General features: G+C 45.9%; 1 long non-coding RNA gene across 1 annotated transcript; it reads left to right on the plus strand.

The window, feature by feature from the left end:
- The first annotated feature begins 16,757 nt into the window (after positions 1–16,757).
- Positions 16,758–17,093, plus strand: LOC125553562. Its single transcript, XR_007304114.1, has 3 exons — positions 16,758–16,815; positions 16,892–16,951; positions 17,049–17,093. It is a non-coding gene; the product is annotated as an uncharacterized LOC125553562 (long non-coding RNA).
- Positions 17,094–72,089: the final 54,996 nt, after the last annotated feature.

Genomic DNA, 72,089 nt, shown 5'->3' on the forward strand with positions numbered 1-72,089 from the left:
AGCCCTGATGGCCTCTCTTTCCTGTTTTACCAAACTTTTTGGGATTTAATCAAAAAGGATTTCATGGCCTTGGTTCGGGATTTTGAGGATGGCTCTATAGATATCCAGAGGCTCAACTATGCTATTGTCACATTGATCCCTAAGGAACCCGATGCTAAGGATATGAAGAAATTCATGCCTATATGCCTTAGTAATTGCTCTATAAAAATATTTAGCAAAGCTATGGCTAATAGAGTGTCACCTGTGGGACAAAGATTACTTTATCCGTGTCAGTCTGCGTTTGTCCGAGGAAGATTCACTCTAAAAAGTGTGGTCACAGCCCGAGGCCATCTATGAACTATATAACTCTGGCAAGCCTGGGGTTATCCTCAATTATATTACGAGAAAGCTTAAAATAGGGTTAACTGGGATTTCTTGGTGGGGATGCTAACCTCTAGAGGGTTTGGCAATAAGTGGATTATGTGGGTCTTGTCCATCATCCAAAATAGCTCCTTTAGTGTTCGTATTAATGACACCAATGGACATTATTGTGTTGGTGGGAAAGGCTTGAAACAAGGGGACCCATTCTCCCCCATGTTGTTCAACCTTGTGGCTAATGTGTTCTCTAGGATGTTAGCGAAAGCTGTGAGAACTAATGTTATTTATGGGATTATTCCTTATATAGTACCTGATAGCTTAGTCAGTCTTCAATATGCTGCTGATACGGTGCTTTTATTTGATCCTAATCCTGAATGCGCCAGAAACTTAAAGTTGTTGCTTTCTTGTTTTGACCAGATATCTAGTATGAAGATTAATTATGATAAGTGTGATTTGTTGAGTGTTAATCTTGATGGTGCTTCTTCCAAGTTGCTTTCACAAATTTTCTGTGTTAAAATTGGGACTTTTTCCTTGAAATATTTGGGAGTTCCTTTGCACTATTTGAAGCTGAGGAGTTCCGTCACTATCGATGGTCGCCGTTGAGCACGCTCTTACAATGCCATGTCCGTGGTCTTCGACACCGATGTGCCCGATGGACTCGCGATGCCCCGACCACCACCAGCAACCACCGTACCCACGAGCAAAGGGACCTCTTTGGTCGCGGGCACCACCCGGATCGGGCCCACCATCATCTACCCGGAGCAGAGATCCGACCCGTCCTGAGCCCAAAACTGATCTGCCCAAGCACGAGCTCCCAGTCTTGGCCATCTCCGCCGCATGAGCATCCTGCACCGCCGACAGAACAAGAAAGGAACCACCGGCACCCGCACCCTGCTGCCAAACCGCCACTGTGCAAGCCGTAGCGGCTGGCCCGCCGACCGATGTAGCCACCCTGCAACGGCCGAACCAGACCGAGGCAAGGGGAGATCCCTGCCACGACCTAGCCCTCCGCCCACCGGAGCCACGAGGAGCAACCAAGGCTAGCCGGATCCACGGACAACCTCAAGCAGCTCCCTCACACCACGCCCTGCACACCTGGCCAGATCCCTCGATGGATCCGGGCCACCACTACTAGCACACCCCCTTCGCCAACAACCATGACCGCCTAAAGGCAGGGCCGCGACCTTTGGCCAATGCCTACCCGACTCGCGGCACTCAACACACCAGACCGGCAGGGCCATCGCCATCCAGACCAGCGCTGGCCCGCCAAGAACGCACCACTGCACCTTAGGAATCTGCGCAGCCGCCGCATCCATGCCATGTCCACGCTGCCGGCACGCCCGTCTGACCTGCTGCTGCCACACCTCCGACACAGTGCCGTCCCACGCTGCGCACACTATCGAGAGGGAGAAACGCCCCGCCGCCGCCTACACCGACTGGGCTTTGCCCGACGGCGGCGAAGGGGAGGAGAGGCGAGGAGGGGGAGGGAAGCAGTGGAAGTTAGGGTTCACACCCTGCGCACACTATCGGGCGAGACGAGTTTTCGTTCAACTCGGATACGTGCCCTAGCCGGGCAAAAATAAAATAAAATTGACACTTAAGTTGGTGCTAACGAAATTGTGAATGTTTTCGTTCCCTGTAGCACCTATGAACGTGGCGTTTTTATTCCTTTTCTTTTTTGGCAGTAGTAGCATTTTTCTAACCCGAACACATTTTTTTAGCAGTAAAAAAGAACAAATTTGAAAGTTTTTCTGTCCCGAGTACCCTAGTTGGAAATTTCCCTGTCCGTCCTCAATTCGGGACGGAGACGGAAGCACTGCCACCGACCTCGTCCTGCCCACCCGCTCCGGATCCAGCCCCAACGGCTACCCACCAGCTCCACTTTCCTTCTATATCCGCCGCCACGCCACGCACGCCACCTCGCCGAAGCCGTGTCCGGCAAGAACAAGGCGCCGGCTGCCGCAACCGCCTCTGCCGCGGCTATAAAGGCGCGCCCTTTGGCCGGCCAGCTCCTCCTCTCTTCGTCCGGGCCATTCCCCCTCTCTTCGTCCGCGCCATGCCTCTCGCCTCGATTCGTCGTCGACTGGTGCCTCGCCTCCTCTCGCGCCTGGTTCTATCTCGCTCATCCTCGCTCGATTCGTCCGTTCGGATTAGAAGAACCAGATTTGGTTTTGCTCATCTGCGGGGTTCTTGATTTATTTGGTTCTGCTCGTCCTTGCTGTCATTCGTTCAGAAATCGCGTCTGGTTCTTTCGATTCTGCTCGTCCTCGCCGTCGTTCTTTCAGAAATCGCGTATGGTTCTTTCGATTCTGCTCGGCCTCCCTCTCGTTCGTTTAGAAATCGCGTCCGGTTCATTCAATTCTGCTCGTCCTCGTTGTAGTTCGTTTAGATTAGAAATCGCGTCTGGTTCATTCGATTCTGCTTGTCCTCGCCGTCGTCAGCTTAGATAGAATCTCCTCTGATTCTGCTAGCTCGTTCTCGCCGTAGTCCGTTTGCAATCGCGTCTGATTTGATTCTGCTCGATCCCCTGTGTTGCTGCTGGGTTCGTTACACCAATGCTCTCGCGTGTTCTTCGTGCCGTCTCGTCGGGGTATCCATGGAGGAAGCAAGCGAGCGTTCGGTCGGTTTGGGTCGTCTGGTTTGCAAACTAGCAAGTTTGTTTGAGAAACTTCTGCGTGCGCTTCTGTTATCTGAGAGGCACTCACGTTCCTGCATTTCTTGTTCGCGTCGGGCAGATGTTCGCGTCTGCTTTTGAAATTGGATTATGGTTTATCACGCTCGTTCAGATCGGTTCCTCTGTTCCATCACATGCGCTGTTCATCGGTTACTTTCTTTCACATCTCAAACGCATGCGCCCTTTGATACTAGTTGATGGATGTTCAGATCTCAAACGTTGCGTTGTCCAGATCGGTTATTCTGATTGAAATTGGATTGTTGACCCTATGTCGATTCTTATTCTACTTGTTGGATGTCCAGGGTGTTACTGCTTATGTTCTTTTCAATTGCTTAATTCTTGTCTTGCTTTGCTTATGTTCCCATATATTGTTATGTGTATTCAGGGGTGCTTAGGCAGAAAGTTTTACTAGAGTGCAAAACCATATAATTCCTCATGTTGCTGCTACTTCACAGTGCTTGAATTTCTTTATAGCTTTATCTGAATCACCCTCACAGCTCTAGAGAAATCAGTTTACTCATTCAAGTTCTCGAATTTCTTTATAGCTTTCTCTGTTGTGCCCCTATCTATGTCTGTTTCTTGTGTGCAAGTGCTCCATTCTGTGTGTCTGACTGTGTGGCTTGATGGTGAATATGTCTGGCTTGACTATGTGTGTGTGTGTGTGGCTTGACTGTGTGTGTGTGACTCGGTGTGGCTTGACTGTGTGTGTGACTCTGTGAATATTGCATTTGCTTGATGGTGTGGCTTTGTAGCGACCAGACCTCAAACAGTCTGATCTCTGTGCTCCGGTGTCATCCCTGGATCAGTAATGCTGACACCACACAGTACTCGGAGGATTTATAGCAGAGTAGCAATCACACACTTATTACATCGAGTGTCTCAAAAGAGAACTTATTACAATAAATATGGCTTAAGGCCATCTAATAACGATAACAGCGGAAGGCTTGGAAGATAAGTGAGTCCATCAACTCCAACGGCATCACTGAGTATAGAACCACGACCTAAAACTCCTCAATCGTCGTCTGAAAAGTCTGCAACATTAACGTTGCAGCCCGAAAACGGGTCAGCACATTGAATATGCTGGCAAGGTAACACATAGAAAGTAATGGAATGCAACAGCTATACTATATGCATATTTGGCTGGTGGAAAGCTCTATGGTTACAGTTTTGCGTAGAGCCAATTTTTCCCTACTTCAAAGGAATAAAATTAATTACTATCATGGTGGTTGTTAAACATTAAGAATGGTTGACAGCATTTTCAATCCCAATTAGGTAACATCATTAAAACCCCACAAAATTAATTTAGAGTAACATGTTGAGATTCACATGATAATCCAGGTGCTAGATACTCAAGATGTCCATAACCGGGGACACGGCTAACCATGATTAGTTTGTTACACTCTGCAGAGGTTTGCGCACTTTTCCCCACAAGACTCGATCGCCTCCGTTTGGTTTCTCGCACTACAGGGTGTTTGAGAAGACGGATGACCGAGACACCGTCTTTCAGAAGCGCTAGCACCTTACGACGGATAGACCGGTACACCTACTTTCCCCTACATCTGCTAGTCTACCCTGTAAGAGTTCGCACAACTTAGTCAACTATGCCAGAGCCCATAATGGCTTGTGGCTGCACACGGAAGTTTCTAGTATGAATAATCTCATGATCCCTTTGGGCCTGGGTGGCGGTCCAAGAAAAACAGGCAAGTCTTGGTAACCCCAGGTGCCTCAATCCACCTAGATGTGTGTTAGGTTGCCACCTTAGATAAACCCTTAATTATCAATCTCACATCTGTCATGGATATCACACCCAATCCACGTCTACTAGCATAGCATGGCAAAATAAGAAAACGTAGAAGTAACTCCCAAAGATTTGATAAAAAAACAGGTAATAGGTACTACCTCATCTACTTCCCACCCCACAATTTCATTAGATCCTAATCATGCAATGTGTGAGGATTGATCTAATGCAATAAAACTGGGTTGTAGAAAAGGTATGATCAAAGTGTTACTTGCCTTGCTGATGATCCGCGTAACCTAGAGATTCGAAGTAACAGGCGGTGCACTCCGGGTATTCTATCGCAGACAAACAACAAGCATACAATAAGTACTCATCTATTGCACAGGTAAAACTCAAATAAGAGATCTAACCAGAAAGTTCAACTTAAGAACCCTGGTTTGCAAAAAGAATCAAATCAAACGAAGCAAAAGAAATCAAACGGCGAAAGAAAACAACTTCGTTCTAGTAATCTGGATCTAGGGCAAATTTTACAGTAGCAAAAACATGTTTAAGTTGATTATTCGGAAAGAGGGTTTCGAGACGAAACTCCAAGCGCTTGAATCGCCTGATTCCGATAAACGAGCGAAAAGTTATACTAAAACGAAAATCGGATCAGCAATCGCGATCAAAAAATAACCGTGAAAAATCCGACAAAAAAGAAAAACGACGAACAATTTTTTTTTAAACAGCACGGAAAACGAGGCTACGGCGAACCTCGGGCGGCGCGCAACTCCGGCGGCGGCGGCGGCGGCTGGGGCGGGGCTAGGGTTAGGCGGCGGCGGCTGGGCTCTCTCTCGGCTCGGGCCTCGGGCGCCTTATAAAGGCCCCGGCCAGGGAGTCCTGGCCGAGTACGGCCCGTAGTCGGTTCCGGGTTTTTTTTTAAATCCGCTCAGAAGAAAAATAAAAAGAAATACTAAACGGACTTCAAAAATTACGAAATAAATTTTGCCGGATTTCTAAAATCAAGCCCGATAAAGTGTACATTTATCTGGGCCCAAACTACAACTTTGAAAAACGCGCATTTTTCCTAAATTCAATTAAAAATATCGAAAAACTCCGAAATAAAACTTATTTGATTTTTTTATTAAATCCTCAATATTTCTATGTTTTGGGAAAGTCATTTTATTCCCTCTCTCATATTTTTGTAACAGAAATAATTGATGATGAAATAAATAAAATCAAATGATCCTGTTTACATAATTTGAGAAAACTCAAATATGTAAATAACGAAATCCCCAACTCTCTACGTGGGTCCTTGAGTTGCTTAGGATTTTCTAGAATCAAAACCCAAAGCAAAATAAAATATGATATGCATGATGATCTAATGTATAACATTCCAAATTGAAAATTTGGGATGTTACAAACCTACCCCCTTAAGATGAATCACGCCCTCGAGATTCGGGTTGGCTAGAAAATAGGTGAGGGTGGTCTTTGAGCAAATCTTCCTCTCGCTCCCAGGTGGCTTCATCCTTTGTATGGTGGCTCCACTGAACTTTGCAAAACTTGATAACCTTGTTGCGAGTAACTCGACTGGCAAACTCAAGGATCTTGACTGGTTTCTCCTCATAGGTCAAATTGTTATCCAACTGAATTGCTTCTAATGGCACTGTGTCTCTCAAGGGTATGTCAGCCATCTCCACGTGACACTTCTTCAACTGAGAAACATGGAACACATCATGCACTCCTGCCAATACTTCTGGCAATTCCAACTTGTAGGCCACTTCTCCCATACGCTCCAAAACTCGATATGGTCCTACAAATCGTGGCGCTAACTTCCCCTTAACTCCAAAGCGCTTAATCCCTCGAAGTGGGGATACTCGAAGATAAACTCTGTCTCCAACTTCGTAAACTGTCTCCTTGCGTTTAGAATCTGCGTAGCTCTTCTGCCTGGACTGGGCTACCTTGAGCCTATCGCGAATCAACTTCACCTTCTGTTCAGACTCTTTAATCAGATCTGGTCCAAACAACTGACGGTCTCCAATTTCGTCCCATGACAACGGTGTCCTGCACCTCCTTCTGTATAAAGCTTCGAAATGTGCCATCTTCAAACTGGTCTGATAGCTATTATTGTAAGAGAACTCTGCATATGGCAAATTATCGTCCCAACTAGATCCATAATCTAGCGCACAAGCTCTCAGCATATCCTCCAAAATCTGATTGACTCTCTCGGTTTGTCCATCTATCTGCGGGTGAAAAGCTGTACTAAATTCTAGCCTAGTACCCAAAGTCTCATGCAACTGCTTCCAGAACTTTGAGGTAAACTGGGTTCCTCTATCTGATACGATGCTCCTCGGAACTCCATGCAAACATACGATCCTGGTCATGTATATCTTTGCCAACTTAGCACTGGTGTAAGTGGTCTTTACTGGGATGAAATGAGCTACCTTCGTCAATCGATCAACTACAACCCAAATCGAGTCATAGCCTGAACGAGTCCTTGGTAATCCCGTGATAAAATCCATGCCTAACTTATCCCACTTCCATTCGGGTATCGGCAATGGATGCAACAATCCTGCTGGCTTCTGATGCTCTGCCTTTACTCCCTGACATACGTCACAAACTGCTACATACTCCGCAATATCCTTTTTCATTCCGGTCCACCAGAAAATATTCTTCAAATCCAAATACATCTTGGTATTTCCTGGGTGAATCGAATATGGTGAATCATGTGCCTCTTGCAAAATCAACTTTCTGATTTCTGGGTTATTGGGTATATAAACACGGTCTTCAAACCATAGGATGTCATGCCCATCCTCACGAAATCCTTTAGCTTTTCCTTCTTTCATCTTCTCCTTTATGGAAGCAATCTCCTTGTCAGATTTCTGAGCTTCTCTGATTCTATCCATCAAAGTTGACTGAATCTCCAATGCTGCTACATAGCCTCTCGGAACTATTTCCAAACATAGTTCACGAAAATTTTCTGCTAACTCCTTGGGTATTTCTCCCGTCATTAACATATTGACATGGCTCTTGCGGCTTAATGCATCAGCTACTACATTAGCTTTTCCAGGATGGTAATGTAATTTCATATCATAATCCTTGATAAGCTCCAACCATCTCCTTTGTCTGAGGTTCAACTCCTTCTGCGTGAAAATGTACTTCAAACTCTTATAATCCGTGTACACCTCACAATGATTTCCAATGAGGAAATGTCTCCATGTCTTCAATGCATGCACTACGGCTGCTAACTCCAAATCATGCGTGGCATAATTCAATTCGTGGGGCTTCAGTTGTCGTGAAGCATATGAAACAACTCTTCCTTCCTGCATAAGCACTGCTCCAAGTCCTCGACGTGAAGCATCGCAATACACCTCATAATCCTTGGTTTGATCTGGCAAAATCAACACTGGTGAGGTAACCAAGCGTTTCTTCAACTCCTGGAAACTAGCCTCACACTCCTCAGTCCATTTGAACTTGGTATCCTTCTTCAGCAACTCCGTCATAGGTTTCGCGATCTTTGAGAAATTCTCAATAAATCTCCGGTAGTATCCTGCGAGTCCAAGAAAACTCCGGATCTCTCCAACGGTAGTTGGGGCTTCCCACTTGGTCACGGTTTCAACTTTAGCGGGATCAACTGCTATACCTTCTCCAGATATAACGTGTCCGAGGAATCCTACTTCCTTCAACCAAAATTCATATTTGCTGAACTTGGCGTATAATTGGTGTTCTCTGATCTTTCCAAGTACCAAACGCAAATGTTCCTTATGCTCCTCTTCATTCTTCGAATATACCAGGATATCATCAATGAACACTACGACGAACTTATCCAAAAACTCCATAAACACTTTGTTCATCATGTTCATAAAATAGGCAGGCGCGTTAGTCAGTCCAAATGACATAACGGTATACTCATACAGTCCATATCTTGTGGTGAATGCTGTCTTAGGTATATCCTGTTCTCGAATCTTCAACTGGTGGTATCCTGATCGCAAATCGATCTTGGAAAACACTTTAGCTCCTTGCAATCGATCAAACAGATCATTGATCATTGGTAGCGGGTACTTGTTCTTGATTGTTACTTCGTTCAATCCTCGATAGTCAACAACCATCCTTAACGATCCATCCTTCTTCTCCACTAGAAGTACTGGTGATCCCCAAGGCGAAGAACTTGGGCGAATATATCCCTTATCCAGTAACTCCTTAATCTGCTTCTTAATTTCCACCAAATCTTTTGCTGGCATCCTATATGGTCTCTTCGATATTGGCCCAGTGCCTGGCAAAAGCTCAACCAAAAACTCAATGTCTCTATCCGGTGGCATGCCTGGCAACTCTTCGGGAAATACATCAGGAAAATCCTTTACCACTGGTACTTCCTCCTGCACAACTCCTGATAAGGAATTTACTTGTGTCCTGTTTGACGCATGTCGGGATACATACTTGATCCTTCTTCCTTCTAGCGTTGTGAGTAAAATTGTCTTACTGGCGCAATCGATGTTTCCTCCATACATCGACAGCCAGTCCATACCAAGAATCACATCCAGACCTTGGGATTCCAAAATAATTAAATCCGTTGGGAAAACATGCCTTCCTATACTTAATGGCACTTGAAAACATCCTTGACTGGCCATGTACTCCGCTCCTGGTGAGCTTACTAGCATAGGTGTTTTAAGAATCCTAGTGGGCAGGCTATACTTTTCCACAAATCCCCTTGATATGTATGAATGCGATGCACCAGTATCAAAAAGAACGAGTGCAGTAAATGACTTAACAAAAAACATACCTATTACTGCATCGGGCTGAGCTTCAACCTCCTCCACATTAACATGGTTCACCTGTCCCCTGTTGAAAGGGTTCGGCTTCTTTCCAGAGTTTCCATTGCCGTTTTATCCTTCAGGATAGTCATTTGCATAATGTCCCGGCTTCGAACACTTATAGCAAGTGACGTGGCTCAAGTCCTTCTTGGCTGGGGTTGATGGGGTGTTGCGGTTATGGCCATTGCTTCCTCCATTCCCATTACCATTCTTGGTGCCATTGTGATTGTGCGAGCTACCTACTGCATGGGTATGCTGAAATTGTCCTCCCGGTCTAGGGGTAAAACGAGGCTTCTGCTGAGCTCCTGAATTATACTTTCCTTGTCCATACTTCCTCTTGCGGTTCTCAATTTGCTGCTGCTTCCCTTCAATCATAAGAGCATGATCTACCAACTCCTGGTAGTTGTTGAAGGTGGCTACCATCAACTGCATACTCAACTCATCATTCAGTCCTTCCAGGAATTTCTCCTGCTTAGCTGCATCTGTAGCAACGTCATCCGGGGCATAACGTGCTAGCTTACTAAACTCCTCCACATACTGGCCAACTGTCCGTCCTCCTTGGCGCAAGTTACGAAACTCACGCTTCTTCATGGCCATTGCTCCTGCTGAAACATGGGCAGTACGAAAAGCCTGCTGAAACTGGTCCCATGTGACAGTGTCGACTGGGAAGGTGGCTGTGAAATTCTCCCACCAAGATGCTGTGGGTCCTTCTAACTGATGTGCGGCAAACTTCACCTTCTCCGCATCTACGCATCTTGCTGTGGTCAACTCCCTAGCTATCTTGCGCAGCCAATCATCTGCTACTATCGGCTCGGTGCTACTGGAAAACACCAGCGGATTCAGTCTAAAAAAACGGGCTAAGTGGTCGACAGGTGGTGGTGGTGGTGGGTTGTTGTTGTTGTTCCCTTGATTCTGATTCTGAACTAGCAACTGCATCAAGGGGTTCTGCTGCTGGATCAACTGGGTGAGCTCCGGCAGAAAGGCAAATCCGGGGTCATGTCTCGGAGGCATCTGAGGGTTTAGAAAAGATGAGATATAAGAATAGAGGGGGTCTAAAGAGAAAACACTACCCATATGCACATGAGGCAAAAAGCACACAATTCACTTCATTCAATCAAACAAAGGCATACAATCGATCTAACTATCGCAAAAGTGCTCGGACTACTATATTTACATGGTGGACTACTACTACTGATGAGGTGGTCTACTAGAAATATTCTACGGTTGTAGACTCCATGATATCTGCTCCTGCTTCATCCACATAGTCATCATCGCTACTATCTTGTTCCGAGTCGGTGTCGTCAATGATGATGTAGTCTTCCGGGCTAATCTCCTTGGGTTCTTCGTCTTCATCTACTGGTGTCGGGCCTCCCATAAATATTCCAATCTTCTTGATCAGATCGTCATTTTTCTCCACCAATACTTCAATTTCTTCTTCATAATCTTCGCGTGTAGCCTTGAGTTCTTCCTCTAGTTCCTTGATTCTAGTCTTAGCCTTCTTCAGATCTATCATGTCGGCGCACATCTGATTCTCCTGTTGTCGAATGTGCTGGTTTAAGTCCTGAATAAAAGCTGCAATTGATCTATCTTTCCTGGTGCTGATCATCTCCCAGTGTTCATCTCGGCGCCCACAAATCTGGTAGATAGTATCCTTAAGATCCTTGCGGTAGACTTCTTCAATGCGTCCCATGGCGATGTGTGCTGCCATGCTCTTTCCTAGACTCCAAGTTGGTGCATCAAAAGAAAACTCTATGGGCTCAGTGATTGGCATGAACGTCCTTCCTGGAACTTGAACTTGAATCATCCAGCGCTCTTCTTTAGGTAAATTGGCGTTGTAGGTTCCCGTGAAGCTTGGTACTCCTATGTTCAGGTATCTAGTGACTTCCTTCAAGTGGCGTCCAAAGGGTGTATCTTCATCCGGTTGTGTGAACTTGTTCCTTGCATCTGCCATCCTAAAGAGTAGAAAAGATGAGAAGTCAGAAGAGAAGAGAGTGAATAGTGATCTACGTCTTTAGCTTAGTGGTCGTGTCCTACAGTCAGCGTGTGCTCTGATACCATCTCTGTAGCGACCAGACATCAAACAGTCTGATCTCTGTGCTCTGGTGTCATCCCTGGATCAGTAATGCTGACACCACACGGTACTCGGAGGATTTATAGCAGAGTAGCAATCACACACTTATTACATCGAGTGTCTCAGAAGAGAACTTATTACAATAAATATGGCTTAAGGCCATCTAATAACGATAACAGCGGAAGGCTTGGAAGATAAGTGAGTCCATCAACTCCAACGGCATCACTGAGTATAGAACCATGACCTAAAACTCCTCAATCGTCGTCTGAAAAGTCTGCAACATTAACGTTGCAGCCCGAAAACGGGTCAGCACATGGAATATGCTAGCAAGGTAACACATAGAGAGTAATGGAATGCAACAGCTATACTATATGCATATTTGGCTGGTGGAAAGCTCTATGGTTACAGTTTTGCGTAGAGCCAATTTTTCCCTACTTCAAAGGAATAAAATTAATTACTATCATGGTGGTTGTTAAACATTGAGAATGGTTGACAGCATTCTCAATCCCAATTAGGTAACATCATTAAAACCCCACAAAATTAATTTAGAGTAACATGTTGAGATTCACATGATAATCCAGGTGCTAGATACTCAAGATGTCCATAACCGGGGACACGGCTAACCATGATTAGTTTGTTACACTCTGCAGAGGTTTGCGCACTTTTCCCCACAAGACTCGATCGCCTCCGTTTGGTTTCTCGCACTACAGGGTGTTTGAGAAGACGGATGACCGAGACACAGTCTTTCAGAAGCGCTAGCACCTTACGACGGATAGACCGGTACACCTACTTTCCCCTACATCTGCTAGTCTACCCTGTAAGAGTTCGCACAACTTAGTCAACTATGCCAGAGCCCATAATGGCTTGTGGCTGCACACGGAAGTTTCTAGTATGAATAATCTCATGATCCCTTTGGGCCTGGGTGGCGGTCCAAATAAAAACAGGCAAGTCCTGAAAACCCCAGGTGCCTCAATCCACCCAGATGTGTGTTAGGTTGCCACCTTAGATAAACCCTTAATTATCAATCTCACATCTGTCATGGATATCACACCCAATCCACGTCTACTAGCATAGCATGGCAAAATAAGCAAACGTAGAAGTAACTCCCAAAGGTTTGATAAAAAAACAGGCAATAGGTACTACCTCATCTACTTCCCATCCTACAATTTAATTAGATCCTAATCATGCAATGTGTGAGGATTGATCTAATGCAATAAAACTGGATTGTAGAAAAGGTATGATCAAAGTGTTACTTGCCTTGCTGATGATCCGCGTAACATAGAGATTCGAAGTAACAGGCGGTGCACTCCGGGTATTCTATCGCAGACAAACAACAGGTATACAATAAGTACTCATCTAATGCACAGGTAAAACTCAAATAAGAGATCTAACCAGAAAGTTCAACTTAAGAACCCTGGTTTGCAAAAAGAATCAAATCGAACGAAGCAAAAGAAATCAAACGGCGAAAGAAAACAACTTCGTTCTAGTAATTTGGATCTAGGGAAAATTTTACAGTAGCAAAAACATGTTTAAGTTGATTATTCGGAAAGAGGGTTTCGAGACGAAACTCCAGGCGCTTGAATCGCCTGATTCCGATAAACGAGCGAAAAGTTATACTAAAATCGGATCAGAAATCGCGATCAGAAAATAACCGCGAAAAATCCGACGAAAAAGAAAAAGTACGAACAGATTAGTTTTTAAACATCACGGAAAACGAGGCGGCGGCGAACCTCGGGCGGCGCGCAACTCCGGCGGCGGCGGGCGGCCGCGGCGGCGGCTGGGGCGGGGCTAGGGTTAGGCGGCAGCGGCTGGGCTCTCTCTCGGCTCGGGCCTCGGGCGCCTTATAAAGGCCCCGGCCAGGGAGTCCTGGCCGAGTACGGCCCGTAGTCGGTTCCGGGTTTTTTTTAAAAAAAATCCGCTCGGAAGAAAAATAAAAATAAATACTAAACGGACTCCAAAAATCATGAAATAAATTTTGCCGGGTTTCTAAAATCAAGCCCGATAAAGTGAACATTTATCTGGGCCCAAACTACAACTTTGAAAAACGCGCATTTTTCCTAAATTCAATTAAAAATACCGAAAAACTCCGAAATAAAACTTATTTGATTTTTTTATTAAATCCTCAATATTTCTATATTTTGGGAAAGTCATTTTATTCCCTCTCTCATATTTTTGTAATAGAAATAATTGATGATAAAATAAATAAAATCAAATGATCCTGTTTACATAATTTGAGAAAACTCAAATATGTAAATAACGAAATCCCCAACTCTCTCCGTGGGTCCTTGAGTTGCTTAGGATTTTTCTAGGATCAAAATCCAAAGCAAAATAAAAATGATATGCATGATGATATAATGTATAACATTTCAAATTGAAAATTTGGGATGTTACAGGCTTGTATGCTTTGTTGAATGATTGGTTGTATAACTTGTGTTTTACACTGTTGGGGCATGATTGATTGCTGTTTGTTGAATGTGAACTCATATCTTGACGAATAATCATGTATGCTAACTTCGTATTGGTAGTTCCTGATCATAGGTAACACACCTATTACTGCTAGCTTGTTTAGTGTTGACTAACTATTCTTTTTTGATTTTTTTTTGTGATTATGTCTTCACATTGCACTGCTCGATCCATATCGACATGCCCACGCTATCTGATGAGGATAAAGATGTAAGGAACTCCTCCCAAGAATCTCCCTTACTCCTTGTATTAACTTGGCGACTAGACTTTACATGTTAAAAAAATATTATTTTCGTGAAACTGGAGCTCCTTCCTGTAACCCATTATACGACTTTATGAGCATGAACCACTTTCAGGTTATGAAAAAATGAGGTGCTCCAAACAAGATTGACTTCCTCTCTCTCTCTTTCTTATACAATGCATGCAGAAGATTGCAGCAAGTAAGTAACTCATTATGTCAATATTTAGAGTGTAATACTTCACAGTGCCATCTTTCCCAACAGATTGAATTTTTTATATTGCTATTTTGTTGAATAGTATCACATGTTTGTTTGCATTTCATACTTTAAATGCTCCTAACGTTGAGAGTTTTTTTCCTGCAATAGGCACGTGAGTTCCTCTCAAAGTTAGGTGATCTTAGTCAAACTCTGTTTTTTGCCAAAATTGAGAATGTGGAGGTAATTTCAAGATATTATTTCAACATTCCTGAGCAACTTTGATTTGTTTACCACCTATTGATTCCTTATTCCTTGCAGGGCTTGAACCATTTTGACGAGATCCTAGAAGAAGCAGATGGTATAATTCTTTCAAGAGGAAACCTTGGAATTGATCTGCCACCTGAAAAGGTTATCTCAACCTTCGCAATGCATTATATCTTAATGTGTCGTCCTAGTAGTAAAAAAATTAGAGAGAATCACTCCAATGCATTGTTTCTTAAGGGTCGTATCTAAATGATATTGCACTATAGAGAAAATTAAAGAACGAAAACAGGGAGTGCAAGAAAACGAGTTAAGAGCCGCATCTATATGAACATACAGCTCCACTCTCGTTCTTTCTTAATTATTACAGTGCCACATCAGCATTTTGACTATGATAACGTGCTAATAGCCAATCATTGTGAGTGCCCTTGGCAGTTGTTAAGGCATTTTGCTTGATTAACATGTATTTTTCCCATTTGCATGAAGCTTAGCGATGATTTTATGTGCTTTGTTAGATTTGCTCTTTTTTAAAATAAAAATCAAGGGTCTCTATTGAATACTACTTTGTTTGTTCTTTAGGTGTTCTTATTATTTCAGAAGTCTGCTCTGCACAAGTGCAACATGGCTAGAAAGCATGCTGTTGTTACTCGTGTTGTGGACAGTATGACGGACAAACCTAAGGCCTACTTGTGCGGAGGCAACTGATGTGGCAAACGCGGTGCTGGACGGTTAGTTTTTGCCTCTTGCAGATATCTTATGCTTTGGTGATCCTGTATAGCTGCTCATTACTGCACCCAAACAAACTATTAATGAACTTGAGCTGATCTTATTTTCCGAAAATATGAACATAACATATGGGTACACTCAGTTCTGAACTCAACCACCTAGTTCTGAACTCAACCACCTAGCACCGTAATATGAATAATGAATCAGATGAGGTTAACAAGTTTGTACCTCACATATCTGAGACAATGAGGACTCCGTGTGCTCGGTCTCATACTTCCCATTGTTGCTATCATGGTTTAAATTTTGCGGAGTAGTGCCAGTCTGCACTAGCAATATTATGTTAGTATTGAGTGTAGCAATGTATGCAGGATATGCTTCCCGCTAAAGCACCAGCAGCAGCCAAGAAGATTGAAGAATCCAATGGAAGTTCTGATTCTGAAAGCTCTGACTCTGAGGTATTCATTTACCTACCGACTTTGAAGTGGAAGCTTCATCATTTAATAGCATTTTAATTATCTTTTTGCCTGATTTCACCATGTTTCACTTCATTGGTTTTCAGAAGCCAGCTACTGAAGTGAAGAATTATGCGGTTGCTACTGCATAAAAGAAAAACAAGGAATTGGATGGCTCTGACAGTGATTCTGACGATTCGTCAGATGGGGTAAGAATCATATTTCTAGCAATGCATGTCTATGTGAGATAACTGAGTACAAAAGCATAAAACATATTTCTTGCACTTACCATTCCGCTGATCTCGTCGTTTAATTCTGTGGAGTACTCATATTTCTTAGTCCTAACTGGAAAACCGTTTGCAGGATATGGCCACTAAAAAACCAGTAGCCAAGAAAGTGGTAGAATCCAGTGAAAGTTCTGATTCTGACTCTGAGGAGGTATCAGTCCACTAGTTATATGAAAACTAAGGCTTCATTATTCTATCTTTATAATGTGATACTAACATTTTCAATATATTTCAAGGATACCACTGCTAAACCAGTTCAATCTTCCAAGGTTGTTGTTGTTAAAAAGAATAAAGAATCTAGTGATAGCTCATATTCTGACTCAGATTCAGATACTGAAGAAGTAAGTTCTCTGTTGTACTTGTTTACTCTTGGTAACTTCTCTTTTGTGATATTTGTATTTATTAAACATTGTTTTGCTGGTAGCAGATCTTTTATCTATGCCATCTTTCTAATGCGGTTACTTTCTATGTCTAGGATATCACTGCTCAAACAATTTCTGTAAAGAAAGAAAAATCTAGTGGTAGCTCAGATAATGACTCGGATTCAGATTCAGATGAAGTAAGTGTTCTGTTACTTGCTTACTCATGGTCACCTTTTTTGTGCAATGTTTAAAATTCCTTCCAATGTTTTGCAGCCAGCAAAATCTACTATTCCTGCTAAGAGGCCTCTGACAACAGAGAAAAAGAGTGAACATGTACGCATTATTTTTAAAATTTTATTTTCTTGAAAGCATTGTCTTCTGTGATATTTGTTGTACATTAATTGATCTTGTTGTAATTCAACATTTGCAGTCCAAGGATGATTCTGATGATAGTTCTGATGAGAGTGACGAAGAGTCTGCACTAAAGAAGCCTAAGGTACTTAATTTTTGGTGTTTGCCTTTTCATTTGAAGATTTTGCTTTATATTGCATTTCTTATTCTATCCCAGGATCCATCTTCTAGTGGTGCCATGCCAGTCTCTAAGGTTGCCAAGAAAGAAAGCAGTGGTGATGATGACAGTTCTAAAGAGAGCTCCAGCAGTGATGATGAAAATGATCAATCAATGTCAATGGTGAAGTCCAAGCAGAACGAAGTATGGTTTGAGTATATTTATGTTGTTGTAATTTTTCCTCTTATGTTTGATGGTAATTGGCCTCTAACTAGCTTCCTATTTTCAGGAACGAAGATCTGAATCATCCTCACCCCTCTAGAGAAATCGGTTTACTCATTCAAGTTCTAGAAATTCTTTATAGCTTTCTGAGTTTACTTTGGTCTTGCATGTGTTAGCTTTCTGTTTGTGCCCCTTTCTATGTCTGTTTCTTGTGTGCAAGCGCTCCATTCTATGTGTGTGACTCTGTGAATTTTTTTGTGTGTGTTGCTTGACTCTCTGTGTGTGTGCTTGACTGTGTGTGACTTGATGGTGAATATGTGTGTGGCTTGACTGTGCGTGTGTGACTGTGTGAATATTGCATTTGCTTGATGGTGTGGTTTGTATGCTTTGTTGAATGATTGGTTGTGTATTGTTGCATTTGCTTGATGGTGTGGTTTGTAAACTTGTGTTTTGTATTGTTGTGGCCTAACACTGCCTTTGCCGGTCCCAAGCCCGGGTGTGAAAATGTGGAGGGAGCTGCAGTTACCTTCTTTGTATTGTTTGCATTACGAGTGTCGATAGAAATTACACAGTTTAGGTTACTGTCCTAATCGAATAGTGAATCTTCACATGATTTGTTAGCATCTAGCTTTAAAATGCATCCTTCCTTGTTATAAACTTACTGATTCCTTTCTGAAGTTGTACGGGGTCAGTGTTTTTCTTATACGATACCAAAGGAAGCGAGCAACTAAGAATCTAGGCCTATAAGGGTTCGATTTTTCTCCCTTTTTGCTTTTTTTTACGGTGCCTTCTCAGCATGACGCATGTGGTGCTTTGGTTTTACTTCTGTGCGTGATCTTTTTAGGTGGAGAGGTCTACACGTACAACACGTTTTGGATTTGTTTTAGAGTCCACTGCTTTGACTGTCTCCTGATGCTCTGACTGTTTCCATCTTAGGCGACGTGTGCTTTCTGGTTTCGATTGTGTCTCCTTGTTTGCCATGTATCAGTTTTGTATGTTGGATTGTTTGGGCCGAATTTTCTGGGCTCTTCTCATGGTACGGGTGTGTTCCTTTCTTTTTTCTTCTCTGCTGCCTATAAATAAGTTATCTATATGTCTGTTTCTTTCCGTTTCTTATGTGCACACGCTTCATTGTGTTTGTGTGTGTGTGATGTGCCCCTATCTATGTCTGTTTGACTGTTTCTGTCTATTTCTTGTGTGCATTGTGTGTGTGTGATGTGCCCCTATGTATGTCCGTTTCTTGTGTGCAAGCGCTTGATTGGGTGTGTGCTTGTGTGACTATGTGTATTACATTTGCTTGATGGTGTGGCCTGTATGCTTTGCTGAATGATTTGTGTGTTTTGTATTGTTGTGGTTTAACACTCCTTTGCCGGTCCCAAGCCCGGATGCGAAAATGTGGAGGAAGCTGCAATTACCTTCTTTGTAAATTAAAATTTTCCATGGTATTTTAACAAAAATTTGTTGTGTATCTACAAATAACACAAATTATGTAAAAAAATTGCCATGGTAGATGCATATGTCATGGTCTGTACACTAAATTTGCCGTGATCCGTAACTAAATTTGCCATGGTCCGTGACAATAAATGTAACATGAACAAACGAATTTGCCTGGGCAGATTCATAATAATAAAATTGCCATGCATGGTATTTTAATTAAAATTTCCATGTTTGTATGGGAAATATGCCTTGGTTAAAAAAGAACAAATTATGAACGAAGAATGTGCCATGGCAGATTCATAATAAAAATTACCATGGTATTTTAATTTAAAATTTCATGTTTGTATGAGAAATTTGCCGTGTGTGTAAAAAAACAATTATGAACAAAGAATTGGATGAGGTGACTCGGTGTCCAGGCTCATCTGCACTCGCGATGAAGAGAAAATACAAAAAAGAAAATACTAGAAAAATCAGAAGGTTATGCTTTTTTTGCATGGAAGATAATTTGATGTGTGGGGTGCGTTCAAAATTTCAGATCATTTGGACAACTGAGTAGCTCTCGGCAATAAAGACAAATTTGGGGTCTGTGAAAAAGATTTACTATTCATCTATTGTTCTGACCCAATTTTTTTTTTAAGAACTACTCATGTATTCAAATGATCTGAAATTTGGAGCGCACCCCAAGCACCAAATTATCTTCCATGAAAAAAAGGATTTTTAAGCCTCCGCCGTCCCGTCGTCGCTCCCCGTGGACAGCACCTCCCGCCGATGATTCGTTGTCGTCTTCCTAGACCATGCGCGTCGGCGGAGCATCTCGCTAGGGATCTGATCGTGTATGTGAGTTTGGGCAGAGGAGTGGAGGAAAAAGGCAGAAGTGGGGAAAGGACGACATAGAAGTGATGGGGAGGTGGTGTTCGCGATTTGTGATTAATATCCTAGGGTCCAGACGACGTTTCAGACGCAACTTCTAAAAGGATGCTGGGCTTCTTAAAAATCTGACTTTCGCTCCCTATCATTTATTTAGCATAGAAGACACCGGTGCACACACATTGCTATATGGATTTTTCTTCCAAGAGTAAATGGATACAAAATAGCAGGCTGGCTCCTTTAAGTTTTAGAATACAAGGATAGATCAAAACCCTTTGGTGGATCCGAGCACAAGCATCACAAGAATAAAAACCTAATACGTACGCATTTAACAAATACTCAAGCTCACCCGCAAAAGAAAAAAAAACTCAAGAAGGAGTTAAAACTGTCTCGGGGTGGCGGTCGGAACCTAAAGCATGGAAGAGAGCAAGCTCGGCGTCTCCATCCCTATAATGGTGAGACGACATCGGATGATGAGGGGGTCGTGTTCGGCAGCAGTGTTGAGCGGCGGCAGCTTATATTCGACTTCGTAGCTGGCATCGTTGAACGTGTGTGTCATCTTACTAGACTCATAATTGGCGACCCCCTCAAACTCAAAGTTGAACTGGGCCGTCGTTGCCGGTCGGTAGTGGTCATCGTCACGGACTAGCAACACGGACACGCGTTCCTCGTCGGGCCGGTACCCATTGGGGTAGATCTTGAGGAACCATGTGATACCGCCTACGCTGAAGGGTTTGGAGTAGGCGCACTCGGAGCTCCGCAGCGTCGCCTTGAGCTTGGAGAAGCTGTTGATGGTGAAAGTGCAGTGCCCGGCCATGGCGGGCTCCAAGTCCACGGCCTCGACCTTGGAAGTGGACAAGTTTCCAAGTGGCCACTCGGTTGACTGCTGGTTCACGGACAGCGTCCACCGGACGGTCAAGGCGCCATCGCCGTCGACGCAAGAGGACGCCTCCATCTCCCTCATGTTGACCAGCATGTGTCCGTACTCGCTGTGGAACATGGTGTGCTGGCCAGTCTCGTCCAGGATTTCAATGGAGACGTCGGTGGCCGAGGCCGAGCATGGGTCTTGCTTGTCGACGCAGGTGACCATGACGCACCCTAGGTGGCCCCTAGGGTGCACGTTGACGTGCCACAGGTTGCCGCAAAAGTCGACCGTATCAACCGTCGTCATCTCGAGGTACTTGGCGACAGGGACGGTGACGACGCGCGTATTCTTGACCGCCGGCGACGAGCGGCTGGCAGTGGCGCCCATCGGAATCGATGGAGTTATTCAGCCCCTCTTCTCAGAGTAGAGCAACTTCCTTTTGGAGCGGTCTCAAAGTAACAATGAGCAAAGTAATCTAGCACGATTGTGGCGGAACCGTCCGTCCCCGTGCCTCCTTATATAGCGGAAAATCAGGTAGAAACCGAGACGGCGTCGCGTGCGTGGCTTTCCTCGCTGGAAGTCCTTAACCGCCCTGGTGTTTAGCCTTTTTTTTTAGCAAAGCCCCGGTGTTTAGCTTTTTTTTTAGCAAAGCCCCGGTATTTAGCTGGCTTACCGCGGCCCAGGAGAATCCAGGTTTTCTTTATTCCTTTTGAGTGTGGGCCTATTTGTCACTGCAGCTGACCGGTTACGGCTTGGGCTTTGGCTGGAGGTTCCCCTTGCCGCAAAAAAGTATTATGGAATTCACTATATGACGCACGAGGCATTTCCTATTTGGCGCTGCAGGCGCCGGTTACTGTTGTTTCTGCAAACCGGCGCCTGCAGGCGCGTCAGCTGGGCCGGCACATCTAGGTTTTTCTTCTGTGTTTAAAAAAGAAAAACTCAAGCGAACTGCGCTGCTCTTGATTCAAACCCGCGACCTCATCGAGCAAATTACATGTGCAACCACCACGTAAACCGACTGGGTTCTGTTATAATTGAACTTTCTACCTTTCCTATTCTTTCTTTTCCCTTTTCAGTTTTTCTTTTTTCATTTTTCGTTTTCTGTTTTTTTATGTTTTAAAAGGGTGATTGTAAACCGGTGAACTTTTTCTCCAAAATACATTTAAAAATGCATGGCCTCTTTTCAATTTTTGTGAACTTTTCTAAAACAATATGAACTTGTTTTCAAATACAATGAACTTTTTAAAAAAATGATGAACTTTCTTCGAAAATACGATGAACTTTTTTGAAAATTGATGAACTTTTTTCAAATTTTATGAACTTTTCTAAACAAAATTTGATGACATTTTTTCAAATATGATGCTTTTTTCAAATTTGATGAACTTTTTTCAAATACGATGAACTTTTTTGAAAATTGATGAACTTTTTTTTTCAAATTCGAAGAACATTTTCGAAATCACTGAACTTTTTATCAAAATTGATGAACCTTTTTCAAATTTGATGAACTTTTTGCCAAATTCATGAACATTTCTTAATTTGGTGAACTTTTTTCAAATTTGATGAACTTTTTTTGAAAATTGATTAACTTTATTTTCAAATTCGATGAACTGTTGAACTTTTTTTTATCAAAATTGACGAACGTTTTTCCAATTTGATTATTTTTTCTTTTCAAAATCTCTGTAGATTTTTCTAATTTGATGAACCTTTTTTGTAAAATCGATGAACTTATTTCAGGTCTGTGAACTTTTCTTTCAAAATGAAGAACTTTTTTTCAAAATCATGATCTTTTTCTGAAATAATTGAAAAAATTTAAGTGATACAGTAGATGAATGGTTCTGTGTAATAAAATGGTGCTGCGACCTTGTTATTAAGTATTTGACTCTAATAATAATACGAAACGGCAGGTAGCCCATGTGGCTGCTTGCGCTTGTTTGTGAACTCGACGTGGTGAGTTTCCTGAGCCGCCCCAGTGTGGGGGGCCTCGTGGGGCGCTGCAGGCGCCAGGAGCGCGAACCGGCGCCTGCAGCGCCGTATAGGAGCTCCCCACGCACGATGCGTCAAATTGCTGGAGTATCGCTGAAATCACTAATTAAAGAACACTTCATTTTTCCAAGCCGTGACAAGTGGCGCACATGCAGCGCGCCACTTGTCGCAATCTGGGAGTTTTTCCTTTTACGAGCTGCGTTCGCTAGTCTGCGCGTTTTCTAGGCCGGCCCAGCGTGGGGGGCCTCGTGGGGCGCTGTAGGCGCCAGGAGCGCGAACCGGCGCCTGCAGCGCCGTATAGGAGCTCCCCACGCACGCACGAGCACTGCAGGCGCCGGGAGCGCGAACCGGCGCCTGCAGCGCCGTATAGGAGCTCCCCACGCACGATGCGTCAAATTGCTGGAGTATCGCTGAAATCACTAATTAAAGAACACTTCACTTTCCCAGGCCGCGACAAGTGCCACACATGCAGCGCGCCACTTGTCGCAATCTGGGAGTTTTTCCTTTTGCGAGCTGCGTTCGCTAGTCTGCGCGTTTCCTGGGCCAGCCCAGCGTGGGGGGCCTCGTGGGGCGCTACAGGCGCCGTATAGGAGCTCCCCACGCACGATACGTCAAATTGCTGGAGTGTCGCCGAAATCACTAATTAAAGAACACTCCACTTTCCCAGGCCGCGACAAGTGGCGCACATGCAGCGCGCCACTTGTCGCAACCTGGGAGTTTTTCTTTTTTTCGTAGGTCCGTTTATTCAAAACGTTTTATCTTTTAAACCGTGCGTCCAAATCTCGAACCGTTTTCACCATTGAATTTCTCGCGTCGAGATCTTCAAAACTAGATCCCATGTTGATAGGTTTTGATGAACTTTTTTTTACGAAAAAAATGAACAAAAAAACCGGACGAAAAAACCAAACCGGGAGCACGGTTTTTTTTCCTTTCCGAAAGAGGCACGCCCGTGCCTCTCGTAAAATCACAACTGTGCTTCTCGTGGAAGCAAAACCGTGACTCTCATGTAAGGAAAAAAACAGAAAACACGTTTTTTTTTCCGTTTCCGAGAGGCACGGCCGTGACTTTCGCGAAAGCACAACCGTGTCTCTCGTGAAAGCAAAACCGTGACTCTCGCGAAAGAAAAAAAATAAAAAACGCGTATTTTTTCTCCTTTCCGAGAGGCACGGCCGTGACTTTCGCGTAAGCACAACCGTGCCTCTCGCGGAAGCAAAACTGTGACTCTCACGAACGACAAAAAAAGAAAACGCGTTTTATTTTTCCCTTTCCGAGAGGCACAGCCGTGACTCTCGCGAAAGCACACCCGTGCCTCTCGCGAAAGCAAAACCATGACTCGCGAAAGAAAAAAAAACAGAAAACACGTTTTTTTTTGTTTCCGAGAGGCACGACCGTGACTCTCGCTAAAGCACAACCGTGTCCTCTCGCGAAAGAAAAACCGTGACTTTCATAAAAAAAAAGAAAACGCGTTTTTTGCGAAAAAATTCCGAATTTTTTTTAATTGAAAAGCTAAGAAAGACCGAGGAAAAACCGAAACATCAAAAAAACCCAAAAAAAACCGTTTAAAAAGCCGAAAACACGTGCGGAAAAATAAAAAATAAACAAAATCCGAATGAAACGTCCAGAGTGCGACACGTGACAAATGACTGTGAGCGCGTCAAATGACGTTGATCGTTGCGAGGCTCTTGAAAAAGCGCTCGTTAACCAGTTGCTCCCGAGTATCGCACAGGCGGGAACGAAGTGAGCCGGCCCACTTATGACGCTAACACAGGCCACCGCTTCAGGAACGTTAGGGAAGTTGATAAAAAAAAGGAACATTCTGAAAGATTCTGTCCGGTTTTTTACATGATTTTTACTGTTTGTTTCTGTACTGGATTTTCTGCTTTTCTTCTTTGTTATTTCTTTTTCGTTTTTCGTTTTTCGCTTTCCATTTTTCTGTTTCTGTCTTCTCCTTCTCTTTTCTTCGAAACATTTCACAAAAAGTTCGTGATTTCATAATAATGGTTAAAATTTGAAAATATGTTCATGTTTTTTTTGAAAATGATCGCTAATTCGAATAAATGTTCTCATTTTCAATAAATTCTTTGAGTATTCAAAAACTGTAATCGTTTAAAAAATTGTTCATAGACTCCAAAAATGACCGTGTTTCCAATTTTTGCTCGGAGTTACAGAAAATTTCTCTTTGCTCATATATTCAAATAATGTATGAGTTTTTTAGAAAAAAATCTTCACAAATTTGGGAAATGTTGCATTTCATGAAAAGAAAAATGTTCGCGTTTGAAATTTAAGAAAATGTTCGGATCTGCCACTTCCTTAGTTCTTAAATGTGCACACTGCCTGTTAGTCAGTAAGGCTCAGGAGCCTCGTGGGTAGCCACCCGCGATACTACCGAGATGTTTTGTGTTCGATCACTCACGTGTGCACTAGTTTATGGGGTTTTTTCATTATTCTGCACTAAAGTACACTCGCTAATAGGCCGGCCCTGCCAGACTCGCGCTGTCTGAGTTCCCGCCTAAATAAGTTCGTTGAGCATTAATTCTGAGTCAAGATGAGAACCAGAAAGTATCCATGAAAACCAATATCTAATGATAAACTTGAAAACTCAGAACAACCTTACTGCTCGCAGCGTTACATTCTCTCTTTTCTAGCAAAGGCCCTCAAGTATGTTCATTCCCCTTCTCCTAAGTTTTGTTTCTCTCGTGTTTCCTGTGATGAGTTGTAAGAGCAATGGCGGCGATATAGGTTGGGACAACAGAAGGTTGTTCCTGAACTCATGCCCTAATTTTGTTTACAAACCCAAACGCTAAAATCGGTTAGGACACAACCCTGAACTTCCAATACCGTTCACCCTTGGCCAATCAGTTGATAGTTTTGTTGTGACATGGCACTTAGTCCCACATGTTGGGGTAACACATGCAAACATCAGGGAGTGAAGGTGTAACAAACCGGGGGTGGCTTCTCCGCAAGGAGCCCGACAACATGCCTACCAAGGGGCCCAGAAGGCCCACCATAGAGCTAGCGACAAGAAGGACCCTGGAGCAACGAATACATGTCTAAGGATCATCTTAGCCCCCAAGTCAGCATGGCGGCGGCTATAATTAGATCTACCTCCTGTAAAACCCTAGACCTCACTGTACATATAAGGGGATGTTGGGGAACGTAGTAATTTCAAAAAATTTCTACGCACACGCAAGATCATGGTGATGCATAGCAACGAGAGGGAAGAGTGTTGTCCACGTACCCTCATAGACCGAAAGCGGAAGTGTTAGCACAACGCGGTTGATGTAGTCGTACGTCTTCACGATCCGACCGATCAAGTACCGAACGCATGGCACCTCCGACTTCTGCACACGTTCAACTCGATGACGTCCCTCGAACTCCGATCCAGCCGAGCTTTGAGGGAGAGTTCCGTCAGCACGACGGCGTGGTGACGATGATGATGTTCTACCAACGCAGGGCTTCGCCTAAGCAACGCTACGATATGACCGAGGTGGATTATGGTGGAGGGGGGCACCGCACACGGCTAAGAGATCAAGAGATCAATTGTTGTGTCTTTGGGGTGCCCCTGCCCCCGTATATAAAGGAGTGGAGGAGGGGGGCCGGCCCTCTCTATGGCGCGCCCTAGGGAAGTCCTACTCCCACCAGGAGTAGGATTCCCCTTTTCCTAGTAGAACTAGGAGCCCTTCCATGTAGTAGGAGTAGGAGGGAAGGAAAGGGAAGGGAAAGGGAGAAGGAAGGAAGGGGGCGCCCCCCTCCCTAGTCCAATTCGGACCAGCCCATGGGGAGGGGTGCGGCCACCCTTTGGGGCCTTTCTCTCCTTTCTCGTATGGCCCATTAAGGCCCAATACGAATTCCCGTAACTCTCCGGTACTCCCGAAAATACCCGAATCACTCGGAACCTTTTCGATGTCCGAATATAGTCGTCCAATATATTGATCTTTACGTCTCGAGCATTTCGAGACTCCTCGTCATGTCCCCAATCTCATCCGGGACTCCAAACTCCTTCGGTACATCAAAACACATAAACTCATAATATAACTGTCATCGAACTTTAAGCGTGCGGACCCTACGGGTTCGAGAACTATGTAGACATGACCGAGACATGTCTCCTGTCAATAACCAATAGCGGAACCTGGATGCTCATATTGGCTCCTACATATTCTAGAAGATCTTTATCGGTTAAACCGCATAACAACATACGTTGTTTCCTTTGTCATCGGTATGTTACTTGCCCGAGATTCGATCGTCGGTATCTCAATACCTAGTTCAATCTCGTTATCGGCAAGTCTCTTTACTCGTTTCGTAACACATCATCCCGCAACTAACTCATTAGTTGCAATGCTTGCAAGGCTTAAGTGATGTGCATTACCGAGAGGGCCCAGAGATACCTCTCCGACAATCGGAGTGACAAATCCTAATCTCGAAATACGCCAACCCAACAAGTACCTTCGGAGACACTTGTAGAGCACCTTTATAATCACCCAGTTACGTTGTGACGTTTGGTAGCACACAAAGTGTTCCTCCGGTAAACGGGAGTTGCATAATCTCATAGTCATAGGAACATGTATAAGTCATGAAGAAAGCAATAGCAACAAACTAGACGATCAAGTGCTAAGCTAATGGAATGGGTCAAGTCAATCACATCATTCTCCTAATGATGTGATCCCGTTAATCAAATGACAACTCATGTCTATGGTTAGGAAACATAACCCTCTTTGATCAACGAGCTAGTCAAGTAGAGGCATACTAGTGACACTCTGTTTGTCTATGTATTCACACATGTATTATGTTTATGGTTAATACCATTCTAGCATGAATAATAAACATTTATCATGATATAAGGAAATAAATAATAACTTTATTATTGCCTCTAGGGCATATTTCCTTCAGTCTCCCACTTGCACTAGAGTCAATAATCTAGTTCACATCGCCATGTGATTTAATACCAATAGTTCACATCACCATGTGATTAACACCCATAGTTCACATCAACATGTGACCAACACCCAAAGGGTTTACTAGAGTCAATAATCTAGTTCACATCGCTATGTGATTAACACCCAAAGAGTACTAAGGTGTGATCATGTTTTGCTTGTGAGAGAAGTTTAGTCAACGGGTCTGCCACATTCAGATCCGTAAGTATTTTGCAAATTTCGATGTCAACAATGCTCTGCACGGAGCTACTCTAGCTAATTGCTCCCACTTTCAATATGTATCCATATTGAGATTTAGAGTCATATGGATCAGTGTCAAAATTTGCATCGACGTAACCCTTTACGACGAACCTTTTTATCACCTCCATAATCGAGAAACATATCCTTATTCCACTAAGGATAATTTTGACCGTTGTCTAGTGATCTACTCCTAGATCACTATTGTACCCCTTGCCAAAAACAGTGTAGGGTATACAATAGATCTGGTACACAGCATGGCATATTTTATAGAACCTATGGCCAAGGCATAGGGAATGACTTTCATTCTCTTTCTATCTTCTGCCGTGGTCGGGCTTTGAGTCTTACTCAGTTTCACACCTTGTAACACAGGCAAGAACTCTTTCTTTGACTGTTCCATTTTGAACTACTTCAAAATCTTGTCAAGGTATGTACTCATTGAAAAACTTATCACGCGTCTTGATCTATCTCTATAGATCTTGATGCTCAATATGTAAGCAGCTTCACCGAGGTCTTTCTTTGAAAAACTCCTTTCAAACACTCCTTTATGCTTTGCAGAATAATTCTACATTATCTCTGATCAACAATATGTCATTCACATATACTTATCAGAAATGTTGTAGTGCTCCCACTCACTTTCTTGTAAATACAGGCTTTACCACAAGTCTGTATAAAACTATATGCTTTGATCAACTTATCAAAGCATATATTCCAACTCCGAGATGCTTGCACCAGTCCATAGATGGATCGCTGGAGTTTGCATATTTTGTTAGCACCTTTAGGATTGACAAAACTTTCTTGTTGCATCATATACAACTCTTCTTTAATAAATCCATTAAGGAATGTAGTTTTGTTTATCCATTTGCTAGATTTCATAAAATGTGGCAATTGCTAACATGATTCGGACAGACTTAAGCATAGATACGAGTGAGAAACTCTCATTGTAGTCAACACCTTGAACTTGTCGAAAACCTTTTTGCGACAATTCTAGCTTTGTAGATAGTAACACTACTATCAGCGGCCGTCTTCCTCTTGAAAATTTCAATGGCTCGCCGATCTTTGGGCAAGTCAATCAAAGTCCATACTTTGTTCTTATACATGGATCTCATCTCAGATTTCATGGCCTCAAGCCATTTCGCGGAATCTGGGCTCATCATCGCTTCCTCATAGTTCGTAGGTTCGTCATGGTCAAGTAACATGACCTCCAGAACAGGATTACCGTACCACTCTGGTGCGGATCTCACTCTGGTTTACCTACGAGGTTCGGTAGTAACTTGATCTGAAGTTACATGATCATCATCATTAGCTTCCTCACTAATTGGTGTAGTAGTCACAGGAACAGATTTCTGTGATGAACTACTTTCCAATAAGGGAGCAGGTACAATTACCTCATCAAGTTCTACTTTCCTCCCATTCACTTCTTTTGAGAGAAACTCCTTCTCTAGAAAGGATCCATTCTCAGCAATGAATATCTTGCCTTCGGATCTGTGATAGAAGGTGTACCCAACATTTTATTTTGGGTATCCTATGAAGACGCACTTCTCTGATTTGGGTTTGAGCTTATCAGGTTGAAACTTTTTCACATAAGCATTGCAACTTCAAACTTTAAGAAATGACAGCTTAGGTTTCTTGCCAAACCATAGTTCATACGGTGTCGTCTCAACGGATTTAGATGGTGCCCTATTTAACGTGAATGTAGCTGTCTCTAATGCATAACCTCAAAACTATAGTGGTTAATCGGTAAGAAACATCATAGATTGCACTATATCCAATAATAGTACGGTTATGACGTTCGGACACACCATTATGCTGTGGTGTTCCAGGTGGCACGATTTTGTGAAACTATTCCACATTGTTTTAATTGAAGACCAAACTCGTAACTCAAATATTTGTGTCTGCGATCAGATCGTAGAAACTTTATTTTCTTGTCACGATGATTTTCCACTTCACTCTGAAGTTCTTTGAACTTTTCAAATGTTTCAGACTTATGTTTCATCAAGTAGATATACCCATGTCTATTCAAATCATCTGTGAAGGTCAGAAAATAACGATACTCGCCGCGAGCCTCAACACTCATCGGACTGCATACATCGTATGTATTATTTCCAATAAGTCAGTTGCTCGCTCCATTGTTCCGGAGAACGGAGTCTTAGTCATCTTGCCCATGAGGCATGGTTCGCAAGCATCAAAATGATTCATAATCAAGTGATTCCAAAAGCCCATCAGCATGGAGTTTCTTCATGCGCTTTACACCAATATGACCTAAACGGCAGTGCCACAAATAAGTTGCACTATCATTATTAACTTTGCACCTTTTGGCTTCAATATTATGAATATGTGTATCACTACGATCGAGATCCAACGAACCATTTTCATTGGGTTTATGACCATAGAAGGTTTTATTCATGTAAACAGAACAACAATTATTCTCTAACTTAAATGAATGACCGTTTTGCAATAAACATGATCAAATCATATTCATGCTCAATGCAAACATCAAATAACATTTATTTAGGTTTAACACTAATCCCGAAAGTATAGGGAGTGTGCGATGATGATCATATCAATCTTGGAACCACTTCCAACACACATCGTCACTTCACCCTTAACTAGTCTCTTTTCATTCTGCAACTCCCGTTTTGAGTTACTACTCTTAGCAACTGAACCAGTTTAAAATACCGAGGGGTTGCAATAAACACTAGTAAAGTACACATCAATAACATGTATATCAAATATAGCATTGTTCACTTTGCCATCCTTCTTATCCGCCAAATACTTGGGGCAGTTCCGCTTCCAGTGACCAGTCCCTTTGCAGTAGAAGCACTTAGTCTCAGACTTAGGTCCAGACTTGGGCTTCTTCACTTGAGCAGCAACTTGCTTGCCGTTCTTCTTGAAGTTCCCTTTATTTCCCTTTGCCCTTTTCTTGAAACTAGTGGTCTTGTTAATCATCAACACTTGATGCTCTTTCTTGATTTTTACCTTCATCAATTTCATCATCATGAAAAGCTTGGGAATCGTTTTCGTCATCCCTTGCATACTATAGTTCATCACGAAGTTCTACTAACTCGGTGATGGTGACTTAGAGAATTCTGTCAATCACTATTTTATCTAGAAGATTAATTCCCACTTGATTCAAGCGATTGTAGTACCTAGACAATCTGAACACATGCTCACTGCTTGAGCTATTCTCCTCCATCTTTTAGCTATATAACTTGTTGGAGACTTCATATCTCTCAACTCGGGTATTTACTTGAAATATTAACTTCAACTCCTGGAACATCTCATATGGTCCATGACGTTCAAAACGTCTTTGAAGTCCCGATTCTAAGCCGTTTAAGCATGGTGCACTAAACTATCAAGTAGTCATCATATTGAGCTAGCCAAACGTTCATAACATCTGCATCTGCTCCTGCAATAGGTTTGTCACCTAGCGGTGCATCAAGGACATAATTCTTCTGTGCGGCAATGAGGATAAACCTCAGATCATGGATCCAATCCGCATCATTTCTACTAACATCTTTCAACTTAGTTTTCTCTAGGAACATATCAAAAATAAAACAGGGGAGCTAAATGCGAGCTATTGATCTACAACATAGATATGCTAATACTACCAGGACTAAGTTCATGATAAATTTAAGTTCAATTAATCATATTACTTAAGAACTCCCACTTAGATATACATCCCTCTAATCCTCTAAGTGATCACGTGATCCATATCAACTAAACCATGTCCGATCATCACGTGAGATGGAGTAGTTTCAATGGTGAACATCACTATGTTGATCATATCTACTATATGATTCACGCTCGACCTTTCGGTCTCAGTGTTCCGAGGCCATATCTATTATATGCTAGGCTCATCAAGTTTAACCTGAGTATTCCGCATGTGCAACTGTTTTGCACCCGTTGTATTTGAACGTAGAGCCTATCACACCTGATCATCACGTGGTGTCTCAGCACAAAGAACTTTCGCAATGGTGCATACTCAGGGAGAACACTTGTACCTTGATAATTAGTGAGAGGTCATCTTATAAAGCTACTGTCGAACTAAGCAAAATAAGATGTATAAAAGATAAACATCACATGCAATCAAAATATGTGACATGATATGGCCATCATCATCTTGTGCCTTTGATCTCCATCTCCAAAGCATCGTCATGATTTCCATCGTCACCGGCATGACACCATGATCTCCATCATCTTGATCTATATCAATGTGTCATCACATGGTCGTCTCGCCAACTATTGCTCTTGCAACTATTGCTATCGCATAGCAATAAAGTAAAGCAATTATTTGGCGCTTGCATCTTATGCAATAAAGATACAACCATAAGGATTCTGCCAGTTGCCGATAACTTCAACAAAACATAATCATCTTATACAACAACTTATATCTCATCACGTCTTGACCATATCACATCACAACATGCCCTGCAAAAACAAGTTAGACATCCTCTACTTTGTTGTTGCAAGTTTTTACGAGGCTGCTACGGCCTGAGAAACAACCATTCTTATCTACGCATCAAAACCACAACGATAGTTTGTCAAGTTAGTGCCTGTTTTAACCTTCTCAAGGACCGGGTGTAGACACACTTGGTTCAACTAAAGTTGGAGAAACTGACACCCGCTAGTCACCTGTGTGCATAGCACGGCGGTAAAACCAGTCTCGCGTAAGCGTACGCGTAATGTCGGTCCGGGCCGCTTTATCCAACAATACCGCCGAACCAAAGTATGACATGCTGGTACGCAGTCTGACTAATATCGCCCACAACTCACTTGTGTTCTACTCGTGCATATTACATTAACGCATAAAACCTGGCTCGGATGCCACTGTTGGGGAACGTAGTAATTTCAAAAATTTCCTACGCACACGCAAGATCATGGTGATGCATAGCAACGAGAGGGGAGAGTGTTGTCCACGTACTCTCGTAAACTGAAAGCGGAAGCGTTAGCACAACGCGGTTGATGTAGTCGTACGTCTTCACGATCCGATCGATCAAGTACCGAACGCACGGCACCTCCGAGTTCTGCACACGTTCAACTCGATGACGTCCCTCGAACTCCGATCCAGCCGAGCTTTGAGGGAGAGTTCCGTCAGCACGACGGCATGGTGACGATGATGATGTTCTACGGACGCAGGGCTTCGCCTAAGCACCGCTATGATATGACCGAGGTAGATTATGGTGGAGGGGGGCACCGCACACGGCTAAGAGATCAAGAGATCAATTGTTGTGTCTTTGGGGTGCCCCTGCCCCCGTATATAAAGGAGTGGAGGAGGGAGAGGGCCGGCCCTCTCTATGGCGCGCCCTAGGGAAGTCCTACTCCCACCAGGAGTAGGATTCCCTTTTTCCTGGTAGAACTAGGAGCCCTTCCATGTAGTAGGAGTAGGAGGGAAGGAAAGGGAAGGGAAAAGGAGAAGGAAGGAAGGGGGCGCCCCCTCCCTAGTCCAATTCGGACCAGCCCATCGGGAGTGGTGCGGCCACCCTTTGGGGCCTTTCTCTCCTTTCCCGTATGGCCCATTAAGGCCCAATAGGAATTCCCGTAACTCCCCGGTACTCCCGAAAATACCCGAATCACTCAAAACCTTTCCGATGTCCGAATATAGTCGTCCAATATATCGATCTTTACGTCTCGACCATTTCGAGACTCCTCGTCATGTCCCCGATCTCATCCGGGACCCCGAACTCCTTCGGTACATCAAAACACATAAACTCATAATATAACCGTCATCGAACTTTAAGCGTGCGGACCCTACGGGTTCGAGAACTATGTAGACATGACCGAGACACGTCTCCTGTTAATAACCAATAGCGGAACCTGGATGCTCATATTGGCTCCTACATATTCTACGAAGATCTTTATCAGTCAAACCGCATAACAACATACGTTGTTCCCTTTGTAATCGGTATGTTACTTTCCCGAGATTCGATCGTCGGTATCTCAATACCTAGTTCAATCTCGTTATCGGCAAGTCTCTTTACTCGTTCCGTAACACATCATCCCGCAACTAACTCATTAGTTGCAATGCTTGCAAGGCTTAAGTGATGTGCATTACCGAGAGGGCCCAGAGATACCTCTCCGACAATCGGAGTGACAAATCCTAATCTCGAAATACGCCAACCCAACAAGTACCTTCAGAGACACTTGTAGAGCACCTTTATAATCACCCAGTTACGTTGTGACGTCTAGTAGCACACAAAGTGTTCCTCCGGTAAACGGGAGTTGCATAATCTCATAGTCATAGGAACATGTATAAGTCATGAAGAAAGCAATGGCAACAAAATAAATGTTCAAGTGCTAAGCTAACGGAATGGGTCAAGTCAATCACATCATTCTCCTAATGATGTGATCCCGTTAATCAAATGACAACTCATGTCTATGGTTAGGAAATATAACCATCTTTGATCAACGAGCTAGTCAAGTAGAGGCATACTAGTGACACTTTGTTTGTCTATGTATTAACACATGTATTATGTTTCCGGTTAATACAATTCTAGCATGAATAATAAACATTTATCATGATATAAGGAAATACATAATAACTTTATTATTGCCTCTAGGGCATATTTCCTTCAGGGGAGGGCTACGGGGCTCTCATTCCCATCTACACCAGTACACCTACACTCCCAGTAGCAACTCATCTCCCCCATTGTAATCTGTCGAGGTACAAAAATCTATGGGACTAGTAAAGACCCCTTCGTGATTCAGCTGTGGGGATAGACGAGCACAAAGAGCAGATCCAGCAATCACACACTGAGTTTACCCAGGTTCGGGTCGCCGTGAGGCGTAAAATCCTACTCATGCTTTAGTGTATTGGATGTGTTTGTGCTCAGATTACAAGAGAGCGCAGCTTGCCGGCAAGGTGCATGGGAAGTGTAGCTACGTAGTGCAATTGAGCAGTGTTTCGACCTTTGTAAACGTAGCCATGGACCTCCTTATATAGACTAAGGGGTCACCATAATGGCAAAATGGTAATTACATAGGGTGAATAGTTGTTACAGTGCTATCATACCTAACTCTGCCGGATTAGGACAAAAGCATTAAATGAGCCCAAACACTACACTGGTACGCGTTGGTCCTATACAAACGGTTTTTAACCCCTTTCCACGACGACATTTGGAACCGTCGCCAAGTGAGTGTGGGCGATAGGGGGGTCCTTCCCACACAACGCAGAAACCGTCGGGGATATGCCATCCTAGCACACACGCTCGGCAAAATGAGGTCGTGTGCGACCGACGAGCGCTCAAATACGGAAATACGTACAGTAGAGATAAAAATACAATTATACGGCGAAATTGTTTCCGGTCGCAAGTACATCCCACACAGTCAGTCCCCGCTAAACGTTTCCGTTCGTATGTACATCCACTACTGGAATTAGCTTATTTGCCGTCTGCCTTTTCTTTGCCGTCTGCTGGCTGACGACAAAGAAGGTCGTTGTCGTCCGCTTACAGAAAATGGACGGCAAAGAATCTTTGCCGTCAGCTGGCGGACGACAAAGAATCTTTGCCGTCAGCTGGCGAACGGCAAAGAGAGAGGTGGGCCCCACTAACGAGCTGCATAGAAAAAACCTAACGGACCCCGTCTTCGTCGTCTGCTAGCAGACGACAAAGGATGGCGGGCGGCAAAGAGTTGACCTAACTAACAGGTCGAGCCCCACCCCAGCCGCCCTCTCTCTCTCTCTGTGTGTGTGTGTGTATGTGTGTGTGTTTCTCTCGTCTCTCTCCCCGACGACCCGCCGCCGCCCCCTTGCCCCGTCGCCCCGCACCCATCCCCTGCGGCACCCCGACCTCCACCGCACCGCCGCCGCCCCCTCGCCCAGTCGCCGCCGCCCGCCGCCGCCCCCTTGCCCAGCCGCCCCGCCCCCTTCCGTGTGTTGTCCCCCGCCCATCCCGCCGCGGCTGTCCGGCCTCCCCCTCCACCAGGCCGCCACCTCCTCTAGCGGCCCATCCATTGGCCGCCCCGCGCCTCCTCCACCAGCGATCCCCTGCAGGTGAGTTCTTCCCCCTTTTTTGTTTAGTTTTTTTAGTTTCTTTTAGTTTAGTTTCTATTTTAGTTTTAGTTTCAGTTTAGTTTTAGTTTTAGTTTAGTTTTAGTTAGTTTTAGTTTAGTTTATTTTAGATTAGTTTTAGTTTTAGTTTAGAAGAAGAAGAAGAGTAGAAGGAGGAGGAGGGATGAAGAGGAGGAGGGAGAAGAAAAAAGAAGAAGAAGAAGAAGAAGAAGAAGAAGAAGAAGAAGAAGAAGAGGAAGAGGAGGAGGAGGAGGAGGTGGGAGGGGAAAGAAGAATAAGTAGAAGAAGAGGAAAAGGGGAAAAAGGAAGAGGGTTGCCGAGGGGATAGATGGTGGAGCTAGTGGGTTGCCATACCCGAGGGCTCCCGGGGACGAGCGGGTTAGGGGTTCCTCGGTGTCGATGGAACCCTAAATAGCAAGTATCTTCGGTGCGAGATACATGTGGTCGTCGGTGTCGAACACTACATCCACGTCCCACAAGTGACGCAGGGGTCCTGCGTCCAGCAGCAACAGTTCTCGGCGTCGATGGTAGTCGAACACCATTGCGAATTTGTCTGGCAGCCTCAGAGATGACGACTGAAAGCTAAGTGTTGAAACTTGCACTACAAAAAAAATACACTTCCGTGATGATACGTGTTTGTCACAGTAGGTCGCATTTTTTGTCATGCATGTACATCCATGACAAATTTATGACAGAATCAAGATAGTCATACCTGTGCTGTCGTAGAAGTGTTCCATGACATTACCAAAATTATCATCACGGAAGTGTCCACTTCCATGACGATAAATCGCGCGTCACAGAAGTGCTTTCGTCAAGGGTGACCGACACGTGGCATCCACTGTAATGGAACGCCGTTAAGCTATCGGGTCGGGTTTTGGATCCGATAACCCGTTATCAGCCCCGACCAATGGGAAATTTCCACGTGTAAAATTCTTATTGGCCGGACAAAACACGTGTCAGCTCATCAGTGGGTTAGATAGGTGCCTATGATACGTCGACACGTGGCACGGCCCAACAGAGGCCCATTCCTGTGAAAAGGCCGGCCCGTTTGACTTGGTCAAAAGGTGGCGGGCCGGCCCATGGAAAGCCTGTTAACGGCCTGTTCGCATATAGCCCATTTACAGCCCGCTAACCCAAGGCCCGTTACGCCCTATCCGAATTAGGCCCAGTAGCGTCAACTGGGCCATCCAATATGATTCCAGCCCGTTTTCACTTCTGGCCCATGATGTCTTTCGGCCCATATGAGGCCCTATGTAACTCTTGGCCTATTAACGGCCCGTGGTGAAACTGGCCCGTAATGAACAGTGTATCACTTTACACCCATTAACGACCCATGGCGAAACTGGCCCGTAATGAACAGTGTATCACTTTATACCCATTAACGGCCCGTTATTCCATTGGGCCGTTTCCAGCCCATGTTATCTTTCGGCCTTCTCAGAGCCCATTTATTCTTGGGCTCATTTCCAGCATTCATTTACTTACGGCCCGTTACTGTCATTTTCTGCTTGTGGGCCAAATTCAACCCGTGGTTACAGTCGACCCGTTTGTGGTCCGTTAATACGTTGGGCCGTTTTCATAGCGTCATCAAATACGGCCTATTAACGATGGCCCGTTACGGTTGGCCCATGAACGGACGATTCCAACTCTAGCCCATTTACGGCCATAATGCGACATGTTATTGGCCCATGTTTGGCCAATCGATCATACGGCCCGTATAAGGCCCATTGATGATACGGCCCGTAGAAGGCCCATTGTTTCTACGGCCCGTAGAAGGCCTACTGTTTCTATGGCCCGTAGGAGGCCCAGTGTCACTACAGTAAATATTAGCCCATGGTTATTGTGGCCTAGTTTTAAAAAATAGGTTATTGCAGCCACTAGTTAACCGCGGAAAAAGAACTGCAATGACTACAAGCAAACAAATAAACAAGACAACAAGGAAATAAATAAGCAAGCAACTAACGCTAGGCTATCACGGCTATTACACATATTACATCCACTAGGCATCAAAGTTCGCCACCAGTGCAAATATAGGGAACAAAGCAGCATATCATATACACTGGCCGTCAAAATTGGCCACCAGTGCAAATAAACGCAGCAGCAAAACAAGAGCATAACTGAAACAATTTCAGAAGAGCTCAAGAAACGTTATCCTGGGTATCCACCATGCTGGCAATAAGCTTAGCAAGCTGATTAGCTTTGTCCTGTTTGGCGCTAAAATCCTCCAATGCTTGATGTTGCACCAGAAAGTATGCATCTAAATGCTCCAGGGACTTCCACAGTCCTTCCGCTTCTTGTCGCAGCACAGCTGATCGATGTCTTTCAGCTTGTAGTTGAGACTCAAGGAACCGAACTGATTCAGACAGTGAGTTTGAATAGCTTATGCAAGCGGTAGTGGCCAGTAACTCCAACACTAAACCAAGACAGGATGTGTCACTATCCTGAACCTTATCTGCATTACTTCCTTTACCGTTGCTTAATAAGGCACTCTTCCCCAATATTCTGTCAGCATTCTAAAAGAAGAAACAAGCAGACACATAACAAGTTTAGCATGTACTAGTATATGAAACTCATTTCAGTGAACCAGTTCATTAGTAAGGTGGGCAGGATTAAACTACCAAGTTTTCTATTGCCAAGTACTAGTACATACTAAAAGCATCAAACAAACATATATCTATGTCCTATGGTAGCAATGGAATCTTAAATTAGAACAGTTGTTCTTCAGGTTTAGGCACTTGTTCTACATGAACAAAGTACAGTAAGACGTAAGAATATAATACTTAAAAATAGAAAATGAGCTCATAGACCTTACCACATTCTTGGTTCGGAACCAGTACAGAACAAGGCGTTCCCAGTCATCGTCTAGTAAATGTGTCTCAGGAGAACGAAAGGGAATTTGATGAGTTTCTTTGCCGGTGAAGTACGTTTTCTTCAGGTAATTCCGATACTGCCACCAAGCATTCTTGAAGATAGCAGAGGTATTAGCACAGGTTACCTCATCCTGAGTTTCCAAATCGGTCCTTCTCTATAGAGAAAAATGGGAAAATTTGCTGTATTATAACCATCATGGAGGTAGGATGTATGGGACGAAGCAAAGTAATTGCCAGGAATAACATTACTTACACATAACTCCTGGACAAACACCTGCAACTGGCATTTTCCTTCATCTTCAGTATAATATTTCCAAGATGGGAAGATACGCACATACGATTTAACAACATCAAATGTGATAAATGCTAAACTACGACTAGCTGGTTGTACTTCCTCCACAGGAATAGGCGTACTAACTGGTGGAGTTGGGGTTCGCCGTGATAGTACTGTCCCTTTGGGCACTGGAGCTGCCTTACTAACTGCTCTTGTTTGTGAGCTCTGTGGTGGAGATGGTGCTGTGTCAACAGGAACTGGGTTACTATCGGCTGGGGTTAGATTGGGTGAAGCTGGTTCTCTGTCCATCGTAGTAGGGGTACAATCTGTGAGAGTTTGGGTTATGTGTGGTAGGGCTGGTTCTTGTGCATGTACAACCGGGGTGCTATCTCCACCAAGAGGTAGCACTGTTTTATTTGAAGACCGTGTTTTTAGTCCGCTAGATACTGGCATCACCCGCTCCAATTCAAATGGCTGATAAACAGGAAACATAGTTGAATGTACAGACATTGTATGAGAGACAGATGCAATAGATAGTGTGGAAAAAAGAGGGCATGAAATAGTTGACATGTATATTGTTTAACTAAAATAGATAGCATGACATAATTTCACATATATGATGTCTATCTAAAGTGGATAGCATAGCATAAATAATTGAAAGATATGATGAATAACTAAACATGATCACATGACATAATTCACCTACATGTTATCTAAGTAATCAGGATCGCATCATTTAATTCACATATGTGATTTATATGCTAAACAGAGGGCATTCGATATGATGTCTGAACTAAGAACATGGTGTTGAATATTGTGTATATGATGTCTAAACTATGCAATGCAAGACACCGTATGCATGATATGAGCAGTATAACCGTGCCAAGTTAGAGCATACACCTCAGTGGGGGAATATGACTGGCCATCTGTCTCTGAATCCATCTCTGAGGAGCTATCGGGACCCAACAAGAGATCTGCTTCGACAGGTAGCACTGTCTGCTCTGAAGGCCTTGTTTTCACTCCAGATTTTTCCATCTCCCACCCAAATGGCTGATTCACAGGAAGAGTAGTTTAATGTACAAACATTGTCGACAAATGGAAATGTAATGAAGAAAAGGATGGGCAAGATATCATTCAAATATATGATGCCTGGTTAAACAGGATGACATTGCACATTTCACATATATTATGGCTAGCTAAAAGACATGAGACTGCATAATTCCCATATATGATATAGAAACTAAACAGGTGGCATTACAGAACATGTCTAAACTAAGCAGATGAGATATATGATGTCAAAAGTAGGCACTGCAAGGCAACATATGCATGATATGACTAACATCATCATGCCAAGGTAGAGCAAACACCTTGGGGGGTAAATAGGAGTGGTCAGCAGCGTCCGAATCCGTCTCAGAATAGATATCTTCCTCTGGATTACAATCTGGAGAGGGGTGGGGAGGGTTTGCCATTGAACCCACCATGGAGCGATGTCTGCATGACATTGTATTACCGCGTAAAACTCTTCTCTTTTTCTCTACATGTTCAGCATGACTGTGTACAATATCTGACATGTATATGAAAAAAATATGGTGAGATTATGTAACGAGAGCATGCAGAAATTTAGAGTGATGGTAACAACCAGTAGATCGATGTTTTTCCGTTGAACCAAAATAGCCCTAATGGATCGACATGAATGTATAGTAATAAGTGATGCAACAAGTGTACAACCTCTTTGCCGTAGCCGTGTCGACCTCAGCATCATTGGGTTGGTCGCTGAAGCAGTTGAGGCAGAGGTGGCTGACGGAGGTGTGGAGGAAGATCTGAGGAATCTGTAAACGGCGTCCAGGGCACTGCTCTGTTGTGATGGATCTTCTGTCGTTGGAGCAGTTCTGGTGAGCCGTAAGATGTCAATGCTGAAGCAGCACAAGACAGACATTGTCAATCTCAAGTGGGATTCTAATAGCATCTCCAATAGATGATGTAAAATGGATGTAAAATTAATATCACCAAAAACCACCTGACTACAACAGATGAGGTAAAAACTGTTGACTCTGAACTTAACTGTCGAAACTGAAATTTACTGCGGAATCTGAATGCTACTGTCGAAACTGAACGCAATGGTAGCAGAGAGGCACTTGACATGTAGTTTAGGGAGGGCATGCAATTCATCTTCAACCTGCACCCCCTTGAGCCGCCGGCCACCACCGGCCGAACCGCCGGCCCCAGCGCCGCCTCGCCACCCCAAAACAACTCGCCACCGCCGCCCCAGCCAGCCCTCTAGGCCCCCCGCCCCCACCCTGAACCCTAAGATAGATAGTGGGGTACCTCTCCGGCGAGCCCCCGTCCCCGCTGCGGGTGGTTCTTCCTTAACTCTGGCGAGCCCCCCCAACCCCTGAAAATCGACTGACCCAAAATTTGATTCAGTCGAATGAAGTGTGGCTTAATTGGAGCAGAGCAGCAGCACGAGCGAGGGGGGAGCAGCAGCAACAGCTGGGCGAACGAGCGATCGAGCAAGAGCTGGAGCAGCAGCAGCACATCCGCTGGTATGGACACCGCCGCCAAAGGGGCCTCGCACTGGGGGAGAGCCGCCATGGAGATGTCGCCCGCGGCGCCGACTTCAAGGTAGCCGCTCCATGGGGGTGCGGGATGGAGCACCGTCGGCGCCGGGAGGTCGAGTTAAGGAGAAGGTGCAATGCGATGAGTGTACAACCTCTTTGGTGGTGCCGAGTAGGCTTTGGCTTCGTCCGAGGAGTCGGTGAGGATGTTGCGGTTCCGGTGGAGCAGGTTAAGGCGGCGCTGTGGGAATGGAGCAGCCGCGATAGACGAGGCGATCGTCGAAGCAGCTCCTTGGAGGTGGAGGATGGGGCGGCTGAACCGGCGGGACGGCGAGATGGACGACGGATCCTCATCCGGGGAGGTGGACGAGGAACGTCGAGCTGTTGTGATGGACGACGTCGTCGGGGAAGAGGCTCCGGCTGGTGTAACGCCCCAAGCCGATGCTCGAGAAGACTTCCATAGGTTCCGGGTTTTTCCGTGTGTTTCATTTTTGCTTGCTCCTTTTATTTTTGCTTTGCATCATGTCATCATGCTATCATGTCATAAATCTTTTGCATCTCAACTAAATAAATTGTGTGGATCTTCAATCCATTTAAATCGAGGAAAGAGTGACTTCTCTTTATAACATATCCTCCTAATATTTAGGGAGCTATTATAAATATTCTATTAATTTGGAATCACCAAAACACACTTGCAAGTAATTCCCCAGGCCTTTGTTATCTCACATCTTGACCTCAAACTTTGTCCATAAATTCATTCATCATATTTCGGAGCTCCACCAAAAATCCGAACATTTTGGACCTTCCCAACCCTCACTTCCTATTCAAATCATTTGAATTTAAATCAAATGAGTTTGAATTTAAATATCTCAATCTTGGCCTTTTCTATTTTTCTCGGAACAAGCACATTTTTGCGACCTCAAGAAAATTATCTGTTGCCTAGGTTCCTTCCCTAATCTTTCATGTCTCTCTCTTTTCTTTCTTTCTTTCTTTTGCTAAAAGAAAATAAGTTATTTCTGAGAGAGAGAGAAGAGGCCCAGCAGCCATTCTAGCCCAGCTGGGCCTCCCTCCCTCACGCGCCGGCCCAAGGCCAGGCCCAATCAGCCCCGCTGCTTACCCTAACCCCTCCCGCATTGCTACTCCCTCTTTCCCTCGTTCCCTCACCGCCGCCAGGAGCCATCTCCTCGATCCCCATCTCCCTCCAGCTTTCTGCTCGAAACCCCCCTCCTCTCGCTCTCTTCCTCACGCACCAGGGAGGAGCCCCGCGCCCTCACACTCTGCCCTCGCGCGCGAGCTCAACCTCGACCCGCCGAGCGCCTCTTCCACCTCCACCTCGTCGCGCCTCCGTCAGCTGTCGCTCCAGCTGCTCGCCTCGCGCCTCTGCGTCGCCGTCTCGCCATGGCGCCCGGACCGGCCTCCCGTGCGCTCGGCTCCTCTTGTCGTCCGCTGCTCCTCCTCCCTCCGGCCGTGCACCTCCCTTCCCGAGGTCCTCCTCGAGCTACCTCGTCGCCCGAGACAGTGCCTCCTCGCGTCCGGTCACCGCCGGAGACCATGACCATCGCCATGATTTCCTCCTCTGCTCGCGAGCCGTGCTTCGCTGCTGCGCCTCCCTGGCCTTGCTGCCTCCGCGGGGCACCGGCAGCACATCCACCTCACCGTTCGATGCTGCTTCGTCCCTGCGCCACCCAGTGACCCCTTCATCATTCCGACCGGTGAGTCCAGGCCGTCGAGCTCTTCGTCTTGCTATTGCTCGGCCATCGACCTCCTGTTGCTGCAGGACCATCCCCATCGGGCGCTGTGGGCGTGCTGTTTCTTCTCTCTCAAGGTCAAAAGGACGCCAGTTACACGAAACACCAAGTACCACGACGGTCCTCCAAGAGTTTGGGTTTGACAAGTTCGATGATGCTATTGTACAACTACGTTACCGAGACCGGCAAGACCGACTGAACGAAACCGCCAAGTATCTCTATGAATGGATGCGTCAAAGTCGCTTTGGAAATCGCCAAGTACACCATCGACAAGATCACACGGATGCTCGAAAGAGTGTTGAACGAAACGCCAAGTACCACGACGACCATCAGCATGTACCCCTACACCGCATCGGAACGTCGAGTTTCCTCTTCGGATGTGTGTACGGCTATCAGGGCCAAAAGACCCGTACACCATTATCGTCTCCAAATAATCGTGTAACGGAACCGTCAAGTTCGACTACGACTCGTGTATGGCTACGCGGGATTCCTCGGACGCCAAGTTCAGCGATGCATCAAGTTCCTCGCCGTGACCCCGAACATCTATGGAAACCTGTGCAACGATAAACATGTACTCCTACTGCCGTCCGTACTTCTACAGAACATGTACCACAACCATTGCCGAAGACCCGTGAACGACTAACGATGACCCTCCAAGTTCGTCCACGATTGCTATGTGCCACTACCATCAACGTGAACCACTACTTCCACTACGGCATGAGTACAACTACTACCACTACAAACGTGGCGAGAACGTCTACTTCTGCTACGAACTTGATCCGTTCCAAAAAGTCTCGCCTTGAAGGTATAACCCCGAGACGACGCCCGTGAACGAATGAATGCATGTCGGATGAGATGCCCCCTTTGTCTGCACCGTGTCCGTTTTGTCACTCATTTCCATGCCACTAACCCGTGGGAACCCGGTAGTCGGGAGCACCCCACCATCTTGCTCAACTCGCTCACGCCCCATCTTTTTCACCGGCATCTCAATCGAGTTACCGGAACCGGAACGTTGCCATGGCACCGTTTTGTTATCGTCGCTGTGGCGCCCTTTCTTTCCACCACGGTGACAAATGCTTCATAATTCTCTTATCAACTTTTAATAAAATTGCATAAACTTGCACATGTCATTTGCATCATAATAATAACATTTAAATGTTTAAAATTGTTGTTGCACCAAATTGATAAATGCATATGAGGTTTTACCGGAATTGTTGCTTGTTGTTCCGGCCTCATTTAAACTTGCCTAAATGTTTAGTTTACTTATGCTCCACCTCTTGCCATGTTAACAACATTTAATATTGTTGAGTACCTAAACGAGAGAGAACTAAATAAGTCATGTGGTGTTTTCTTCAATATGCAACTCCGTTGCATATTGAGCTCCACTTAATTTGTAGTTTTGTTTGTTGCACTTTGCCATGCCATGCCTCAGTAAACCGGACATGCATCATAGTTGGTTGTGCATCATGCCATGATTTATGTGATGGTTGTTTACTATGTTGTTTGCTTCTTTCCGGTGTTGCTTCTTCGGGTTAGTTCCGATCACGTCGCGTTTGTGAGGATCCGTTCGACTACGTCCGTTTGTCTTCTTCATGGACTCGTTCTTCTTCCTTGCGGGATCTTAGGCAAGATGACCATACCCTCGAAACCACTTCTATCTTTGCTTGCTAGATGCTCGCTCTTTTGCTATGCCTATGCTACGATACCTACCACTTGCTTATCATGCCTCCCATATTGCCATGTCAAACCTCTAACCCACCTTGTCCTAGCAAACTGTTGTTTGGTTATGTTACCGCTTTGCTCAGCCCCTCTTATAGCGTTGCTAGTTACAGGTGAAGATTGGAGTTTGTTCCTTGTTGGAACATGGATATTTGTTGGGATATCACAATATCTCTTATTTAATTAATGCATCTATATACTTGGTAAAGGGTGGAAGGCTCGGCCTTATGCCTGGTGTTTTGTTCCACTCTTGCCGCCCTAGTTTCCATCATACCGGTGTTATGTTCCTTGATTTTGCGTTCCTTACACAGTTGGGTTATAATGGGAACTCCTTGACAGTTCGCCTTGAATAAAACTCCTCCAGCAAGGCCCAACATTGGTTTTACCATTTGCCACCTAGCCTTTTCTTTCCCTTGGGTCGGCCAACCCAAGGGTCATCTTTATTTTAACCCCCCGGGGCAGTGCTTCTCTAAGCGTTGGTCCAACCTGAGCGATGTCCGGCGCCACCAGGGGCAACTCTGGGCTGGCCTACCCAACATCTGGCTCATCCGGTGTGCCCTGAGAACGAGATATGTGCAGCTCCTATCGGGATTTGTCGGCACATCTGGGTGGCTTTGCTGGTCTTGTTTTACCATTGTCGAAATGTCTTGTAACCGGGATTCCGAGCCTGATCGGGTCTTCCTGGGAGAAGGAATATCCTTCGTTGACCGTGAGAGCTTGTGATGGGCTAAGTTGGGACACCCCTGCAGGGTTTTGAACTTTCGAAAGCCGTGCCCGCGGTTATGGGCAGATGGGAATTTGTTAATGTCCGGTTGTAGAAAACCTGAAACTTAACTTAACTAAAATGTATCAACCGCGTGTGTAACCGTGATGGTCTCTTTCCGGCGGAGTTCGGGAAGTGAACACGGTGTTGGAGTTATGCTTGACGTAGGTTGTTCTAGGATCACTTCTTGATCATAGTTTCTCGACTGTGCCTTTGCCTTCTCTTCTCGCTCTCTTTTGTGTATGTTAGCCACCATATATGCTAGTGCTGGCTACAGCTCCACCTCATACCTTTTCCCTACCTATAAGCTTAAATAGTCTTGATCGCGAGGGTGTGAGATTGCTGAGTCCCCGTGACTCACAGATACTTCCAAAACCAGCTTGCAGGTGCCGATGATACCGTGCAGGTGACACAACCGAGCTCAGGGAGGAGCTCTATGAAGATCTTGTTCATTGTGTCGTTTCGTTTTAGTTGATCAGTAGTGGAGCCCAGTTGGGATGATCGGGGATCTGTAGCATTAGGGGTAGTCTTCTTTTATTTTGGTTCCGTAGTCGGACCTTGATTGTATCTGGATGATGTATTGCTATATTCATGTATTGTGTGAAGTGGCGATTGTAAGCCAGCTATGTATCTCTTTCCTTATTCAGTACATGGGATGTGTAAAGATTACCCCTCTTGCGACATTGCTTATAATGCGGTTATGCCTCTAAGTCATGCTTCACACGTGGGAGATATAGCCGCATCGTGGGCGTTACAGCTGGGCAGCGGTGACGTGGCAGACGGAGGAGGGTGGGGTTTCGCGGCTGGAGCGGAGAGGTTATGGTGGCCTGGGATTTCGAATGGCGAAAAGGGGGCGATGGGAGGGGGTGAAGCATGACTTAGGAACGCGCTTGTCCAAAATGTAGGATGTGTTACAAAAGTACCCCCCACCGATTTGAACTAGCGGCCCTTTCGGCTCGGGGTTAGAAGGGGGATTTTGCGTGTCGGGATTTGGCAGCTGGAGGGAGTTTTTGCGCGCGTTGTAATTTCGGGATAGCAAGGCGCGGGTTGTGAAGGCGCCAATTTTGGGAGCACGATATCTGAATTTTCGGGATATAACAAGACGCGGGTTGAATTTTAGGGACAAGCCTAACGTGTAGTAATATTGTACTTGTACGTACCAAATCAATTCACACTTCCCTCAACCAAAAAGAAAACGAAAAAAATAAAACTATTCACACCACACAAAGAGAGGGTCTTGCCCCGTTTTACTATACAAATGCTATTCAAAGCTACTCCCTCCTTCCATCTATATAGGGCCTAATGCGTTTTTCGATGCTAACTTTGACCAAATATTAGAGCAATGATATATGACATGCAACTTACACAAAGCACACCGTTAAATTCGTCCGTGAAAGGTTCTTTCAATGATATAATTTTCACGTTGTGCATGTCATGTACTATTAATCTTGTCAATAGTCAAAGGCGGTCCTAAAAACCTCATTACGCCCTATATAGATGGAAGGAGGGAGTATGAATCCATGTTATGTCCGATTAAATTTTTTCTCTTGCTGTATAATGCATGTAACCTACTCATACCAACATTTTAGTGCATTCCAAATGTCTATACTACTGCTGCAATTCGAACTAAATTTGAATTCGTTTCTCTATTTCAATAAGAATCTACAATCATGATTGTTGCCAACTTCAACCATCATAGTTTCCTTGCTATCCGCCAGATATAAATCAAACGGCCTATAATGCAGAATGGCAGGCACACCATCATCAACAACTCCGTTTTTATAAGAGTAGAGATAAAATATATTAAATGTAGTATACCATGTTCATAACCACACCATGTGTATCACCGTTATATATATTCACACATCCGTCGGTTTGAAACACTATGATAAATTCTTCAAATATCTGAATTTGCTTTTTATAATGAAGTATATATGATCTCTATTCGTCTTTTACACCCACACAACCCTCTTATCTTTGTAGCTAGCGCTAACTTTCTCTTGTGCATGCACACGCCCGCATCCCTCTCACCCTCCCTCAGCATTCTCTAGCTCCATCGCGCAAATTCGTCTTTTCACTTTAGGTCGTTCACCCACGGTGTGTGTAGGCCCCCAGCTCCTTGTTTACGGCACACATCGATCGATATGCCTCTCTAGCCAGGTGTGCCTAGCACAAACACAAGCTTCCCCTCTTCCCTTGTCACCGTCCATGCCTCACTCCCACCACTCTTTTCATCGTTCTCGTACTCGCACACTCCTCCTCGATATAGTATGCCTCTCGTACCACCTCCTACATGCATCCCTCTCTCTCTATCCTTCTCCTCGTGCCTCATTTGCTTCTAATACACACTTGCATGTATACCGATCGATCTCCCAACATATACCTAGATTGACTTTAACTACCCCCCCATCGATCGACGTACCTCACAAGTTATGTCTCTCCTTTCTCTTACAAAGGGAGATTGATCTTCCTATGTAGTTACGTCTGCTTACCACAGCCACATCGTCCCCCCTCATCATTCATGCATGCCTCCTGACCCGTCTCTGACACGCACGTGCACAGACAACAAGCAGCCATCTCCTCTCTTATTGATATTGCGGGCGTGCCCTCCGTTTGTCTAGCAAGCCTATCCCACCATTTGTTAGAAGCAACTCCACTACCACCCCTCCAACACTCTAGCTCTGTCTCTCTCCCAACCTTATTCATCTCCTGCACATATGCATGGATGTCGACCGATCTCCCTTAATACATGAGGCAGATCGATCTCCTTAATACATGAGGCAGGCCTCTCTCCTCCTCCACACATATACCAGCCATTGTACCTCTATACTTAATTGGGCCTCCCTCTTCCCACACCACACACCGATAGTCGAGCGCTGCAGGTAGGTATCCATGTCACAGAGACAAACTGCACATGTCCCATCTCACGTTCCAGTAGGCCAACCAGTCTATATCTTTGACGTGGGCACACACAAATTCGATGGCACTCTTTATCGATTGCGCGCGCACACACACACATCATCCCTCTCTTTGATTCTATGGACACCTCAAGCCGATGATACCTCCACTCTCTTCTCGTGGATCACCCCCTCTATATATATGTTATATCCAGGACTCTATTTCACACACATTGCATATGTTAAATTTTTTGATTGACCCCCCCCCACAAAAAAAACTCTCAAGAACCCACACACTATATCTCTGTAGGTTTGTATCTCTCTCACACAACCCCACGTAGGTGGTGTACGTATACAAGAAGAGAATAGGTGCACCGTGCACGTACTCACGCTTCGTGCCCAGCCACACCCGCGCGGGTACACGGTGGAGCTCATTTCTTTACGAAATGGCAGACCACGTGCTAATTTGAATGCCTGTAGCTATTGTTTACCTAGGGAGGTCGTGTACCATGCGTGCACGAAACAAAGTTCGACTTGACGCGTTGCCGCGTTATTTTTAAATAAAGTTATAGCGCTCAATGGCACGTACACAGAATATAAAACGATTTTTATGGAGGAAAAGGTAGTCCGCTCTTCAGAGTATCTCACACAAGGCTCCGGTGGCCTCTCTCTCTCACCGTTGGTCACTGATCCGGCCACATCCCGTCCGCCGGGGGAAAGGGAGTGCGGTGGCCTCTCTCTCTCTCTCACCGTTGGTCACTGATCCGGCCGCTTCGCGTCCGCCGGGGGAAAGGGAGTGCGGTGGCCTCTCTCTCTCTCACCGTTGGTCACTGATCCGACCGCATCCCGTCCACTGGGGGAAAGGGAGGAAGTGCATCTTTCTCCGTTCGACGGCGCCGAGGTAGCACGTCCCGATCTGCGGTACACGCCGTTCTCTCTGACCAAGCTCCAGCGCGGCAGGGCCTACGCCACCTGCTTGCAGATTCCGCCCACCGCCGCTCACCTAGTTACATCCCGACGACCTCCAGGTATCCCCTCCGGCCTTGCTCCACTGCCCGTTTTCCCACGTCGCTGCATGTGGATCTTCCATAGTTCTTTGCCCAAAACGTAGCTCGTCCGGCGTACTTTCCATATTGCATTCTCGTCCTCACACCGTTTTAGACAAACACAACCATGTTGTTATCTTCCCTTAGGACAAGGAATATGCTTCTTTTTTGTCGCCGCATGTGTCATCAACTGTTATTGGCCAGTAATTGTTTCCTTTCTACCTCTTTTTTGCAAACAGGGCTATCCATTTCACGTCGTTGCTATTGCGACCTTTTGGTACACTGCACAAATCACTTTTTTCTTAAGAGTGTTTTGTGCAGTTGTACTAAAATGTCACACGGGCAACGTCTCTACATTTTAGTGCGACTGCACAAAGGGAGATTGGTTTTGCTCTATCATCCTCATCCAACTCCGAGCCTAATCTTCTCCAACTAGTTAGTCTTAAGAGAGACTGCAAAGGTGGCTGGCTTCTATTTGTGTGTTTATTGTTTCATCAGCAGTCCTCTATTATCGTAATCACACTTGATATCTTTGGAACAGGGACGCTCAGCTCTATTTTAGTGGAACTGCACAAAATGATCGAAATGTTGCATGCTCCAGACAACTACTTTTTTTCCCAACATGCCTTGTTGATTTAGAAAGAGCTGGGGGGACGTTGCTGCCAATGAAAGAATGGATCAATTTTAATTTAACACCTTCTCACAACTTTGTCTTCGGTTGTGATGTAATTATTAGCTCTGATCTGCTAATAATTGACATGCATTAGCAAGGAAGTTAGTTTTTTTATTGTTTTCAAAAGAGCATCGATGGCAAGACACGCGAAACAAAAGCTGAAAGCTCACACCATTGTACAATTTCATGTCGCTGGAAAATTATTTGTATAGTACGTCAATTATGTAAACAAATGATGGAAGCTTGATAGCATTGCCAGAAGCCTCTTCATCATCCGGGTCCATGTGCCATGCACGAAATTATACTCCTTCATTCCTAAATATTTGTCTTTTTACAAATTTCAAACGGGCATATTTTAGAGTGTAGATTCACTCATTTTGCTTCGTATGTGTACTCCCTCCGTTCCTAAATATTCTATTCGTATTAACAGAGATTTCAACAAGTGACTACATACGGAGCAAAATGAGTGAATCTACACTCTAAAATATGTCTATATACATCCGTATGTGCCAGTCCATTTGAAATCTCTAAAACGACAAATATTTGAGTAGTCACTCGTTGAAATCTCTAGAAAGACAAATACTCCGGAGTATATTTAAGAACCGAGGGGGTAGTGCACAACCGCATGGGAGACTCAGCCCGGTCGTTGCGCCGCATTAATAGTGAGTAATGAGCAGTCAAATCATAAGCCCCACCTTTCCCACTGTAAGTTGCTCTTAAGAAGCAACCATCAATACGCTCTTCTTTGAATCCGCTCATACTACTCCATCTGTCACTGTTTATACAGCGCGCTTCAGAAAAAAGAAAAAAATCTATGGGACCAAGGAGACTAGCGATCAGCCTGAAAAATAGCATTGGTAGTTATAGCACGGCGTCTATTACTAGAGGGAATAATGCGTACACACATGCATGCAGTGCTTCCACCCCGGGTACACACATGCATGCACTCCGTAGTAGTACAGTACATGGAGAGAAAATTGTGGACTTGATTGCGGTTACCACGCCCTAATTAATTAAGCATTAAACCAAACGCGTCTAAAGTCTCTCTCGTGGTGGAAATGCATTGAGAGAAATGCATCATAATGAAGCGCGCCCTATAAACTGTGACAGAGGGTGGAGTAGTATGAAGGTGCAAAACCAAGTACGCGTACTACTGCACTTGGCTCTTCACCCCTTCGTGAAGTCGAACAATGATGGTACTCCGCATGTTGGGTACTACAGTGTATGCCTCTGACAATCTGACACCGAATGGACTGATGCATGTCCACCGAGGGTCGGTTGCATTAGTCAAAAGGCGTAACCGAGCTTCACCTTGTCCTGCAAGCTTCTCCTCGTTCTGCGAGTTGACGGGACACACCAAAAAGTAGTGCTAGTCCATACTCCCTCCTTTCCGGTTAATATGGCTTAATATTTTTTACGGGTATATGAGAGAGCTTTATTCATATATAAGCATTCTTAGGACGATCAGCCAAGACACTGGTCACTAGGAAGCGAGGTACCCCGCAAAAAAAGAAGTAGGAAGCGAGGTGTTTCATCAAGCTAGCTCTCGGCCACATTCAAAGTGCAGCAAGCACGGTTCGCACGAAGATGCGCCGCAAGGTTTGCTGACCTGTTTACATGCTGAATAACAAAAAAAGAGGAAATATTACTGAGCGCTACTATTTGTAACAGGATATGAGCCAGAATTAAGCGAGAATTGTGGCGAGTGTTCCATGCAATCAACTTCCATTATCACATGCGAGAACCCTCGAAGAGAACCAAATGTGTTGAAGATTGCTTTATCACATTTTAAAATTATAATAAGAGTGCAGACGCTCCTCCATCCGGTTCCTAGTACTAGTATAGTACATACCTTTATGGACTATAGTAGTAGTACTAGTAAACTTTGCGCTTGGCTGTTCGGGAAGTCGAACAATAATAGCACTAGTAGTATAGTGTGTGCTTTTGGCAATCTGACACCGAATTAACTGTTGCACGTCCACCGCCTGAGCGAGGGAGAGCTTGCATTATTCAAAAGTTTCTCCTTGTCCTACGAGCCACCGCGCGCAAGCTTCTCCCGTCCTGCAACCTTCTCCTCGTTCGGCAAGTTGACAGGACACAACAAAGTAATGCTAGTCCATGCTGCCTCCTCTCCGGTTAATATGGCTTAATTTCATACGAGATAAATACACTGTCTGTCACTGTATATTTGTAAAAATACGGTCAGTGGACTTCGTAATATGCTCATTACGATCAATATATATATTTTCCGGTGTTCATACGGTCACTAGCTCACCCTGACTGAGTGTGTGTGTGCATGCACGTGTAGGTTGAGCACTTGAGCGTGACCGTGTGTGTTCCGTCGTGTGCTCGGACATGCATGCATTAGGGCGTCGCGCGCGTTTTTGCATCCATGTGTACGTGTGACTGTTGCATACACGTAGGGGGAGTACGTGTAGGGGCCACTAAGGAGCAGTCAAATCACACCGTAAGTTAGTCAGAAGAAGCAACCATCATTTCACTCTTGAATGACACATACGCAATATAAAATGGTTGATATGGAGAGAAAAAGAAAACCACTATATATACACTAGCAGGAGCCTAAGCTACAAGCCTGCTTGCTTAGGTTTCTCTCTTCACAAGCATAGAACGACGGGCCTGATCCCGCAGCTGGGGGAAGGGAACAATGTTCTGCGTAGACGCAGTCGACATCGGCGAGGGAGAAAACCCACAGTCGATGCGTCCCAATCGGGGGTCACCGCAGTATGGGCCGATGCCGTGTCCCAACCGCCCTTCTAGCTACAGCCTGACGTCCCAGGTAGTCCATCTTCCTTTTGGAGCCGACTTGCTCCACTGCTGTAGCTCCATCTCCATGTCGATCTTTCTCTACTTCTACCGGCTTCTATTTGTGATGAGTTTATGTCTCATGAACTAGTGCCAGTACTATTATTTGAATCACACTTCTTCAATATCTTTGCCATCAGGGATGCTCAGGTCGATTTTAGTGGAACTGCACAAAAGCATCGTATGATCCGAGGGTGCCAGCCGTCTTTCCTTCCCGACATGGAAAGTGCTATGGAACAAGAGGTACCAGAAGGTGGAGAACCAAAGAGTGCTGCTTCTATTGTTGCTGACATTCTCACTAAAGAATCTCCCTCTAGCACATTCCTTCGACAGGTTCTACCTGGCTAGGAAATTAAATCATGTTTAGGGTTTAAGGTTTAAGTCGTAGTGACCCCATCAGTAGTTTTTCTATCGTACACGCTCTCACAACTTTTTTCTTTAGTTGTGAAGTAAATATTGGCTATGATTTGTGAATCATTGAGATGCATCAGCATGCGTGTTAGTTTTCCTTTGTATTTGATGGAATGTTGTAACGGGGAAACCTTGGAATAGGAATGAAAATGGAGTGGAAAAGTTTCCGTTTTTCTGGAGAAAAAATGGAAACGGAGAGAAACCAATGTTTCGTTTCGTTGGATCGCGCCATCGAGAAAAACCAACGTTTAAATCACGTCTGTCGTGTTCGTGTCTCACCCTCCTCCATGGCTCGACCCCACACGGTCGCTCGGCATGCCACTCACTGCAAACCGAGTAGTATATCATAACTTACCCGCCTGCTTGTCGATGGATCGCGCCATGGAGTACTAGCACTACTGGAAGAGATTGACGAGTTGGGGGAGGACAGCTAGCTGTAGCACGGACTCCCAAGAACTTACTACTGGAAGAGATCGCGCATGTTGTAGCCGGTTATTGCGACCTTTGAACATGGAGTAGCCGCGTGCACCCGGAAGCGGCGCGGGCGACACTCTCTCGGCCGGCGCGCCGCAATCAATGCCGGTGCCAGTGAGAGGTCGCGTCCGCTCTGGCCGGGCATGAATGCGACACTGACCGTTTCGGGCGGGAAGCACGCGCGAGTGATGAAGAGGGTTCGGGTTGGTCAGGACCGGACGTGCGCAAACAAGAGATGTTGTACGTTAATATTGCCGCGTATATAATTAACAACGTAAATAATGTGCCAGTTGGACAAATATGATTGGAGATGGAGATGGAAATGGAATTTTACGTAAACACAGATATGCATGTCTATGTCTATGTGTGTGTGCGCGACGACTCTCGCGACCTGGAAGCGGGGGCGTGTTTTTGATCGAGTTTTCTTTCTTGGTACGTTAGAAAATCAGTTTGTCTAATTCACATCTAGATGTTATTTAAGGATATCACATCTAAGCTCCCACAAGTATATAATGTAGCAACAAGAAACAAAAAAAAACTAGGAAAAGACCACAAACAGAGTGGACATCAACTTATATGTGACATAACTATGTCACATCTAGATGTGTCCTAGACAGACCCTTAAAAAATTGTCCGCCAGTTTTCGTTTCTTTTTTCCGGGAACGCGCATATTCTATTTAAAACCACTGCTATGGAGAGATTTTTTACTCCATTATAGCCTCTTGTTTGATAGAGTTTCTCGCGTCTCGCTCTCTCACCCTCTCCATATCAAAACAAGATGACAGTGTCCACTCTATCTCTCTCCTCACCGGTGGTCACAGATCCGGACGAATCTCGTCCACTGCGGGAGGTGAGGAGGTACAGCGTTGACGTTGTCGCCGTCGGCGACGGAGGAAGCCGATGCGCACCGTCCTCTCGAAGCCGGCGCTGGCGCGGATGAAGATCCTCCGCGCCCTTGTTCGCTGCCGTTGTGTGGGCAGATCCCGCCTGCCCGCCTAAACAACATCTCGCCCACCTGAGGTATAACTTCTTGTACCGGTCCAGCTCCCCAGGTCGCTGCGTGCGGGTTTTCTTCTATGCGACTACTCCCCAGCTCCCCATGCATAGTAGCTAGGGTTCGTCGGCTGGTCCAACATCACCTACTAGTGCTATTATAAAGGAAATGCCACTCAAAAAGTTGTCCTGATTTATGCCTCGGTGGAGGTATACATGTTGTTTTGAAAAAAAGTACATGGTGGTTGTGCGGTCATTATCCATATGGTGGTAGTACTATCACTGGTTAAATAAAGAAATGCTTTTTTTCTCGGGTATCCTGGTTTAGTTCCCATCAAGATAATTATGATGCTTCTGTTTGTTGGTGTACTTTTCATTAATTCTTATTGACAATTGAGATGTTGTTGCTAACCCTTTTTTATATTTTTGGAAACAGCGATGCGTGTCTCCATACCCGGGCATGTCTTCCTCAATTTTAGTGGAACTGCACAAAATTGGATGGTCATTGTTGTTCCGCCTCACTGTCCTCTGCCACATGGTTCTTCCTTCCTCGAGCTTGATTACTAAGAAGAAACAGACCATAGTGAGGATTTGTCAAACTTCTTAGGTGCCTCACCCAAACTTGATGCCAAATGGATGATGCATCACCACGATGACCTATCGATGCTCATGGTTGCGCCTCATGGTTGTGTCGGCTGGTGAAGCTGATCGATTTTCGACGGAAAACAAGCTATCTTCCATCAGTGCTCTTTGCTTGTTACGCACAAAGATGATATGCTTCGTCAATTCACCTTGGTTGTGTTGGAGACGCAATCGTCTTTCACATTGGTGCAATTTTTGCTAGGGTTTTACGACAGGTGGGCCCAAAATGTGGCTGGCTCACCTGTCATACAGCCAAAAGCAGGTGCAGTGAAGGCACCGGAGCTCAGTCCGTACTACAGTAGTATATATATAAGCAGGAGCCTCAGCGCTTGTTCGCTAGGGTTTGCACTCTCCACACGCTCGCTGCACTACATATATGTTACACGCTGGAGGCTCAACGTTCATTTGCTAGGGTTTGCTATATTCATAGTCTCTCACCCTCTCTTCACCAGATCTAAACAAGACTGCGTTGGCCTCTTGTCTCTCTCTCCCCCCTCACAGCTAGTGAAGGAGGCGTCCGTATCCCGTCGCAATGGGAAGGGGAGGAGGTGCAGCGTTCACTCTATCGCCTTCGGCGAGGGAGGCAATACACTGCCGGCTGCGCTGTTCTCTTTCACCCAGCGATTGTGCGGGAGGGCCACCGAACCCTTCTTCCTCGCCGCCGTACATAGTGTGGGCAGATCCGGCCTCCCGCTGCACGCCTTGCCACATCCCGACGACCCTAAGGTATAAGTTTCTTTGAAACCGTCGTTGCTCTAGCTGCATGTGGATCTTTTCCGATCTGTAGTCGAATCTAGGTCTTGGTTCAAAGAGGAAAGAAGGGTGCGGTGGGCTGGAGCAAGAATCTAGGACGTGGTTCAATGAGGAAAGGAGGGGCGGAAAGTAGTATAGACTGGCTATCCAGCCGCTTTGTAGGTCGAAAAGGGAAAAAGGGGGCAACCTAATACACACATCTGTAAGGAACCGATCTCTTTGTTGAAAAGGGAAAGAAACTGGGGGTCGGGTAGTTTGTGCACGACTAGATTTGCTGTCCTCACATAGGAAGAAGGTTCAAAGAGAAGAAATATGGGACCAGTGCATATATGCTGCTTGGCTACATACTCTGCATCACCCATTTATACGTGTGGACGCACATGGTGCTAGCATGTCCCATGCAGCTATTTTGATGTTGTTAATCTCAGAATTAACTACTGATCTGTTTTAAAAGAATTTCTCTGTTAATATGAATCAATGCAACCGTTTTAGAAATGCTACTGTCCTATACTTTGTTTTCCATCAAGATAAGGTAGATGCTTATTTTTGTGGCCGCATGTTTCATCCTCCTTTATTGGCCAGTAATTGTTTTCTTTTTTGCCTCTTAAAACAGGGATATCTATTCAACTTGTTGCTATAGAAAACTTAAATGTCACACCGGCAACTTTGCTTGATTTCAGTGCAACTGCACAAAACTTGATTGGATTTCCTATTCATGTTGGTAGATTCGTATTTTATGTTGGTCGTCTCATGAAAGGTCAGTACAGGCCTTCATCCACATGATTGTGCAGTGTGCTTTGAGATGCTGTGCTACTTGTATTGGTACTGTTTTAAATAAATGAGGAATTGAAGCTATTGTATTGCTGTCTTTTCCCATTAAGTAGTGAACAAAAATGGGACCAACCGAGACATGATGCTTGTTGCTTTGTTACAACAAATTCAACATCACCCCCTTTATAAGCCAGTAATTGATGCCACTCTCAGAATTAACTACTGAATCTTATTTCAAAACTGCAACACTTGTTAGGGATTGGCGGGATTACCATTTTTGTGGCTGCATGTTTCATCCTCCTTTATTAGCCAGTAATTGATTCCTTTTTTGCCTCTGTTTATACAGGGATATCTATTCAACTTGTTGCTATTGTGACATTTTGCTTTGCTACGCGAAACACTTTGCTTGATTTCAGTGCAACTGCACAAAACGAGATTGGATTTCCTATTCATGTTGGCAGATTCGTACGTGATCTTGTGTGCGTCATGACAGGTTGGTACTTGCCTTCATCCACATGATCGTGTAGTGTGTTTTGAGATGCTGTGCTACTTGTATTGGTACTGTTTTAAATAAATGATGAATTGAAGCTATTGTATTGCTGTCTTTTCGCATTAAGTAGTGAACAAAAATGGGACCAACCCAGACATGATGCTCGTTGCTTTTTTACAACAAATTCAGCATCACCCCCTGTCGGATTTCGGGTTCCGGCAGACCCTTGAGGTTCGAACACTGGGGTGCACGCGGAGATCACTCCCCTACCGATCTACGTGCAATCTCCTCGCGTGATCTAAGCTGGAAACAACAAACAACACAAGGGACACAAGGTTTATACTGGTTCGGGCCACCGTCGTGGTGTAATACCCTACTCCAGTGTGTGGTGTGGTGGATTGCCTTAGGGGGCTGATGATGAACAATACAAAGGAAGAACAGCCTCGCGAGAGGTGTTCTTGAGCTGGTGCGATGAACTGCTGATGGATCTGCTTAGCGTGAAACTGGCAGGCCTCGCAATCCTTCACAAGCTCAACGGCGTCGTTGAGCGCCGTGGGCCAGTAGAATCCACTGCGGAACGCCTTGCCGACGAGGGTCCGTGACGACGAGTGGTGCCCGCAGTCTCCGCCGTGTATGTCTGCCAGTAGCTCCTTCCCTTGCTCTCGGGAGATGCAATGTAGGGACACGTCATTTGGTCACTTCCTGTAGAGCTCTTCATCTCTGATGCAATAAGCCGTGGCCTGCCGCGCCACACGCTCCGCTTCCTCCTCATTCTCCGGCAGAGTCCCTTGCATCAGGTAGTTCTTGAGCTCCGGGATCCAACACCCTTCCTGAGGCTCTAATGCCAGGAGCAGGCATGCCCCTGAGGCTGGGCCGTAGAGCGGGGCTCCTGAGGCAGGCGGCTGAGGGAGCTCCTCCCTTGGTTGCGCCGTGCTCGACAGTAGCGGCACCGCCGAGGGTTTGAAGAGCCGCTCCTCGAAGACGCCAAGCTCCTGAGGCAGCCGTCTGGACGCCCTTTTGGCAATGTCATCGGCCTCCCGATTGGTGCCGTGAGGCACATGCTGCAACTCCAGCCCCCAGAACTGTTTCTCCATCTTGCGAACCTCAACGAGGTAGGCTTCCATGTGCTCGTCCTTTGGCTCGTATATCTTGTTGGAGAAGTTGACGAGGAGCTGCAAATCACCCTTGATGACGAGGCACTTTACCCCTAAGGCAATAGCGGCCTTCAAGCCTGCTATTAGGCCTTCTACTCCGCTATGTTGTTGGAGACCTTTTCTCCGTGCTGGAAGCAGAGTTGTACGGCGTAATAGAGTTTGTCCTGGGTAGGGGACACAAGCACTGCGCCAGCTCCCGCACCGTGTCGGGAGAACGCCCCATCAAAGTACATGACCCAGCCGTCCGGTGCTTCACCCCCCGGGGAAAGTGATCGGTCTTCGCCTGCCTCGAGACCCGGCGCTTCTGCCCATTCTGCCACGAAATCTGCAAGTGCGGCTCCCTTGATGACTCTGGTTGTACTGAATTCTAGCTGAAATGCCTGTAGCTCAGTGTTCCATTCAGCAACCCTTACAGCTGAGTTGGGGCTTCTGAGCACTCTTTCCAAGGGGTATGCTGAGATGGCTTTGATGGGATGTCCTTGGAAGTAGTGGCACAGCTTGCGTGAGGCCACTAGTAGCGCGAGGAGGAGTTTTTGAGGCATGGGATACCGTGCCCTTGCGTCTCGTAGCACCGTGCTAACGAAGTACACGGGATGCTCGACGAGGTTGAGGGTGCCAGCGTAGCTTGCGTCCTCCGGAGGCCAAGGTGTTTCTTGAGACGGTGGGGCTCCCAGTGCTTGGTCGCCTGAAGGGGCCTCTCCTGCTCCGGGTACATTCTCCTGTTGCGGCTGTTCCTTTCCAGCTGCGGTTGCGGCCTTCGCGAGGCCCTCCTAGCTCTGCTTTGCTTCAGTTCGGACGGTCGACGCGGCCTTGGCATAGCGCTCCTCCCTGACCGCCACCAGGGCTGCGCTAGCGGAGTAGGGGGTGGCCGCAAGGTAGAGCACCAGGGGCTCCCGAGGACGCGGAGCTACCATCACTGGTGGACTGGTAAGGTACCTCTTGAGGTCTTGGAATACCTTGTCGGCCTCTTCAGTCCATTCGAAGGGGCCATTTTTCCTCATCAGCTTGAAGAAGGGCAGCGCTCGTTCCCCCAGCTTGGAGATGAAGCGCCCCAGCGCAGTCACACGCCCGGTGAGCTTCTGCATTTCTCTAAGGGTCCTCGGCGGGCTCATGTCTTCGACTGCCTTGAACTTCTCGGGTTGGCCTCGATGCCCCTGTGGGATACGAGGAAACCCAAGAGCTTGCCCGAGGGGACTCCAAACACACACTTCTCCGGGTTGAGCCGTAGGTCCACTTCGTTGAGGCTTGCAAAGGTTTCTTCCAGGTCCTGTATCAGGGTTCTTGCCTCACGAGACTTCACCACAATGTCATCGACGTAAGCTTCAGCATTCCTCCCGAGCTGCCGGCCTAAGGCGATGTGCATCAGCCGCTGAAAGGTCGCGCCCGCGTTGCGCAGCCCAAATGGCATGCACGTATAGTAGTACACTCCACACGGGGTCAGGAAAGCCATCTTCTCCACGTCCTCTACTGCCATCTTGATCTGGTGATAGCCCGAGAAGGCATCTAGGAAGCACAATAGGCCACACTCTGCGGTGGAGTCGACTATCTGGTCGATGCGGGGGAGCGGAAATGGATTAGCCAGCCAATGAGGGTAGCGGACCTCGCGAATAACCCCTGCCGCCTCTAGCTTCCGGGTCTCTTGAACGATGAAAGCATGTTTCTCAGTAGAATGCCGCCTTGCCTTCTGCTTCACGGGGCGTGCATTGGGGCACACGTTGAGGTGATGCTCAATCACTTCCCTTGGGACCCCCGCTAACTGATCTGGTTCCCACGCGAACACCTTCTTGTTCACGCGCAGGAACCTGATCAGGGCCTTCTCCTGCTCGGGCTCGAGGTTGGCCCCTATGGTGAAGGTGGCGCCAGTGGACCCATCCTCGTCGACTGGTACCTGCTTGGTTTCCGCCTTGTCTTGAGTGAACAACTGTTTCTTTTTAGCCGGTGCAGCCCCTTGGGCTCAAGGGCGTCAGTGCTAGTGGGCTGCGCCACCGCGGCCGCCCTGAAAACAAGATGGAGCACCTGCAGCGCATCCCTTATGTCTCCTGATACGGTGAGGACGCCGCTGCTCCCGGGCATCTTCATGAGGTTGTACGCCGGGTGAGTTGCTGCCATGAACCGAGCCAAGGCCAGATAGTCGAGGATGGCATTGTAGGGGAGGCCAATGGGGGCGATGTCGAAGTCGATCAGCTCCGTGCGGAAGTTGTCGCAGGTGCCGAAGGTCACTGGGAGGCGGATCTGTCCCAAGGAGGTGGTGGAACCGGCTCCGACGCCCGAGAAAGGCCTGCTGGGCTGGAGCCGCTCCAGTGGCACATGGAGGAGGCTAAAGGCCTCCACCGAGAGCATGTTGAGGCCGACACCACCGTCGATGAGGGTCCTGCTGACGGCCACTTGGCAGATGGTGGGGGTGCACAGCATCGGGAGCGTGCCCGAACCAATGGGGTTGAAGGGTCCGTCGCGCCAGCAAGAAATCATCGGGTCCGTCGCGCCGTCGTAGCGTGACGGCATCTCGGGCCTGAACTTGCGCGGCCACTGCACCTGTCGCAAGGCGGGGGCCAAGGCCCGGAGCCCCCTGGCCCTCGTGTCGGCATCCGTTGCTGGAGCGGGCGGCACGCTGTCCGCCATGAGGGCGGGATGCGATGTCGGGGGAGAGCGGGTCGTCAGGAGGGAGGACTCCGGCGCACCCCTACCTAGCGCGCCAAATGTCGGATTTCGGGTTCCGGCAGACCCTTGAGGTTCGAACACTGGGGTGCACGCGGAGATCACTCCCCTACCGATCTACGTCCAATATCCTCGTGTGATCTAAGCTGGAAACAACGAACAACACAAGGGACACAAGGTTTATACTGGTTCGGGCCACCGTTGTGGTGTAATACCCTACTCCAGTGTGTGGTGTGGTGGATTGCCTCAGGGGGCTGATGATGAACAAAACAAAGGAATAACAGCCTCGCGAGAGGTGTTCTTGAGCTGGTGCGATGAACTGCTAGGGTGAGTTCAGTCGCCTATCTCTCTCTCCGTAGGGTTCTACCAGATCTCTCCTCTCCTTTCTACTCTGTGGTGGCTAGCTCTATTTATAGAGGCCCTGGGCCTCTCCCCAAATAATGAGCGGGAAGGGCGCCAATAATTGGCCATTTCGAAGGGGAACATCTAGTACAAGTTATCCTGACCAAAGGTGGTCTTCGGCTGCCAAAAGTACTGGTGATGACGCCGTCTTGGGCTCCACGGTGACCTCCGTCCTGCTGCTCTGCTGGTCTTGGTCTCGTTGCACCGGAATGGCAACCTTTGCCCGGTGCCTTGGCCTGTGCTTGCCCCCTTTGCACCAAAGAGTAAACAAGGACACTGCGTAGGCCGGCGCCCGCCTGGTCTCGATCGTCATGGCTTGCGTCACGGGCTCTTCGCGAGGTACCCCTGCCTTGATCTCTCCGCCTCCTCGCGAGCCTGCCTGACGAGGCTGCCTCTGAGGAAGCTTCCTATCGTCCGCCCCACGAGGCTTGGCCCCTCGCGAGGGTCTTGAGCTTGAGCTGATGAAGATGGGACGCGCTGGGCCCCCACTCGAACCACGCCGTAGGCTGCAGGCAGGCAAGTCTGGGGACCCCCGTTCCCAGAACGCCGACACCCCCTTTATAAGCTTTGTCGTTCTTTATACATGTTGAAACAAGGCATTGTTAAGATAATGTCTTAGTCAATATGAATGAATCACACTGATGGAGAATTGCTACTCTTCTGCTTTGTTTCCCATTAAGATAAAGTAGACCAGTAGATGCTTTTATTCTGGGAGTACAGGTCATCAACCGTTATTTCTTAGTAATTGTTTCCCTTATACCTATTGTTGCTTACAGGGATATCAAAATTAAAGCTCGGTTTATTCCGACTTTGATTTTAGTTGAACTGCACAAAAGGAGCCAATGTGTAAGGCAAACTGCTGCATTACTGGGTCTAGTTGGTCGTTCCACTTTGCAGAAAGAAGCAGTCACTGTTTGCGCTACATTATAGAAGGAATGACCGAGAAGCTTTACAGAGTATTATTAGACACCGATGACATGACTAGTCTGCAGAGACCATTGGCAATTTAACAACACGTGGAGTGCCCTGGGCAAAAAGTGCCCAAATAAGTACAAAACCTATGGCAGGACTCCACGATCATAGGCATTACATATTTTGAATGGGAAAAGCTTGTCAAAGTTTAATCATTGATGTTAGCAAGAAGACGTTAGTTTAATATATTGGAATTGGAAAACCTTGTCAAAATTTGCTCATTGATGTTAGCCAGAAGACATGCATTTGATATTTTTGAGTGGGACGCCCTTGCTGTGAGCAGCGTCGAGTGTTTTTCCCTATTCCTGTGTTCAGTTTAGAAGTAAATAGTTACTCTACTGAGATATTCCTGTGTTAAGAGTTTGTTCTAAATATTGTCTATGTAATGCCAGGCCTTGTGTTTGATTGCAAAGTTGAGCTTGGAATGTTGTGGCTTGCGGCATCACGAGCTGTTCACCGTGCCTCCTGAGAATAATGCTTCGTATTGTTTTGCATGTCGATCTAACGCCAGTGATTTGCTTGTTAAGAAGATCATCCTCTTCTGTTGTTTCCGTGCTCAAGAAGTTCATCGTCTGATGTTTCATTCATAGCCTATACGACAACTCGGGTAGGTTAGACGTGAAACCATATGATCTTCCGACCAACTCATGATATTAGGCCATGATTGGATCGTCGTTTTCCAACCAAAACCGCTTGTAAAACTGACGCTTGTAAATTAAAGCAGATGGTCTCGGGCGAAGGCGCTTGGTTGATCGATTTCGACTAGTAAAATATCGGAAGTACTTGACACACGATAAAAACGCTGAACGACACTCGGACGATTGCTAATCCAGCCGTTAGCTGCTGTTTCAGCCTTGCCTATGGATGGCATGATACGCACGTCATGCATGTATCGTCTGGTAATGTCGTCCATACAGCAGTGCTCGTAAAATATACACTAGTCTCTCAAATTACACGTGTAACCCGCTGGTTTTACTTACATACCTCGGGCCCTCGGTTTCATTACGCCTGTATTTTACGGGTTGTTTTTGATGATGAGTAAATTACACTTGTATGTTAATACAGGTTTGAAATAAACCAGAGCTCCCAAGCGCGGCCTTACCGTTTCATGCCGTCTCAGTTTCTCGAAGGTGCTCATAGGTGTCCGATGATCCTGGCTTCCTGAATGAGTAGCGGGCGCTGTATCAGACCATCCATAGGGCCCGCGAGGCCCTTTCCGTTGTCCTTCGAGTTGTTGCGCTCGCCGTGGCACCGAGCATTGTTAACATCGTCAACGGACATGAGGATTCAGGAGATGACTTTATTTTGACTGGATGACACTAGGGACCCACTAGGTCCATAGCCGTATGTACGCAAGTGCCTCCTTATTATGTACAACTATTTTTTTTCTTTCTCCTGGTTTCCTGACATCACGGTCCCACACCATTGTCAACCTATGTAGTCAATATAAACGAGAGAATTGCACAAGGTGCGGCCGACAGCTGGGACCAAGCAGCTTGAGCAGTATTTGTGTTTTTGAGGCGTGAGCACTGCAGAGTTTTTCTTGGCGATGATTTCGTTGTTGTTCAGAGGAGAGCAGGGTATTAACTGGGCGGGCTATGGCCCGTCTAGCCCAGGCCAGATATCCAGCCCAGATACTAATTTTTTCAAGATGAAAATGGCTAGCCCAGCTATACGTCTTTTTGAGGAATACCCAGGCAAGGTCAACTTGTTATTCTCTGCCCCGCTGGGCTGCAAATCTTTCCTAGGAGGGATGCATTAGGCTTAACAGGAAAATGGGCTTTAAAAATAATAAATGGGATGTAATTATAAAAACTGGGTAGTAACTATAAAAAATACACCAAACACGAGATTAGTTTATAAAATATTATTTATGGATTTTAAAAATCTTAAATTTTCATTGTTGCGCATGCAATGTTTCGTTGGATTTTTACGTAATACAAATTTATATTTAATCTGACTAGAAATTTCGGGATAAAAATATTTCAGAGCCCATCAAAATGTGGGAAATTTTATTGAATTCTATCTTCAACGGTTGGTTGAAATTATTAATCATTGTCCTAGCTAGAAAATGGGCTATACTTTTAACGAACTATAAATGGGCTATTGTAAATTCCATTAGAATTCCAAAATGGGCTATACATTCTTACAAAACGCAAATGGGCTATAAGTTCTCTGCCACACACTTGTGGGCCTACTAAGTGACGCGTCCCCTAAAAAAAGTAAGTTGACGCGTATGCAAGGCTTTGTCAACTTATTATAGTCAACACACGGTTCTAGAAGCAGTGGCCGTTGGATGTCTATCCAACGGATGTCGTGCTTCTTCTTCAATCTCGGATATTCTTAGCTTCGGCTGCCCAAAAAATGATTCCTTCCCTGACATCTGGGCGCACCGTTTCAGAGGCTGACCTGTGGGCCTACTAAGTTGGAGCGTACCAAGGGCTTTGTCAACTTAGTCAATAATAAACATTTCTAGCTTCAGTGACCGTACGATGTCCATCCAACGGCCGTAGTGCTTCTTCAACCTTTGGTCTTCTTGGTCCAGCCGCCCAAAGCAGCGCCGGTCGTGCCGCCTGCTCCTGCCTCCGGTGGTCGGCTGTGCTGCCGCGGAGGCCTCACCGCCCCAATACTGCTCCCACCGCTGGCTAGGCCATCCCTCCACTCACTCACACCCCTTGTTATTCTGCAGCGATGGCAGCCTCACACCGCAGCCGAACCAGTGAACCCTCATACTCCTCTCTGCGCGGGCTTGCACTGCTGCGTCTTCCCTGGCTCCGCGTCGTCCCCTTCCTAGGCCTCGCCGTCGTCCAGACCACCGCCCTGGTGCTCTCGGCGCGGCGTGGTCAACGTGGTCAACGACCGACTTCCATCAGAAGAGTACTGTACGTGGAGAGGCTGACAGCTGGGTCCAGGCGGCCGCAAGGAAGTGCCTCCTTATTACGCGCAAAATAATTATTCCTCCACCTTACAGCAGGGACCCACCGGACGGGCTACCTTATTTCGCGAAAAAACGTTTCCCCCTGACTGCTCGGACCTACCGGACGGGCCAGCGTATTTCGTGAAAAAAATGTTCCCCCCGCTGTCAACTCGGACCCACCGAAAGTGCCTCCTTATTACGCACAAAAAATGAATACTCCCCATGCTAGCTGGGACCCACCATGGTGGGAGGCTGACTTGTGGGCCTACTAAGTTGACTGGGACAGGGGCCTTTGTCAACTTTAGTCAATATGAACGATTCTAGCTCCAGTGACCGTACGATGTCCATCCAACAGTCGTAGTGCTTCTTCAACCTTTGGTCTTCTTGCTCCAGCCGCCCAAAGCAGCGCCGGTCGTGGCACATGCTCATGCCTCCCGTGGCCGGCTGTGCTGCTGCGGAGGCCTCACCGCCCCCTACTATTCCCACCGCTGGCCAGGCCCTGCGGCGACGGCAGCCTCACACCGCAGCCGAACCAGTGAACCCTCGTACTCCTCTCCGCGCGGGCTTCCGCTGCCGCGTCTTCCCCAGCTCCCCGTCGTCCCCTTCCTAGGCCTCACCGTCGTCCACCACCCTGGTGCTCTCGGTGCGGCGTGGTCAACGTGGTCAAGGACACACGGAAGGGGGCGGGGCGGCTGGGCAAGGGGGCGGCGGCGGGCGGCGGCGACTGGGCGAGGGGGCGGCGGCGGTGCGGTGGAGGTCGGGGTGCCGCAGGGGATGGGTGCGGGGCGACGGGGCAAGGGGGCGGCGGCGGGTCGTCGGGGAGAGAGACGAGAGAAACACACACACATACACACACACACACAGAGAGAGAGAGAGGGCGGCTGGGGTGGGGCTCGACCTGTTAGTTAGGTCAACTCTTTGCCGCCCGCCATCCTTTGTCGTCTGCTAGCAGACGACGAAGACGGGGTCCGTTAGGTTTTTTCTATGCAGCTCGTTAGTGGGGCCCACCTCTCTCTTTGCCGTTCGCCAGCTGACGGCAAAGATTCTTTGTCGTCCGCCAGCTGACGGCAAAGATTCTTTGCCGTCCATTTTCTGTAAGCGGACGACAACGACCTTCTTTGTCGTCAGCCAGCAGACGGCAAAGAAAAGGCAGACGGCAAATAAGCTAATTCCAGTAGTGGATGTACATACGAACGGAAACGTTTAGCGGGGACTGACTGTGTGGGATGTACTTGCGACCGGAAACAATTTCGCCGTATAATTGTATTTTTATCTCTACTGTACGTATTTCCGTATTTGAGCGCTCGTCGGTCGCACACGACCTCATTTTGCCGAGCGTGTGTGCTAGGATGGCATATCCCCGACGGTTTCTGCGTTGTGTGGGAAGGACCCCCCTATCGCCCACACTCACTTGGCGACGGTTCCAAATGTCGTCGTGGAAAGGGGTTAAAAACCGTTTGTATAGGACCAACGCGTACCAGTGTAGTGTTTGGGCTCATTTAATGCTTTTGTCCTAATCCGGCAGAGTTAGGTATGATAGCACTGTAACAACTATTCACCCTATGTAATTACCATTTTGCCATTATGGTGACCCCTTAGTCTATATAAGGAGGTCCATGGCTACGTTTACAAAGGTCGAAACACTGCTCAATTGCACTACGTAGCTACACTTCCCATGCACCTTGCCGGCAAGCTGCGCTCTCTTGTAATCTGAGCACAAACACATCCAATACACTAAAGCATGAGTAGGATTTTACGCCTCACGGCGACCCGAACCTGGGTAAACTCAGTGTGTGATTGCTGGATCTGCTCTTTGTGCTCGTCTATCCCCACAGCTGAATCACGAAGGGGTCTTTACTAGTCCCATAGATTTTTGTACCTCGACAGATTACAATGGGGGAGATGAGTTGCTACTGGGAGTGTAGGTGTACTGGTGTAGATGGGAATGAGAGCCCCGTAGCCCTCCCCTGAAGGAAATATGCCCTAGAGGCAATAATAAAGTTATTATGTATTTCCTTATATCATGATAAATGTTTATTATTCATGCTAGAATTGTATTAACCGGAAACATAATACATGTGTTAATACATAGACAAACAAAGTGTCACTAGTATGCCTCTACTTGACTAGCTCGTTGATCAAAGATGGTTATATTTTTTCCCTAACCATAGACATGAGTTGTCATTTGATTAACGGGATCACATCATTAGGAGAATGATGTGATTGACTTGACCCATTCCGTTAGCTTAGCACTTGAACATTTATTTTGTTGCCATTGCTTTCTTCATGACTATACATGTTCCTATGACTATGAGATTATGCAACTCCCGTTTACCGGAGGAACACTTTGTGTGCTACTAGACGTCACAACATAACTGGGTGATTATAAAGGTGCTCTACAGGTGTCTCTGAAGGTACTTGTTGGGTTGGCGTATTTCGAGATTAGGATTTGTCACTCCGATTGTCGGAGAGGTATCTCTGGGCCCTCTCGGTAATGCACATCACTTAAGCCTTGCAAGCATTGCAACTAATGAGTTAGTTGCGGGATGATGTGTTACGGAACGAGTAAAGAGACTTGCCGATAACGAGATTGAACTAGGTATTGAGATACCGACGATCGAATCTCGGGAAAGTAACATACCGATTACAAAGGGAACAACGTATGTTGTTATGCGGTTTGACTGATAAAGATCTTCGTAGAATATGTAGGAGCCAATATGAGCATCCAGGTTCCGCTATTGGTTATTAACAGGAGACGTGTCTCGGTCATGTCTACATAGTTCTCGAACCCGTAGGGTCCGCACGCTTAAAGTTCGATGACGGTTATATTATGAGTTTATGTGTTTTGATGTACCGAAGGAGTTCGGGGTCCCGGATGAGATCGGGGACATGACGAGGAGTCTCGAAATGGTCGAGACGTAAAGATCGATATATTGGACGACTATATTCGGACATCGGAAAGGTTTTGAGTGATTCGGGTATTTTCGGGAGTACCGGGGAGTTACGGGAATTCCTATTGGGCCTTAATGGGCCATACGGGAAAGGAGAGAAAGGCCCCAAAGGGTGGCCGCACCACTCCCGATGGGCTGGTCCGAATTGGACTAGGGAGGGGGCGCCCCCTTCCTTCCTTCTCCTTTTCCCTTCCCTTTCCTTCCCTCCTACTCCTACTACATGGAAGGGCTCCTAGTTCTACCAGGAAAAAGGGAATCCTACTCCTGGTGGGAGTAGGACTTCCCTAGGGCGCGCCATAGAGAGGGCCGGCCCTCTCCCTCCTCCACTCCTTTATATACGGGGGCAGGGGCACCCCAAAGACACAACAATTGATCTCTTGATCTCTTAGCCGTGTGCGTGCCCCCCTCCACCATAATCCACCTCGGTCATATCGTAGCGGTGCTTAGGCGAAGCCCTGCGTCGGTAGAACATCATCATCGTCACCATGCCGTCGTGCTGACGGAACTCTCCCTCAAGCTCGGCTGGATCGGAGTTCGAGGGACGTCATCGAGTTGAACGTGTGCAGAACTCGGAGGTGCCGTGCGTTCGGTACTTGATCGGTCGGATCGTGAAGACGTACGACTACATCAACCGCGTTGTGCTAACGCTTCCGCTTTCGTCTACGAGGGTACGTGGACAACACTCTCCCCTCTCGTTGCTATGCATCACCATGATCTTGCGTGTGCGTAGGAAATTTTGAAATTACTACGTTCCCCAACAGTGGCATCCGAGCCAGGTTTTATGCGTTAGATGTAATATGCACGAGTAGAACACAAGTGAGTTGTGGGCGATATAAGTCATACTGCTTACCAGCATGTCACACTTTGGTTCGGCGGTATTGTTGGATGAAGCGGCCCGGACCGACATTACGCGTACGCTTACGCGAGACTGGTTTTACCGCCGTGCTATGCACACAGGTGACTAGCGGGTGTCAGTTTCTCCAACTTTAGTTGAACCAAGTGTGGCTACACCCGTCCTTGAGAAGGTTAAAAACAGGCACTAACTTGACAAACTATCGTTGTGGTTTTGATGCGTAGATAGAACGGTTGTTTCTCAGCCGTAGCAGCCACGTAAAAACTTGCAACAACAAAGTAGAGGACGTCTAACTTGTTTTTGCAGGCATGTTGTGATGTGATATGGTCAGACGTTGATGAGGATATAAGTTGTGTATAGATGATTATGTTTTGTTGAAGTTATCGGCAACTGGCAGAAGCCTTATGGTTGTATCTTATTGCATAAGATGCAAGCGCCAAATAATTGCTTTACTTTATGGCATGCGAATAGCAATAGTTGCAAGAGCAATAGTTGGCGAGACGACCATGTGACGACACATTGATATAGATCAAGATGATGGAGACCATGGTGTCATGCCGCTGATGATGGAAATCATGACGATGCTTTGGAGATGGAGATCAAAGGCACAAGATGATGATGGCCATATCATGGCACATATTTTGATTGCATGTGATGTTTATCTTTTATACATCTTATTTTGCTTAGTTCGATGGTAGCTTTATAAGATGATCTCTCACTAAATTTCAAGATAAAAGTGTTCTCCCTGAGTATGCACCGTTGCCAAAGTTCGTCGTGCCCAGACACCACGTGATGATCGGGTGTGATAGGCTCTACGTTCAAATACAACAGGTGCAAAACAGCTGCACACGCGGAATACTCAGGTTAAACTTGACGAGCCTAGCATATAACAGATATGGCCTCGGAACACTGAGACCGAAAGGTTGAGCGTGAATCATATAGTAGATATGATCAACATAGTGATGTTCACCATTGAAACTACAGCATCTCACGTGATGATTGGACATGGTTTAGTTGATATGGATCACGTGATCACTTAGAGGATTAGAGGGATGTCTATCTAAGTGGGAGTTCTTAAGTAATATGATTAATTGAACTTAAATTTATCATGAACTTAGTCCTGGTAGTATTAGCATATCTATGTTGTAGATCAATAGCTCGCATTTAGCTCCCCTGTTTTATTTTTGATATGTTCCTAGAGAAAACTAAGTTGAAAGATGTTAGTAGCAATGATGCGGATTGGATCCGTGATCTGAGGTTTATCCTCATTGGCACAGAAGAATTATGTCCTTGATGCACCGCTAGGTGACAAACCTATTGCAGGAGCAGATGCAGATGTTATGAACGTTTGGCTAGCTCAATATGATGACTACTTGATAGTTTAGTGCACCATGCTTAACGGCTTAGAATCGGGACTTCAAAGACGTTTTGAACGTCATGGACCATATGAGATGTTCCAGGAGTTGAAGTTAATATTTCAAGCAAATACCCGAGTTGAGAGATATGAAGTCTCCAACAAGTTCTATAGCTAAAGATGGAGGAGAATAGCTCAATCAGTGAGCATGTGCTCAGATTGTCTGGGTACTACAATCGCTTGAATCAAGTGGGAGTTAATCTTCCAGATAAAATAGTGATTGACAGAATTCTCTAGTCACCATCACCAAGTTAGTAGAACTTCGTGATGAACTATAGTATGCAAGGGATTGACGGAAACGATTCCCAGAGCTTTTCATGATGATGAAATCGATGAAGGTAGAAATCAAGAAAGAGCATCAAGTGTTGATGATTAACAAGACCACTAGTTTCAAGAAAAGGGCAAAGGGAAAGAAAGGGAACTTCAAGAAGAACGGCAAGCAAGTTGCTGCTCAAGTGAAGAAGCCCAAGTCTGGACCTAAGCCTGAGACTAAGTGCTTCTACTGCAAAGGGACTGGTCACTGGAAGCGGAACTGCCCCAAGTATTTGGCGGATAAGAAGGATGGCAAAGTGAACAATGCTATATTTGATATACATGTTATTGATGTGTACTTTACTAGTGTTTATAGCAACCCCTCGGTATTTGATACTGGTTCAGTTGCTAAGAGTAGTAACTCGAAAACGGGAGTTGCAGAATGAACAGAGACTAGTTAAGGGTGAAGTGACGATGTGTGTTGGAAGTGGTTCCAAGATTGATATGATCATCATCGCACACTCCCTATACTTTCGGGATTAGTGTTAACCTAAATAAATGTTATTTGGTGTTTGCGTTGAGCATGAATATGATTTGATCATGTTTATTGCAATACGGTTATTCATTTAAGTTAGAGAATAATTGTTGTTCTGTTTACATGAATAAAACCTTCTATGGTCATACACCCAATGAAAATGGTTTCGTTGGATCTCGATCGTAGTGATACACATATTCATAATATTGAAGCCAAAAGATGCAAAGTTAATAATGATAGTGCAACTTATTTGTGGCACTGCCGTTTAGGTCATATTGGTGTAAAGCGCATGAAGAAACTCCATGCTGATGGGCTTTTGGAATCACTTGATTATGAATCATTTTGATGCTTGCGAACCATGCCTCATGGGCAAGATGACTAAGACTCCGTTCTCCGGAACAATGGAGCG

This window comes from Triticum urartu, chromosome 4, assembly GCF_003073215.2.
Source record: "Triticum urartu cultivar G1812 chromosome 4, Tu2.1, whole genome shotgun sequence".
NCBI classification, from domain to species: Eukaryota; Viridiplantae; Streptophyta; class Magnoliopsida; order Poales; family Poaceae; genus Triticum; species Triticum urartu.